The 72089-nt window shown below is 35.8% G+C and overlaps 3 protein-coding genes across 3 annotated transcripts in view; all 3 read left to right on the top strand.

The window, feature by feature from the left end:
- The window catches only part of LOC139124138 (scavenger receptor class F member 1-like), an 11793-nt gene extending 1019 nt beyond the window's left edge, over positions 1–10774 (top strand). Inside the window, exons 2-6 of the mRNA XM_070690278.1 lie at positions 1–33; positions 395–1252; positions 5957–6143; positions 6773–6834; positions 7398–10774. The exon at positions 1–33 is cut by the window's left edge and continues 26 nt beyond it. Of these exons, the coding sequence (XP_070546379.1) occupies positions 1–33; positions 395–1252; positions 5957–6143; positions 6773–6834; positions 7398–7714 (1457 nt within the window). The 3' untranslated portion in view covers positions 7715–10774. The remainder of the gene's footprint in view (positions 34–394; positions 1253–5956; positions 6144–6772; positions 6835–7397) is intronic.
- Positions 10775–33497: 22723 nt separating this feature from the next.
- LOC139123870 (tripartite motif-containing protein 2-like) lies at positions 33498–34949 on the top strand. Its single transcript, XM_070690021.1, has one exon. The coding sequence runs from the start codon at positions 33498–33500 to the stop codon at positions 34947–34949; it is 1452 nt and encodes a 483-aa protein (XP_070546122.1).
- Positions 34950–39423: 4474 nt separating this feature from the next.
- Positions 39424–45880, top strand: LOC139124137 (scavenger receptor class F member 2-like). Its single transcript, XM_070690277.1, has 6 exons — positions 39424–39822; positions 40717–40775; positions 41860–42636; positions 43551–43815; positions 44444–44505; positions 45010–45880. The coding sequence occupies exons 1-6, from the start codon at positions 39680–39682 to the stop codon at positions 45087–45089; spliced, it is 1386 nt and encodes a 461-aa protein (XP_070546378.1). The 5' UTR covers positions 39424–39679; the 3' UTR covers positions 45090–45880.
- The last annotated feature ends 26209 nt before the right edge of the window (positions 45881–72089 follow it).

The raw sequence follows: 72089 nt of genomic DNA, 5'->3' as shown, positions 1-72089 counted from the left end.
CTGGATTATTTTTAAATGGTAGCCAATGCATCGGTATGTATAAATTAAATATATCTTTCTGACAGCGTTTCTTGATGCTATATTGAGTAGAATAGAGTATTGAAAATATTGTCTATTCATTTTTAATTCCTCGAAAAAACAACGAATTTGCATATACCAACTATAGTGTAAAAGAAACTGAATAATAATAAATAATCTTTGAGCTATTATATTTCTAAATATTATTTAACGTATACACATTAGTGATTTGAAGATCAAGGTTTATTGATAACAGATGGGTTCCATAAGCTTCTTTAGGGATCAGACGGGAGAATTTAGAAAAGTTTCAATCATATTTTGAAGTACAAATAGCTTTTTACCGCCTTTTTATTTATTAAATTGTGGTTATTTTCAGAATGTCCAGAAGGCTCACATAGTTATGGTTGCGGAGGATTATGTCAGTGTGAACAATATGAACAATGTGATTCTGTTTATGGTTGCCAATGTGTTCATAACAATTGGGGAAATGATTGTCAGGTACCATGTAGGCAATTGTCATGTGAGGAGAACAAATATTGTGATAGATTGACTGGGGAATGCATCTGTCCTCCAGGAATGTATGGTACCAGTTGTCAGTATGATTGTGCATGCTACAATAAGGCAACATGTCAGAAGCACACGGGAGAATGTAGATGTCAAAGAGGTTGGATTGGAGAGACATGCACAGACTGTGATGAAGGTTTGGTCTTTCCTAGTGGGAGAAAGTTTTGCACTGACAAATGTCTACATTGCTTCAATGGTGACCTTTGCGATATCAACCTACCAGGAGATTGTGACTGTGCGCCAGGATGGACAGGAAATAAATGCAATGTATCAATTCCCGAAACATGTGACTCTCGTTTTAATGCTGGTATGTGTATAGACCATAGTGACTGTGACGAATATCATATCTGCAATATTGAAATTTGTGAATGTGACAGGTGCATCAAAGGATACAGAGGAGAACAGTGCAATCTACCATGTGAGACTGGCAAGTATGGATATAGTTGTAAGCTTTCATGTTCTGATGTCTGTGGATATGAAAAGTGCCACCACATCACCGGAAATTGTACAGCATGTGCTGTTGGTTACCATGGTGAAAACTGTGATGTAAAATGTCCTGCTGGTCACTTTGGTTACAATTGTCGGGACAAATGTCAGTGCAGTGAAAGTATGACCTGTAATCACGAATTCGGATGTACTTGTCACAAGGATTGTACAACACTAATGTCATGTAAGTGAAAATGTCTATGAAAATTTTGACACCGTTATTCACATAACTGAATATTAAATGGTACATCTCACCTAAAAAAAGATTTTCTTTAATGTTTTTGTCAATAAATATTAAAACTATTTCTAAGTTAAATGGTGGTGCTTTTTTTCTTTTTTCCGTTGATAAATAATTGTGAGAACGAAAAACTTTCGGGGCTTGATGAAAAAACCTCCGTGGGGAACGCGTCCGGTTCTGTCGTCATAAGTGGCGTTCGTGAGTGTAGACGGAGAAGCTATACACACAACAATTGCAGAATGGCATCTATCTCAAGTTCTGTCTATCATTTGGGAAGTGAAAATCACTCCTACAACGAAATGTTGTTTGGAATGATTGATTAAGAGAGTAGCCAATGATAAAGAGTCTAGTGTTACTATTGATAATGATACCATCGGAAATATTGTTAGCATAGATTTTTGTGCCTCAGCTCACTCATTGTGAATGTCTTCCTAGACCAGCCGGCTGCTAGTCGAGTAGGGCATCACAAACAGTCCTCAGCTTCACAAGAAATCTAGATCTACCTGCCCTGTTCTCTATAAAAGTTATTAGCCAATGATATTACTTTTATTAGTCCTTACTGCCCATGAAATTGATCGAGTGCTTTCCTGCAGTACGTAAATGAAAACGGCTGAGATTCCATGCGGACCCCGGTCGATTGGCATTTTAGTCTCGGCACGCGGCAATAGTTACAGCTGGCCAAGGCCATTGCGTTGACACCCCCCCCCCCCATCGAAACGTGAGCAAACTATAGTAAATTGCTTCAATGTCACCTCACCATAAACGTGACAGTCGATTGACTTTATTCAAAATTATGATATTTATATGCCAATGAACTTGGAGCAAGTCTAATCAGACACCAACGCACGAAAATATCCGGGGCCAATATGGCCGCCAACCCACGTTTTGATTTATCGCCGATAAATCGGCTTATCCCATCGTTGACATTTGTAATTGAAGAGCTGGAACATTTTCGTGCATGATTTGAGCTTAGAATTCTTTTTATTGTGTACTCAAGCATACGAACTGAAGACATTCCCCAACCCTGAAACTGACAGGATTCAGTCCATCGGAATGTTGCTTGACAATTACCTGTTGTCTCGTCGGGCCCCTTGAGGCCCTGCTGCATGCTGCACTCCGAACTTTGCCAAACGGTGAATTCGCCTTACTTGGTTCTGCATATACTTACTGCCGTTTTGTAATTAATGATGCACATAGCAGACCTAAAAGACTGAATATAGAGCCTGGAAAAAAAGTGAAAACTTTACACAATGCACAATGCACAATTTCTTAACTGAGGTGGCGAGCCTGATTCGACTCCTTTCAATACGCATCACTCCTAATGTTCTGGCTATAAACTGTCACGTCAGGCGTCGAACAAATTTGCAGCTGTAGTGTTTTAGGCGTTATAACACAATGCAGTTAATCAAGTAGTACAGTTTAGGGAGCTACTAATTATGAAAGGCGTGAGTCCCATTCATAGAATATCGTGGGTCAGTCGGTAGCATGTTCGGGCTATTCCTGTCCAGTACACAGCAGTTGAGGAAGCTCGGCTTGGGATCAGCTGCCTGTATTGTCACACTTACACTCAACTCTGTTATGCTCTCATGGAAATATCACTTGGTCCACTCCAAATGCTGACTAAAACTACCCAGGTTTGTGTTGTTGCAGCTCCAAACCGCGCATCTTTTCATCATAGCGAACTACCTGAGATCTTCCCGAAGTTGGTACCCAATAGTTGACTAATTTTCTCAGGGGATTGCTCTAAAAGGTTAGCCACTTCTGACATCATGCCACGTGACCAATACGCGGCGAATCTTAACTCGGACCTCTTTTGACAGGGTGAATTTTTCACAACTTTAACAGTGAAATACACTGCCATAGCAATAGTTGCCACTACAACGTTATGAATTGTAAAATTGATTTTATTTGATATTACGCTTTTTTGACTTTTATTTGGTTTTTGTCAACAGATACAAATACAAGAAACACATAAAAAACGTTTACAGCAGAGTCATCTCTTTTTAATATGAATAGGTGTATAAATAAAGGGAAACGGGCAATGTATGTTATATAATTTATTTTCTCTTCACAATTAAAATGAAAATTTATATGTCCAACATTTTATTTATAGTTAAGATTGGGTACAGCTATAATCTTTAAAATCTGTCCTACAGCCTGCTAAGATTTTTTAAGCTTATTACACGATGTTTTGTCGATAGTGCGTCGTATTTGAGTGATTTGTCAGTATTTTGACGAGTTGTGCACTAACGAGTCAACATACATACATTAATGCATACTTTTAAAGTGAGCAATTTAATTATTAAGATGTCGACGTGGGTTTCCAAAATTTAAAGGACGTTTATTTTTAAGCTTAACTTGGTGTGGCGGTAGATGTAAAATACAGGCTTTTCATATTTTGAAACATAACATCCCTTCGCGAAAGTTGTAGGGATTGCCCAAAATCGGGTCAAAATACTCGGCCTAGCATTCGATTTCAAACTCGTTAAACTAGGAACAGCAGAGCGTAGAGCAAGCAACTCTATAGCTGATATCGCAGTGTTGCTGTGGCGCCTGTGCGATCGCACTTGGGTCAAGGGTCTTCGCCTCAGAACCGATCGGTGTCTCTGATTTAGCTCGCAAAATAATGAAATATATCATTTTCGAATAATGAACTTGTATCATCTTTATCATTGACTATCTAAGACTTACCTACGCCTTCTAACTTCTTCGACGATAAAAACATGTATTTTCAACAATTTTTCCGTTAGCCGTCGACGGTTTCTACGACATGTGCCCACTCGCGCGTACAATTTACTGAATACGTTGGAAGTCAAAAGTTCAAATGCGAGCAGAAACCGTCGATGGCTCACCAAATAACGGTTGGAAATACATGATCTTATTGTCTGGGTAGAGAATGAGTCGTAGATAGCCATTTATAAGTTTGGGCTCATCCGGGACTGAAATGTATTTTTCTGTACTGACTTTAGCACAAAGGGCCGGAGGCCTATAGTGCAAATCAAATTCATTATTATTATTAATAAATTGGGTACAAATGTATTTATTCAAAGACTAATTCTGAGAGCTAAATAAGCGACACCGATCGGTGTCGTAGAAAACTTGCAAAAAGTCTATATGGTGACTCACATCCGTTCTGTGGCGATGACCCTTTACCCGAGCGCGATCGATAGAAGCCACAAGCACCGCTGCGATATCACAGCTAGCGACTCCCAACCACTATGAATGCAAAGTGGATGTAGTAGCCGTAACAGTCCGTTTATCTTCCTCAGATGTCAACTCTACCGAATTTATCATCTTAGAAGGAATTTGTGGGCAGTTCAGGGAAAACGTGCAGTTTGTACGCTGTATGTAGCGTCGTAAACTCGTTCATGTACACTTTGTTGCTGTGGGAATAAATAAATTAAAATGTATTTACAACGTCTGCTGGTACCATTTTGTTACTGGTTTGTTACTGATAAACTTGCTTGGACAACATGGACGAAAGTTTGACTTTCTTTGGTGCATCTGACATCGCATCCGAAACCGCACGGAACACGATAATGACCTCTGAATCTATAAATACAAATCGGAAATATAATATGTACACCGGTTAGCAATACGTACAAATGATTTTTATTACGTTTGGTTGTTTGCTTGTTTGTTTGTTGTAAAACTACTTTTAGCTAGGTGCAATGCCCATGAACTGGGTGCAAACAACATAATTTTGACTATAATTATCAATGGCGTTTCGGTGAGGCATAAAAGTGCTTTTCGCTCAGCTGTTTTATGTATACCAACATACCAGCGAAGGTCACGTGTAAGCCTTACTCTTAGTAGTTCCGCTTACAGTGAAACTATACTTCGTATTTGTACAGGTTAGAATACGGCAATACCCACTAAACAATAGAAGAATAATAAATGTAAAATATTCTCACAATCAACCACGCTTTATGCGGCTTCAAAATCACTCAGCTCGCGAACAAGCATTTAAATAATTGTTTTTGCATTTTAATTGTTTGCAATTGACTACCAGTCTTGATCTAAATTAAACTTGTTTTGTGCAATTGTCATCACGATTGTAAATGCTATAATTTTGCAACAATTGACTAACTATCTGGTCCTGAATTCCCATGTCGAAACTAACAAATTGTATGTATCTACAACATGATCTGATTTTATAAGTCGCACAGTAGCTGTTGGCAATTTTTAGTGAAAGGAAATAATAGAAACGACAAACGGACATTTTATTTTATTTGAAACGTTGTGGAGGCTCTGATAAATGTTTTGCATACTGTATACCTTCTCACAGTTTATCTGACACATCTGTGCTGGAAAGCCACAATTGCAAAGTATTTCAGCCATTATCGTCTAAATGACTGCCAATAGTAAATTTGCCCCCCCCCCCCCAATTTAGCCACCCTTAAAATGCAGGCAGGTAGGTGCTGAAAAAACCCGCATAGGTAACATGTTGGGTAATTTAATTCTATACTGGGCAGGAACATATTGATTAAGAAAGTGTCTTCATGCCATTCGGCGTAAACACGAAACGAGAACTAACCCCTTAATGACCCATAGCACCGTGTTTAGATTTATCCCCTAATGGGGTTCAAAGAATTTAAAGTATAATGTGCAACCTTTATTCGCTAAAATGCGTATACTTTTTAAATACAGACAATACATCGATGTCACAAACCTCTGAAATTACAACGCAGGGACGACCACTGCAACGAGACCAAGACGATCATCTGCCATGGATCATTGGTGTCTGTGCATTTCCTGTATTACTGATAATCATAAATGTTATAGTATGTGTTGTATGTTGGAGAAAGAGAACAGAAAAAAGAACAGTAAGTAAAAGGTGAGTTTAAATAAGTTTGCTTTTTCTGATACATGATAATAGTGTGATGTGGTGTGTATAGAGTTACTCATGAGGCGAAGTGGTACTCTACAAGCTCAAAAAATTCATATCTGTAGCAAAATGTATTATTTATCCATATAAGTGTGAGATAATTTCACTTTCATTTAAGCTGGTATCACATTCTTGCGTAGGGCAACTCGATCAGGGACTTTGTACAAAACGTAGGGGATCATTTTATTAAAAAAAAAAACTGAATCTGGAAAATCAAACCAGCCATAAAAATTACCAAATATGATGTAGCAGTTGTTCAGTTCCTAGCTCACACAAGATTGGATTCGCTAATTAACTTCGTTTAAGCCAGCATAAATGAATTTCCTCGTGTACACTGGCATTCATCAATATTTTACTCATCTATGTTTAGGACCCTTTCCCGACTACACAGTGTGGTTGATTGTTCAAAAAATTCTTAAAAGTGGGTATCATTTCTTATGTTAACACTACATAACAGCCATACCACAATGAAAGCAATCTTATTGAGGAGTGTTTTTTTTCAATGTTTTTTTTTTAATTTCTATCATTTTTGCCACTGGGACTTTATAATTGCACAAACGTTTTCATTCCTTATTTAGAAATGTTTACTATGAGAATGTTTGTGAAGTAGCAGAAAGAACCGAGACTTCAGCAATGTTTGGTAAGATAACTAATAAACTTTATGAGTAACGTACCAGTGAAAGTAAAGTGAAACGTACTCACGTATAGGGTACACTTGAGTGTGTCATCTTCCAAAGCAAGGACTGTATGAATGTAGAGAGCAGCATAAAACTTGAAAACACATCAAATATTACAGATATCTTTCATTAAGTTTGATACCTTTAAAGAAATCTTTTGACATATGATTTTTAATGTGTCCGATATAGTCCACCTTTGTTGCTGCCAGGTTTTATATAATTGGTAGGTCAAACGTTCATCATACTCTACCCTTCTAACACACTATGTATACGGCCATTATGAAAATACCACCCAATATGTACTCCAACAAGAGCCTCATGTACCACTGCCAGTATGAATCTGGTGATACGCTTTGTTTTTATCTGTGTGCGTATTTTGAAGTATTTTGTAACAACGCTGTAGCATATTAAATGGCAAAAATATTCCTGATGCTTTGTGTTTGTCATTCTGATATCTCAGTATTGTAAACCAATGAATAGCCTCTACTATGTTATATAATTTCTACAAAGCCTTTTGTCTTCACAGGGTATGAGATGGCCGATGTGGGAACTCCTGGACCTACTATTTTAACAATTTACCGACATCCAACAAACGTGCAAAATGGTGATGACGAAAATAATACAGATGCGAGCAACAGGAACACAAGTATTCCAAAGTATACGCACATGGCAACAGTTCACAATCAATACTCTGAAGTTGCAGGAAATGACGAGACATCAACTGCTGAGTCCCAGAATGCACCTGGAGAATATGTTCATTATTACACACTTGAGGAAATTGATGACAAAAAAACACATTTTGAAGGAGCAAAAGGATTTTCTGGAGGATCGCTCATACACTGATGAACTAGTTTAAAGTAGTGATGGAAGGGCAGACGGAAAAGTAGAAACAGAATCAGACTACAGCTCATATTAAAATTAGTTTCCATAAAGGGGAATACGTCTGGCAGAAAGTTTTGATATGTTTTCCCTCTAAAAAGTCTCCCCCTCAGGCTTTTTTCCCATTTGAGTCTAAGGGACAAACACATCCTACAGAAATCCAATGAGATTCTTTGTTGACAATAGCGGAATATATTTTGAGTATTGCTCCGATTGTAATCGAAAAGGATTCGTATTAATTTCCATAGGCTTGCTATTGACTGTAGAAACCCATGTCAACTCTATATAGCAAGTCATTGGCATACCTATGTTGGACTTGTTTAATCTTCTATGCACCGGGTTGGATCGGACAGTTTCAGTCCAACAGAATAATCATGTAGAAACCTTGTGGGATAATACACATATGAAGTAAATCTTAGAAGCCCAAGGCAATCTTACATGCATTACTGATTGACAGTAGTGCGCACATGGCAATTGTATAGAATCCATATTTCATTTTGTCCATATCTCATCATGAGCATCCTGTCTGCTAGAAGGTTGAAAACAATCCTTTGACAACGTTCAGTCTCACAGTAGCTGTATGGGACTTTCATAGTATTAAGTAATCAAATGGATCCTAAATCGCACAGTTTTAGTCTCCAGGTTGTTTATTGCATTCAAACTACAGGTTGAAAACCAGTGTACAGTGATACCAGTGATACAGGACCTCTATAAGTGTCTCTGATCCGTTCATATGTTATACATACACCGAGCAGAGTATACATCAATATAACTCGGATTAATTGACTTAAAGGGCATCACGCTGTCTCTCTGCCCTTAAAAAAGCAGCAAGCATTGTCTATTTCAAGGAGTTGCCTTTGGTAAATATTTGTAACTGATTGGTAAAAGTGGGAAGGAGCAGTGACATTTTTGTTAAAGGACCACTCAGCTGAAAGCCTAAATAACTATATATTGTCGCATTCTGAGTGTTTGGTTAAAGAACCCCATTCTGTTTTTACTTTCACTTCCCCAGATGATATCATTCAAGCAGCTCATGTCAGTGTTCACCGGACTGGCAAGTGCTGTATGACTTTGGATTCGTTCACTTCTGCTTTTGGTAAACATCCTACAAGGAATTGTTCAGATTACTCTGCTTTACAATTATGCTCAGTACAATCGAATACGTTTCTTTTTTCACATCACTGAAAATGAGAATTGATTAGATTTGTATTGTATCTCAGATACAGATACAGTTTTAACTCCTTCATATAATGACACTTATGTAATGCTCGGTCGGGCAATAAACTCACAAACCGCCCGCCTGCTGAAGAATAAACCCTTCTACTCTACCTCCTTGGGTAGAGGTCCAACTTTGCCATAGCAAACAATTGGATAGGACGAAACTATTGTGGTGATAGGGTTAACAAGCATTGTAATCCAGAGAATGTACTATTTTATGATATATATTTTTCTTCTTGACAAAATTTTAAACAAGTATGTGCCATTGTACATGTTGTTTATTTACACTCGTGACAGCTGCATTTCTTACGCTCTTACTTTCAAAGTAAAAGCAAAAGGATTTTTTTTTTAATATTAGTCATGTGAAACTGAAAGGGACAACATCTGCAACTTTTGAAAGTATTGTCACAATGGTTTGCACTGTGAATCTATTTCCATTTATCATTTCTCTTTAAAGTGTCATTAGTTTCACTTGATTTTTTCACTACGTTTGTTTTATTTTTCATCAATAGTTTTGTTCTACTCCAAAAGGCATATTTTGATAAACAGTACCCTGCTGTCCAATCCAGCCTGTACATGTGTACACTTCATGGTTATTGTTGAAAGGTTTTGTTTAAAATTCAAATGTACAAGTAACAGTGCATTTTACCTTGTATAAACACTGTGTTGACTAGGCATGTGGTGAATATTTCAAAATGTTTTGGGAGTAGAAAATAATTTGTCAAGACATAATTTACAAAAACGGTGAAAAAATCTTCAAAAGCTATAGATCCTGGCTCTTGAATACTTGCACATGTATATTCGGAAATGCATCCTTCAAGTTAGTGTGTATATACCTGTCTTCGTAATTGTATGTGTTTAAAAAAACTAGGTATTAATCTCAGGAGTCACCAAAGAAGAGAGTTAGTTTTTCATTCAGGTAGGATGCGCGTCAAAACTTAGTTTAAAACATACGCTATTTTTTATAGTGAAACCGATGAAACTTTAAACCGTTCAAATTATCGGATAATAATCTGATGTCACTGAACAAATTTCATGTGCAAACAATTTACATAGTATGCTTACTACTAGTTGAAATTCAAAATTTGCTGCTATCCCCATCAGCATTGTTAAACGTAATCTTCTTTTGTTTTATTAAAAATAAAATATACTGAGAATTTCGTTTACGGCAAACGCTTCCAAAACGGTTAACACAGGCAAGAGATTAAAATTATTGTTAAATTGTATTATTCAAGTATCAGACCTTGAGGAGCATTCTATTTAAGAGCATTCTGCCCCCTTAATTGCAGTAGTTTGCGTTGGAACCACTGGCGAATCGGAACTATACAAAGTGTCAAAATTGAGGAGTTGTCAACATTGTCCAGTGTAACTATTTAAGATCAGTAATATCAGTCGGTAACAATTAAATCACTCTTGGAAAGTTGAAACATTGTCTTGAAGGAGGTTAGACGTAGTCAAAGCGACAACACACATCAACACACACATTCAACTGTCGAGAACGTATCATATGCAAACACTATTTATGCAGATCTAGTGGTATTGTTTTGACTACGTTTGACCTCCTTCCGAACAATTATTGAACTTTTGTAGAGTTTATTTCTTTGTGACTGACCGCAACTGACAGTGTTGGCAACGCCTCAATTAAGACAGTATTTCCAGTTCCTGTACTGCCAACAGTTCACTGCAAATAACTGTATCATGTATGTAGGTCCATCCACCATAGTAGCACAACGGGATGTTTCAAATGTATGGTATGAATAACCTTTCCTTTTGGTAAATAATTGAATAAACTTTCTAGTGATCAACATCATAGTCAGAGTTTGTTTTTGCTTATTCTTTCAAATTTTACTGCCTGTAAAATGTTAAATATCTACCAGCAAAAACTGCTCAATTCAGCTTATGTTTGTAAAAATATGTTCATTTTCGTTGACAAGCAAATTTAGCTCTTATTTTCATAATGCAATTTTCTCCAAAGAAAGATTGAGTTTAAAACAGAAAAATTCAAACCAGCTAACATAATGAAGTATAAGCAGTTAATGTCTTGTCCCATGGACCTGGTAATGTATTACCTTGAATGAAAATGGATATTGGACCAGTTTAATGTCATATAGCAACAAATTCCACAAAAAATAAATATAGTTTGAATTCTCCCAAAGAGAGCTTGGTATTTTTTCACTTTGACCATTGCTAATGAGCTTTTTTTTCTAATCTTTGTGATTTCATTAATCGGAAACTCAACAAACTTGAATACAGAAGATACTTTATGACCTGAAGGTCTCCAAAGAGATGTATTGTGCAGAAGCAATGGCATCTAACATAAACATGAATATATTGTTTACTTTCATTTAGTTTTCTGCAATTATACTGTACTTATACAACACAGTTTCTTTTTCTCGCCAAATTCTCTCTTTTGCAAATTTCTCCATTTTAAAGTCTGAAATTTATCGTTTTATATAGCTAGATAAAATACTGAAGACATATGTTATCATCATGAGTATACTATATGGATTCGAAACACAAACTGTTTTTATGTGACAATCAGTTTCACAAGTTCTTTTCATTTACTTGAATTCTGTGACCTGGTACTGCACGATTTGAGTTTGACTCGTATCGACCATTGAATGGATTGCCAGGCGTTTTATATAACCGGGAACAAAATAAGTAAAAATCTGGTGAATTTATTGAGAGATAAACCGTTAAAACGTTTCCTCTTTTTTGTATACTGGCAAAGTGTCTGTTGAGATAAGAGCTTGTTTATTCAGTGACCTAAAATGACATGCAAATGTCAAAGGTCACTTAGAATGGCAGTCGTATCAAAAGTGTTCCAAGTTTGTCAATTTTCATATTGTCAGACACTAACTTTTTCACATTTTAATGTACAATACTTAATACCATGTCAATTATTATGATATAACGAAAGAAAGAAAGGAAAGAAACTATCTGTACTTGTAAATTCTGAAGTCTAGTGAGAGTGGATTACGGTTCCAAGTATGTAACACTTAAACAGTCATGGACTGCCTTGTGATAAATACTTTAGTTTCTGAGTTGTTGGTTTGTTACACGAAAGTTTCCATCCACCTAATTAATCCTGGAAGGGCCAATATTTGTTATATTTGGTAAATTGCATTGTTTTATTCTAAAAAGGACGTACGTTGTGAGTTCGACTCCGACCGACAATTTACCGGATTCACAGGTGTTTCAAATACTCAGAAATTAAAGATATTATATTCTGGTCAAGTTTACAGACAAACTGTGAAATCTTTCTTTTTTTTGCCTACTGCCATGGTGTCTTTGGAAATATGTTTTTGTTTATTTGTGTCAGTGTATCTTTGTTTATTTTTAGTGGTTTTTTGTGACCGGAAAATGACATATAAATGTCAAAGGTCATTTAGAAAGGCAATCTTATTAAAACATTTTGGTAACCAAAATGTTTGGTTCTAAATTGTAAAATATTATCCTTAAAATTTATCATTTTTTGATATTGTGAGAACAATCATCTATTTTAACGTTTTTATATATGTTTTCCGGATTTAATTAATATCATGTCATATATTATGAAATAATAAAAGAAACAAAATAAACAAATATACTGTATTGCTACTTCTGTCACTGCATAAAAAGCCAATAATACTTACTGTATTTGCATGGATTATTGTCTGTATTTTAGCTGAAAAGTGCATATACAGATGAATACAGTTAATAATCCATTGCTTGTATTCAGCAAGCCTCTATTTATGTGGATTCATGTGAATTCACGTGTATTATTCAATAATACAGTCAACTCATGAATGTGAATTTATCTGTATTATTGCGTTTTCATGCAGTGTGTAGTCTAGATTCTTAGATTTATGAATGGACCAGAGTTCCACAAATCCATACTCAAACAGTCATTGACTCACGTAATAAATTATTGAGCTTGATTCTTTCTATAAAAGTTCCCGTCCACCAAATTTACTGTTTTAAAATTGTTAGAAATTGATTCTAAAACAGCTAATATTTTTAATTTTTATGCGTTTTATTATTTTCCTTCTCGAAAACAAGTACATGCTATTCTGCTTCTCCAGAAAGTTTGTTATCACACAAAAGGGCTCATTGCAAAACATAATAACTTGTGAGAGTTGAACACGAAACCATTCTCCATGCCAACCAAATATCAGAAAGTACAAAATTAGGTAAAGCTTTAGTAGCTGTATTTTATATCAATCTATCTATTTTGTGTTGTCTGCCTCGTCATAAGATCCCCTGTCGATGTCCATCAAACAACATGATAAGTATAGACGATAACCAAAGACAAGTATCAATCATCCCTGCAGCAGTAAGAATGTTTTCTTAAGCAATATTGACGGGTTTCAAGTTCAACATCACTATCAATGCTGCCGCGGCAGTCAACGAGTCAAGCCCCAGGGTCGAGCCGAGGAAGTGAAGAGGTTTTATCATTTCTGACAGCAATGACGATACTCCGGACTTAAGTATCATCAGATGAAATGCTATTCAATTTTTTAGGAGCGACGAGTTCACAGGATTATAAGTGCATTTAAAGGTGCAAGTTATTATTCTGTCATGCAAATTGTTACAGGTATCGTACCTTGTTGGTGAACTTCCGTTGTCTCGAGTCTGAGCTCAGAAAGACATGTTTGTTGCAGTCTTACTAATTGAGTCAGAGCCGAACACTGTTCTTCATTATATATAAACAAGCTCATTTTATTCGTAAAATGTTAAATATACTATTGAGAATTGCGTAAAACAATAATTGGTAATTTTGAAAGTTTCATAAAAATTTGCAAAACAGGAATCTTTTAATGATGTACGAATATTGACAAAAATAACCAGTTCTTGATAGCCACGGCTGAATGTCGCGACGTCCCGCTTGCACGTCCAATAATTTTATGAATGAATTTTGACGTCCTTGTGAAAGGGTGGTTATTTAAACTGTAGAATATCATTTAAAAAGGTAACATACAATCAATCAGTCTGTCAGTCAATCAATCAATGATAGAGTATCGGCAGTTATTGTGTTGTTGTGTGCATTGTTGACTTAAATTTAAAACACGTTGAATTGTATTGTAAAGTTAATAGTTTTGAATACCTTTATGAACTATGTATGCATGTGACAGTTGTATCTGCAATTGAAGTTGTAGATATGCTGCTTTGATTTATTTCAACCAAAAATAACAACTACAGATGGACAAAAGCTACGAATCAAGAGATTGTTGTTGAATGTAAAGACACTAGTGACGAACGATAAATGGTCCATATCCATCGTCAACCATTATAATATGTTTAGATGGAAAGTAACTGAGTAGCGATTGCTATGTTTCAAAGCGTAATGTTTGAAATGATTGTGTAATGAGAACAGCAAAGAACAAGCAAAGTAGAAAACGTCGTGAACTCTTCATCTGATTTCATGGATATGATACAATTCTTTAGAATCACTAAAATCATTGACCGAAACCGCGTCTGGGCGCCAGGCAAGGCCAATAAGAACAAGGGCCAGAGCAAAAATGTTTAACTGTGTGTTTTAACGTAAAATGCGCCCTCTAAGGGCTTACTTGGTATTGCAACGAAGTCTACAAATGTTTAGCTGTAAAATAAAACGCGTCCCAATGACAAGTTTCACTATAAATAGCTACTGAAGATGACTGCGATATGATGACACGTTCTGCAGTAGAGGAAACGCAAAACGACTGTACCCCTGCAGAAAGACTCACGATTTGACGCCCCTAGCATTTTTTGACAACCGCATGAGTTTTTAAAATCTAAAGGTTCAGTATAGTGTTTGTCTAATCAGACAAAGAAGCCAGATACAAGTGATTTATTAATACCGCTTATGACGGACGGCAACAACATGATCATCGCCACGCTGTTTAAATCATTTTACGGCATCTTTCAGTTGCTGTGTTTTCAAACTGAAGGGGCTGATTCATTAACACGGACAGTTGGACCTTTTGATTTAGGAACAATAAACCAACAACATATATGTAAGTGGTACATCGATAAAAGAATGTAAGTACATTTCAAGGACCATTAACAGACACTGTCATCTTCTCATTATAGACTAATATACGAAGACAGATATACTGTCAAGAAAATGCTTTAACTTTTACCACATTATTTGTGCAACTTCCCTTCTGAAAACCCATAATACGTACGAGGAATAAATTTGAATGTCACATATTATTTGCTTCTTAACAGTGCACGAAATAGTGTTTCAAACCGATATTAACTTCGACGAAGCATTGATTATTTTAATTTACACACAAATAGCTATCCAGCACAGCGAATATGGCAGTCGTTTTGTACGATTGGCTCAGTCGGAAAGTTGTATTTAAATGGAATTTCTTAGGGCATCAACAATTCAACTGTTTTCAATTATGTAAGCCAAAGACAAAAAGGTGAAATATTTAAGCTTTGGATTTTTTACTCATTTTGTAATAAACATAAAATAAAAACCTAACGTTATTTTGACAATACTACTTGCAGTGAGATATTCCGACAGTGTTCCTCTAAATGTCGAACAAAAGGTATTATATCTTATTGTCTGTGATTATATTATCATTTATTTTCTCATCAAAAGTACAGAGGTATATAGATGTTGTTCTGGATTCTATCTCAATGCCGGCAAATGCATAGGTATGTATAATGGTATGCTTAGTTAAGTCTATGACATTATTTCTGGGTGATATATTGACAACCAAAGACCATTGCAAACACTCAATATTCATTTGCAATCCCGGGGAACAGCCAACAAATATGCAAATGTCAAGTAATTATTTACCAAATTGCTGTATCAATAATACAGACAAAATCACACTTGTGCGATGCCTATATTGTGGAATAATACACGTAATTCACAGAAGTCCTCAAGAATACAGGCTTGCTGAATATAAGCAAATGATTCTTGACGTTGATGATCTGTTTATGTACGTTTTAGCTAAGATTCAGGCAGTAATCCATGCTAATAAAGTGATTATTATAGGGTATAAAAGCAGTGCAAGTAAATTGAAAATTAATAAATAATATAAGAAATATGATTGTTTTTACTACATATTATTTACCCTATTCAAAATTGTGCCTTTAAAATGAAAATTTATAGACAACAGGGTTTTCTCATACACGTCTAGTGGAGTCAGACGGGAGGTTTGAGAAAACAACGCGATTTGAATTGGCATGAGTGTATCGTCGTTTTTTCAAAATACTCAAAACGTTCGGGTGCCCTATAATTAAATGTTGCAATTTTACAAAGTAATCATAAAAAGTGTGTGACTTTAAAAAGAAAAGCAGATGAACTAATATTTGCAGATTAAGCCGGCATTACTTCACCATCCAATTATCCCACATATTCAAATCGTGTTAAATATGTAATCATTTTTAGAAGTATAAACAAAAACTTATAACTTTTTTGGGTATTCACTTATTTACCTTTTCAGAATGTCCACAAGGCACATACGGTCATGGCCGTGGGGGAACATGTCAGTGCAAACAGTATGAACAATGTGATCCTGTTTTGGGTTGTCAATGTGTTGAGAATAATTGGGGACCTGATTGTAAGGAACCATGTAAGCAATTGTCATGTGAGGAGAACAAATACTGTAATAGATTGACTGGGGAATGCGTCTGTCCTCCAGGAATGTATGGTACGAGTTGTCAGTATGATTGTGCATGCTACAATCATGCAGCATGTCAGAAGTACACGGGAGAATGTAGATGTCAAACAGGTTGGACTGGAGAGACATGCACCAACTGTGATGAAGGAGTAGTTTTTCCTAGTGGAAGAAAGTATTGCACTGACAGATGTCTACATTGCTTCAATGTGAGCTTTGCGATATCAACGTACCTGGAGATTGTGACTGTACGCCTTGATGGACAGGAAATAAATGCAATGTTTCCATTCCTGTAACATGTGACTCTCGTTTCAATACTGATATATGTAGATACCATAGTGACTGCGATGAACACCATATCTGTAATGTGAAAAACTGTACATGTGAGAGGTGCATCAAAGGATACAAAGGAGAACGGTGCAATCTGCCATGTGAGACTGGCAAGTATGGATTTAGTTGTAACCTCTCATGTTCTGATGTCTGTGGATATGCAAAGTGCCACCACATCACCGGAAATTGTACAGCATGTCCTGTCGGTTACCATGGTGAAAACTGCGATGTAAAATGTCCAGCTGGTTACTACGGTTACAACTGTCGGGACAAATGTCAGTGCAGTGAAAGTGTGACCTGTAACCATGAATTAGGATGTAGCTGTAACAAAGATTGCACAACACAAATGTCATGTAAGTGAAAATGTCTATGACAATATTGACACTGTTTTTCATAAAACTGATCAGTTATCTATCTAACGCTACTCTTTAGTTTACAAAAAAATTCCAAACTGCAATGCTAACTTCAGTGACTATTAAGTTTTTTGGTTTTATTTGGTTTCAGTCAACAAACAAGAAAAACATATAAAAAGTTTACAGCAGAGTTCTCCCTTTTCATTGTGAATAAGTGCACAAATCACGGAAACGGGCAGTATATTATATGTTCGAATTCAATAATTTAATTTCCATTCACCATTAAAGAAAATTACAGTGAAACATGCCATTAAACGGACGCTTCTCCTATCAGGACACCTCTTTATCGAGGACAGATTTATCAAACCGTAAGTTACACTTTGAATAGCATTTTACCTGCTTATTATTTACACCTCTATATTAAGGACGTTTTTTCGGCTCTAGAAGGTGTCCTTAGTAGACAGGTTTCACTCTATATGAACGTTTTATTTATTGTAATAAAGGGTACAGTTAATCTATAACATCTTTCCGACAGTATGCTGAGATTTATGTAAAATATTCTCACAATCAATCACAGTTTTTGTGGCTTCGAAATCACTCGCCTTGTAAACACGCATTTCAAGCATTTATATTGTTGACAGTTGACTTTCTCTCTTGATCTGAATTAAACTTGTTTGACGCAGTTGCCATTACTATTGTAAATGCTATAATTTTGTAACAATTGACTAATTATCTGATCCTGAATTTCCATGTCGAAAATAACAATGTGTCTACAACATGGTCTGAGTCTTCAAGCAAAATGGCAGATTTTGGCAATGTTTAGTGAAGGAAACTGATAGAAACGACGATGGACATTTAATAAAGTAACTTTTAAAAAGTCGTATCAGCAAGCAATATATAGTACCTGCTTTGATAAATAATTATTTGAATACTGTGTAACTCTTTATACCTTATATGAGAGATCTGTGCCTGGAATCAAAAAATGCTAAATATTTTAACCAATGTCGTCTACATGACAGATTGTTGATAATCTTCCCCATCAAAACTTTGGCCACCCCGAGAAGGCAAGCATAAGTTGATAAAACTTGCCTAGCATATGTGTAGAGAAGGCAAGCATATGCTGATAAAACTTGCCTAGCATATGTGTAGAGAAATTTAAGTTTATACTGAGAAGAAATATATTGATTAAAAGTGTCTTAATGCCACTAGTCTTGAACACTAAGTGGTATGTAACCTCTTATTGATTTATCAAATCAAGTTTAGATTTGCCCCTAGCAGTTTCAGGTGTAAACTTTTTATCCACTAAAATGCACATTATTTTAAAATACAGACAGTACATCGATGTCACAAAAGTCTGAAGTCACAATACTGGGACGACCAGAAAACAAAATAAATGGAGAACTGGATGATATAGAAGATCATCTCCTTATGATCATTGATGTTTGTGTATTTCCTGTCTTACTGATAATCGTCAGTGTTATAGTGTGTGTTGTGTATTGCAGAAAGAGAACAGAAGAGTAAGTAAAGAGTTTTGGATAGTTTGTTCTAACAGATAGATGATATTAAACTGTGTTTAATATTTAATGTGGTGTGTAAAAAGTAGATCAAGAGGATCAGTGGTACTTTAAAGAATTGAAAAAAATAACATTATCGGAATTTTCATCGTACATAGGTGAGAGATGATGGTATTTCATTTGAGCTTGCATCACATTTTTTCGGAGGGTAATTGGATCAGTCAATTTATACATGCTGAAAAGTATCATTTTATATAAAACTGGAGCAGGAAGATTAAACCAGACATAAAAATTATTAAAAAGGACCCATCTCACTCAAGATCGAATTTGTTAATTCAATTCATTAAAGCCAGCATAAAAGGAATTTCCTTGTGTACACATTGGCATTTATCAATATTTTACTCATCTATTTTTATGATTCTTTATGAACTACACATGTGGGTTAATTGATCTATAAATTCTTATGTCTGGTAAACAGCTCCTACGTAAATAATAGATGACAGCCACACCACAAAAGCAATCTAATTGAGGGGATTTTTTCAATCATTTTTTTATTTCCTATCATTTTTGCCACAGGGACTTTACATGCACAAACTTTTTTATTCCTTTATTTAGAAATGGTCCGCATGAGAATCTTCATGGAGCAGCAGAAAGAACCAACACTTTAGCAATGCTTGGTAAGATAAATAAAAACCTTATAAGTAACCTATAAGTAGAAGTGATTAAAAACTCACACACAGGATACACTTGAGTGTGTACAAAGCAAACACTGTATTGATATAGAATTGCAGAGCAGCATATAAAACATGAAAACACATGAAATATTACATATGTCTTTTCATTGAGTTTTATACGTGTAAGTGATCTTCATGTATAATTTTTTTAACGTTTCCCATATAATCAACTTTAATTTGTTGGTGTTGGTTTAGGTCAAAAGTTTAGCAGGCTCTACCTTTTAAACACAGTACGTATACGATCATTATGAAAATACCACCATGTATGCAATCCAAAAAAAGTCTAATAATGTATCGCCTGCCAGTATAGGTGTGGTGATACGCTGTGCTATTATCCTTGTGCATATTGAAGTATTTTTGTAACAACGCTGTAGCATTTTCCAAAAATATTCCTGGTGTTTTGTGTTTGACCTTCTAATATCGCAGTATGTATTTTAAGCAAATGATTATCCTTTTCTTTGTTCACAATTTTTTTACTGAACCCTATGTCTTCACACAGTGGATACCGATGACTATGAGATGCCCATTGTGGAAACTACTGGAACTACTATTTTAACAAGTGACCGACATCCAGCAGACTTGCAAGACGGTGATGGCGAAAGCATTACAGATGAGAGCAACAGGAACAGAAGTATTCCAAAGTATAAGCACATGGCAGAGGTTCAATCTGAAGCAACTGCTGAGTCCCAGGATGCACTTGGAGAATGTGTTCGTTATTACACAATTGATTAAGGTGAAGCAACTGCTGAGTCCCAGGATGCACTTGGAGAATGTGTTCGTTATTACACAATTGATTAAGTTGATGACAAACAAAGAAATTTTACATGGGCAAGAGGATTATCCGGAGAACTACATTCTAGTGAAGGGTTTTCAGGCAGTGATGGGGGGGCACATGGGGAAGTAGAATCAGAATCAGACTGCAGCTATGATTCAAATTCGTTTCAGTTAATGGGAAAACGTCTGCCAGTGCAAGATTCGTAAAACTTTGATAATTAACTTTTCCTCCCAAAAGTATTTCGCTCATGCCTTCATTTCATTTGAGTGTAAAGGAAAACTAATCCAAAAGAAATTTAATGGGACATCTCGTGGACAATAGTTGGATAATTTTTCGTATTTTGAATATTGCTCCGGATATACATCCTGCTGAATTCCATGAAATATTAAATCGATTGTAATCGAACAGGATTCGCATTGTTACACATATATATGCATGCTATCGACTGTGGAAACCCGTGGCAATATAATAATATAACAAGTCATTTCTATTCCTATGTAGGATTTTCTATCCTATATGCACTGGACCGGATTGAACAATTTCAGTCCAATACAGTAATCATGTAAAATTCTTGTGGGATACTACACATAAGAATTATATCTTGTTACAGTAGAAAGCCAACAGCAACCCTGCATTGACAGTAATGCGCCAATGGCAATTGTATAGAATCCGTGAATCCATGTTTGATTGTGTCAATATCTCACCATGAGCATCCTGTTGTCTGCTACAAAATTCAAGACAACTGTCTGACGGTTTTCAGTCTCTTAGTAATAGTATGAGATGTTCATGGTGTTAAGGGACTGGTCAGTTTCTTCGGCCTGGGGGGGCGGTGGATTCATGGGGGGGGGTCACCCTGTTTTTGACTTTGGTGATAGGGGGGTCACCATGTTTTTGAAATGCCAAATAGGGGGGGTCAGTGTGTTTTTGAATTTCGACACAGGCTCATCATTGCCCAAAATGCATCGTGTCAGCCACAAATTTCATCCACTTGCATTTTTCGGCGCGCCCTTCGGGCGCGTAACTTTATAATCAGACATATTTTTCAGCACACCCAACTTTAACATATCAGGCATACATATATCAGAGATATATGTATATTCAATATTTTTCAACGTGCTCTTCGAGCGCATTACTTTAATATATCAGAAAGTTTCCAGCACACCCTTCCTGTGCATGACTTTAATATACAAGACATATGTATCAGAGATATCAGGATGTTTCATATTTTACTCCGCGCCCTTCGGGCGCCATACTTTAATAATCAGAGATATATACCAGAGTATCTTGATGTTTGCTAAGTGAAAGTGTACTATTATGAAATCTGCATTTCATATGAAAAGCATGACAAATTCCTGATATTTTCTGTTCTCTCTATGAGAATTCAGTATGAGAAAGCAACATGCACAAATATCAATGTTACAAGAAAAGGTCATTTCAGACTCTGCACACATCAGATTTGGCTAAAATGCCTCTCTATGGTTCTTCAGGAGATTTAATTGGATGGCTGGCAAGTCTTAACACCCATCACAAAGTTTTGATTTACTGCTTTTTCCTGTTTGATATTAATGATTGACATCCATTTCTGTACAACAGTTCAGGACATCTGGTTAAGTATAAAAAGTGTGAAATACATTCACAGCTCATTCAAATGTACTATATTCAAACTTTAAGATTGACACTTTGAAATTCCTATCTTACAACTGACATGGCAACAATTTCATTAAAACACAGAATGACTGTTAAAATAGAAATGTATGTAAAATATAATATATATATATATTATATATATATATATATATATATATATATATATATTATATATATATATATATATATATATATATATATATATATATATATATATATATATATTAACAGTATTATATTATTACATATTACAGTTGTCGCGTGCGGGGGGGGGGTCACCCTGTTTTCAAAATTTGGAATAGGGGGGTCACCCTGTTTTCAAAATTTGGAATAGGGGGGGGGTCAGCCACTTTTTGACGTCGGCAAAAAATAATCCACCGCCCCCCCCCCCCCCCCCCCCCCCCAGGCCGAAGAAACTGACCAGTCCCTAAATAATCAAACGGATCAGAGTATTTTATAGAAATTCCATTGCAATCCTTTTTGCACATTTTATTATTTCCAGGTTGTTCATTCCATTCAAATTATAGGCTGAAAACCAGTGTACAGTGATATAGGACCTTTATAAATCTCTCTGGTCCGTACACTTCTGATATATACACCTAACACTATACAAGTATACATTAATATAACTCGTATTAATTGTCTCAAAGAGCATCTCATTGTCACCTCGCCTTAAAAAGGAGAACAAGTTTTTTTATGGAGTTGTTGTTTGATAAATATTTGTAACTGATTGGTAGTTTTGAAGCAGCAGTGATAATTCTTGTTAAGGGCCCAAAAACTGATAAGCTTCAATAGCAGTATATATAATTTGCGCATTCTGCGTGTTTGATTACAGAACCCCATCCTGTTTTTTTTACTTTCAATTCCTCCACATGATATCATTAAAGCAACACATGCCAGTGCAGACCGGCCTAGCAAATGCTGAAGGAATTTAGAATTTTTCCACTTCTGCTATTGGCAGACATCCTACAAAGAAGTATTCACATAATTACTTTGCTTGACAATTATACCCAGCTACAATGAAATACACTATATTTGTAAAGTTTTAAAAGTAAGTAGTTTAACTCATGTAGTTTCATTTGCTGCAAAGAAGCTTTAAAGGGTAATTTTGGTGATCTAGCTACTTTCGAATTCTTGGCTCTAGGTTCTTGAGATAATCAATCTTGTTTCAAATTTATTGTATTTTTCTCCTTTAGTTCTTTTTTTCACATCACTGGTAAGACAATTGAACAGACTTGTATTGCATCGGAGATTCAAAAAAACTACCACTTTTCTTCAAATTATAAACTCTATGTAATTCTAGGTCCGGTACTAAACTCACAACTGCCATCGAGCTGCTGAAGAATCAGCCCCTCTATCCCATCTCCACATGTAGAGGTCGAACTTTGCCACATAAAACAATGGGATTGGCCGAAACGATTGTGATAATAGGGTTAACAAATATTGTAACCAGGAGAATGTATTATTTTATGATATCTTTTTTCCTGACAAAATTTAAAAAATTATGTATGATTGTAAATTTTGTTAATTTACACTCGTGATTGCTGCATTGTGAACATTAATTCAAACAGATGCATGTTGATGATGTATTGAATTGTACTGTTTTATTTTTGAATTTAAAAGCAAGAAGAATTTTCATCATGATTATGAATAATGTAGAACTGAAAAGGACAACAACTTTATCTTTTCAATATATTGTCATAATTGTTTGCACTGAAAAACTATTTCTATTCCTTCATCTTTTGTGGTCTGGTTCCGAAGCAAATGTAAACGTAACAGTGTATTTTACTCGTATACGTGCTGTTTTTAACAAAGCATACAGTGAATATTTCAAAATTTTGAAGTAAAACAGTTATTTTCCCTTACGTACTTTACAAAACCGATGAAATATTATCAGAAGTACCAGTAACTGGCTCTTTATAGATGCATTCATATATTTGGAAATAAATCTTTCAAGTTAGTGTATACATATATTTATCAGGTAATTTGTCTGTGTTTCAGAACAACCAGGTATTACTGTCAGGATTCCCATGGTTCATGCTACGTCACGAGTGTCCTCGTAACGTAGTATGCTCCTCTAAACTACGTTTTAATCTTAAGTTTTAATCTTCTACTAAAACTTTCTGTAAGGAAACTTTCAAAATCAAGAATGATTATCTTTGGTCACTGTGCAACTTTAAGTAACAAGCAATTTATCTATGGCTTACCAACAATTGGAATTCATAATCTGCTGCTGTCGTTATATTAATGGTATGGTTAGAAACTAATTCTTTTTTTTATTTTCATGATAATAAGATGCTGAAAACTTTGTTTACTTTAAAAGCTTCCAAATGAGTCAAGACGGGAAGCAGATTAGGAAGTATTGTACGCGTTATATTCAAGTATATGTGACCCTGGCCAGCATTCAACTCAAAACTTTCCCCCATCAATTACTGTTGTTAGCAATTTACCATTGGTAATAGAGCAACTGGACGTGCAAGCTAGATTGATGTATGGCCAACACTGTCAGATGTAACTATTTTCTATCAGTAATAATAGTCAGAAACAAATAAATTAACTATGGCAATGTTGGAACATTGCTTGGAAGGACATAGTCACAACAACACCACACAGACACATAATCAAACTTTCTAGAACATATAAATATGCAAACGTTATGCGTCCAGATTTAGCGGCGTTGTTTCGATTGCGTCAGACTTCCTTCCAGACAATGTTTCTATTTTTGTTGAGTTTATTTCTTGGTGATTGACTTATATTACCGCTAGACTGCAGTTACACCTGACAGATTTGGCAACTACTCAATTTTGACAGTATATCTAGTTCCCGTATTGCCGAAAGTTCAACACAAATAATTGCAGGTCTGTCAACAACGAGAAGTTTCATTGTATGTTGTGAATAATATTTCCTTTTAGTGATGAATTGAATAATCTCACTAGCGTTCATCATCATAGTCAAAGTTTGTGTTTTCTTTTTTTCTGATTTGAAATTTTACTTCCTATAACATCTTGAAAATCAACCAGCAAAATCTGACCAACAATGTGTTTTGACAAAAAGGTCATTTTTTGTTACCGAGAAAATTGTCATTTCCTAAATATGTAATTCTGTCCAAACGAAGACTGAGTTTGAAACAGAAAAAAAGGCAAACAAGCTTTACTAGAAAAGTAAAAGGCATTCACTGTGGCAGTGAGTTACGTCTTGTAGCAACAATCTACAAAAAACATAAAAAGCAGTTGATATTCTGTCAAATACACTTTGGTATTTTTTTCGCTGTGACAATTCCTGACGATTTTCCATTTTAAGGAAAATATTCTATCGTCATAATTTTTTACACACAAAACTGTTGACATTATATCATAATAATGAGTCTACTATACAGACTTGAAACACAAATTGTGTTTATGTGACATTCAATCTCATATTATTTTCATTAACTTGAATTTTATGAATAGGTACCTTATGTTGAGCATTCGACTCGAGAATTTAATGGCTTGCCCAGCGAGAATTTAATGTATTATATACCAAGGCTATGTTAGAATTTGGTGAATGTATTTTAAAGATAAATTGTAATTACGTTTCCTCTGCTTTTTATACTACCATTGTGTCTATTGAGATAAGTGCTTGTTTATAAAAAAAAACCTACAAATGACATGCAAATATCACAGGTCATTGAGAACGGCAGTCTTATCAAAATTGTTTTGGTATCCTGTTAGTTTGGTGCTGGCATTGAATGCGAGAATAATGTGTTCAAAATTTGTCAATTTTATATTGTCAGACTTATCACCTTTTCCATTTATTGACAAATGTATTCTGAAATAACTTACCTATGCCACGTCTTATGAAAGAATAAAAGAAATAAAAGCAAACAATTATATTAGCTTTACTTGTAATTCTTTAGTGTCCTTGTGTCCTCTATGTGTATCTGTACAAAAAATACTTAGATGGTTGTTGCTGTGATTTTGAAGTTTTTGATGTGGATGTACATACATACATACATACATACATACATACATACATACATACATACATACATACATACATATACATACATACATACATACATACATACATACATACATACATACATACATACATACATACATACATACATACATACATACATACATACATACATACATACATACATACATACATACATACATACATACATACATACATACATACATACATACATACATACATACATACATACATACATACATACATACATACATACATACATACATACAACAATACATACATACATACATACATACATACATACATACATACATACACATACATACATACATACATACATCATTCATACATACATACATACATACATACATACATACATACATACATACATACATACATACATACATACATACATACATACATACATACATACATACATACATACATACATACATACATACATACATACATACATACATACATACATACATACATACATACATACATACATACATACATACATACATACACAGACAGACAGACACACGCCGCCGATCTACCATATAACCTCTTTTTGGCATTTATACACTTATACCAAATGTGAGCTAAAATGTGATAAAAATGCAATTAAGTAGACAAAGGAACAATAATTTTCAAATGTATACACTATGACTGCAAGGCAGTATCACTTCCCCATTGGTCGAGTCAGTAAAGAACAGCATTGAGATACAACTAAACGTATTTTCACCCATTTAAAGCGCAGTGGTCGTCACGCTGCGCGTGCGTGATTTTTTTGTTGATAAACAAATTTTTGTAAACATAAGTCTTCTCAACTTCAATAGGAGTGAGATGGGAGCAGTCCCCTACTTTGTTAAGGCCTTTGTAAGACTCAGCATCATGCAATAGTAAAATATTAAGATCGGAAACGAACTTCAGTGGTGTATTTCTATCTATAAACTCGTGTAGAGCTACGAACATTGGGACACGACACACAGCACATTATGTCGCTGAGTTTACTGCACGCAGACACAGTAAACAAAAAGGTTTGATCGCGCGCGATCACGTTGGTTGTACACAATGCTATGTACAGTACAGTGAAAATGCATAACTAAAATGATGAACATTGCCTATATATGTAGACCAGCAACAAGCACAATGTCTAACACAAAAATTACACTCAAGACCATGATCGGCAAGCCAGAGCAGGACACCAGAGATGTTGTTGGGAGACGGTCACCGCGTGGACGTACACGGATATAGAGAATCCGTCCCACAACGTACCGGCCCGCGACGACTTGGCCCACAACCAACTGTTGATCACCATGTCTTACTTCTCCTAGTATTACGTGGTAAGAAATAGTACAATGACAGGAAACAATAGACAAAACGAGCGGGTTTTCGCGGCATTTGACAGGAAAATTGCACGGCTACTTCGTGCATAGACGTATCGAGAGATCCTGTGCCCCGGTCCTGCACGGTCATGGCAGTGATCCAACCGCTAGCTGGTGTAGGCCTACCGGTGATGGGCAAACGTTGTTGTTGTACCTCCTGATTGCCGGGTAGGTCTGAATCCTCTTTCAAGTGAGATAACCCCCAACATAACAAGAAGACCAATGAAAGGTCCTTCGCTTGACTTGAACCTGTACTCGGAATTCTCGTTTGCACCCCCAAACGGGGTAAACTTTGTAGTTGAGTTGGATTCTCCACAGCCGAGTGATGCGCGCCATATACCCGGTTTGACACGGACGTTCATACAGACCACGGAACGGAACAGATGCAGAGATGCTTCTTGCTGCAGTGGGAATTGCTCTGCGAGTTGTAGATTTCTGTAGTTTGGGTTGTTGTCTTTGTACTCCTGTCGGGCCTCTTGAAATGAAAGCTCTCGTCCTTGCTAGCCATGTCGAAACTAGAGCCCGGTCGTTGATAGTCTAATGGCGTATACATGCGTACATGCGTACGTCTAGCTCTATGGCTCGAGCGATAAAAGTAGCCGAGCCCAATTCAACTGATTCAAGAAAATCATGAGCAAATGTGATCTCAATCCAGCGTGCAATTATTGTTCAATATTCAGCAGATATTTAAGTTAGATTAATTGACCTTTTATCGCGTGTTACATTTGGTTAGTTGGTGTAATTGTGACAGATCAACCGCCATTTTAACAAGCGGCAATATCGCAAACATTACAATCAACCCGTAACATGTGCGGCGTTCTTGGATTTGTTTACAACAGAGGGGGACCCCCTCAGGAGGATGCGCAGCGCGACACGACCACTGCGCTTTAACTTTACACGTTATTGCAGCTTCAGTCCACAAAAGCATATTTACGGTGTGTTGATTTTTCAGTGACCTTAAAATGTTTGGGGTGGTTAAAATGCACCATGCAGGACATGTTATGCTTCACTCGTTTCAACCAACTTGACCTAATGTTGAAATGTGAACTTTGGAGGATAAGGGTACAGAAGTAATAATATAACAAATTGTCTTTCAACATTACCCTAGGGGGTATGTTTGTATTTATTATGAATGGCACTCTAGGGCAATGGAAATTGAATACAAAAATATCTGCTTCGGCTAACATGCATCATAGAAAGAAACACCCATTGACATGTTGGAAATCTGTCTTCCAACCCCTAAAACAAAGGGGTCTTAGGTCAGATAGGGGATTGTGAGTTTCTTGAGTTTTCAGTCATGTATCTTAGAATTAGCAAACGTTCATATATGTACACACTGTCTCTGTCACACGACCCCGCAACTGACAAATCTTGGTAAAATCTTATTATTCCTTCAATTAAATTTGGACCTCTGTACCTTGAGATGGGGATAAGGGGTAGGGTGGAATGAACAATCTTCAAGCGTTAAAAATCAGTCACAGTTTTATTTATTTTTGAGTAAAGATATATTTAAGAAACTTCCCATCATCACAAATGCTGATAGCCCTGCAGTATCGTTTGCTGCGCATCTGCGGCAGCTCTTTGAGACCGACTACTTAGCATGCTGAAGCATACTTTATGCCACAGTGGTGACCCATGACACCAGATGGCTGCCACCATGCAGTGTGAACACGCCTTTATTAAGTAGTTTTATAACATTAAAGAGTGTACATCTTACGTAAAGTACAAAAAAAATCGAAGCTTGGCTGTGACATACGATGATGCAATCACAAGAATCATAGCATTGTAATTGCGACCATGCTGTTAAGAATTCTCTTCCTCTCGTACTGCAGCGACACATGCATATCAATGGACCGCTTGCAATGGCCTTGGGCGGTCTGCTACACAAGCTAATACTTTCAATTTCAGCAAATACTATAAAGAAAAGCAAAAATGCATGCATCTTCTTAAACCAAACATAATGAATACATAACAAAATTTGAGCTATTGTCCCTTCAATTCATCGTTGAAACCGCAGATTAAGTTACAGCCCAGCAGCTTTCTGTAGTTGGACCACTATACATAACAGTAGGGCTGAAGGATCAATTAAGCAACAAACACTGATATTTTTTGCATTTCTTGTTCGTAATCCTGAATGCTAACGAAAGCTTAACACATTGTTTTCTCTGGCAAAATTGGACTGGTACACTGCAAAACCAAAAGTGACTGTCACATGAGAATTAGTTAGTTAGTTGTTAGTTATTTGTGATTTTGAGGAGACTGAACCTGTGATCAGCAAGTACCAGTTAGAGATAAATATTTCACCAAACACGAAGGTTCTTGACATCATATTATATTACCGTGCCCTGCCTGTCGCATTTTGATTGGTCGAGCTGAATCACGTGACTGACCACAAATACACAGTAATGGTCTGTTTATATGCCCGTGAATATGAATAATAAGATAAACAACTCAAAGTATCGTAACTGTATAGCTCAAACGTAAATCATAATCAATCACAAATAAAATGAAGCACTAGTAGGCCAAGTTGAGATACTTTTATCTGAATATATTTCCAGATTTGCCAATATTTACAGCGCGCGTGACAGTGCGTCGCGTATTGCTCAGTTCTGGGGCCACGTTGTCGTTCGCTCCGAAAAATTTCGCAAATTTTGGCGGTTTTCTCTGGTTTGTTGATAATATAAAGAAAATAACAGATTCCGCACTAACCATTAACGTTTATTTATGGGCGCGGGCAACAGGAAAGCCAAATGAACGGGCTCGGCAAGCTTCGCCTGTCAATTTTTGGCTTTCCTGTTGCCCTTGCCCATAAGTAAACGTTAATGGTCAGCGCGTAGCCCGTACTTTCCATATTCTTTAAAAACCAACAATTACATCACCAAAGCTGTTGACTCAACAGACATATTTATCGCCATGTGTAATATAGTTATTAAAATACACATTGAAGTAGGGGAAACTTTTTCGAAATGTCACAGTTTGGAGGCGTATAATAATTTTTTTATTAAAATTAAAACAAAGCTTTATTCAAATAAGCTTTTTAAATTTATGCCAATGTTATTTCCCCATTGGCTTTTATGATGTCAGTTTTTGCAATATTTTTTAAGGTTGTTCCTGTCTTCCATTTTGCCATTATGGCGAAAAGATAGTCTTTTTATTTCATCAGTGAAATCAGAGACGTAATTTGGAAATGATCATATAGACATATACATATGTCTTACTTGAGCAATAAAGCACCCCCAGCGACGGTATACCACGGGATTTTGACCTGTACACGACATATATATTCTCGAGCGATAGCGATAGCGAGTGCATATATGAGGTGAACTGGTCAAAATCGAGTGGTATACCATCGCTGGGTGTGATTTATTGCCATTATATCATAACGGCACATTGAATTTCTAGCGTGGAATGTCAAAAACGGATTTTAGCTTAACCCTAGCGCTCGCGCTTGTGCCAGCCTTGTTATATCGCCAATATAACACGGTTCTTTTCGCGTCTCGACCCATCAGATCGCTGCATTTTGGCCATCAATATACTGGTATGATATAACTTAAGATATTGAATAGACGACAATCTGTGTATGTAATATATAAGCCAAGGCAGTTAAAATAAGCACGAGTCAAATACAAACAGAGTCATGAAATCAAGCACAATTTTAGTATACGGAGTCAAAACTATCTGGACGAGAAGTCACAAGACCCCAGGGCCCCTTAGGGTACATCATACACTTCTCTATCAAGGACAAATCAAATCTAAACGAATCCTCATCATGGCGATTGAAACCATGACACATCTATTGGCCCTTTGTTTCTCAATTCACTATTCCATGATAACAATATTGGAAATTCGACCTTTGACCTCAAAATGGTTTACTTAATTCTGTTAGCATGTCAGTTTTAACGATTTTCATGAAAATCCAGATTTTGAAACCAAAAGCAAGATAAACCAATGAGAAGAATAGTCCCATTCGAGTTTTATGAACCGTAGGGACGGCCAATCTCAGGATGCTTCATAATCATACCTCTTCGATTTCCACACAATATTATCCTACTGTTTCGTATGAGTTGTGGCATATCATTACTCATGTAATCCAAATATGCCTACCAGTATAGCCACCAGACAAATCATTCTACTAATAGAGTCGAATGAAACATTTTTTGCTCAGATTCAAGAGAATATATGTTATTACCCCTCTGAAGATGGTGTCGACAGATTTTTAATCATTTCTAATCATTTTGATAAATTAAATTAATAAGACAAGAGATTGACTTTTTGATCCACAGGTTGACCTTTTTATTTTGTTTCAAATTTGTTTAATTTCATCAGTAAATATTAAATTACTCAATGAGTAAGTCGAGATTGACTCTAAGACTCAGGCAATTCTTCCGCTTTGCACCAATGCTTGGCAGAGATTGTAAGTTTAGGACATGGCCTTCATGACATTAGATACATTTCATTTTACGCCAGTGTGTCCAATTTTAGCCTGGTGTTAGGGATAGATATGAATATATTCCCAAATTGTATCACTATCCAGTCTATTAATAGAATTCTTTGCTTCAGAAAGATAAGCATGTACTTGACTTACAAACACTAGTTCCTTTAGTAGATGTATTGTTCATTCTCGTTAACAATGGAGGCAACTTTTGAATGATAAATTATACTTCCAAGCAAATAACCTTGATGATTTATGAGTTTTTACAACACTGTCGAGTGACCATAACCTTTGTGCTCAATGGTACGTAGCATTCAAAGACATGGAATACTATTTTTTGAATCTCAAAGTCTGTCCTTCACATTAATTTAAATTAGACTATTACAGCACCATTTTGACAATTATATCAGTTGACAGGGATCCAGAAAACTCTGCCATGTGTAGTCCCGTTGACAATTAGTATAAACTGCAGCATATATATGTCATTTTATGAATCTCTTCAAATATCTTCAGATTGGTACAAATTGTCATAGTGAAGACAACATTGAGGTACAGGAAAAGTATAGTGTAATAAATACAGCATTTATACCTCTATATATACAAGTCTATCATATGTCGTAAACGTTGCTGAAAAGGGCACTTTCTTGAGTCACTTGAGAGTCTATCTTAAGTTTAGTGTACTGCTCCTTGGCTTCTGTATAAATGATCAACTTAGGGTTCTAAAAAAACAGCTGTATGGTTATCATTTAAAAGCCCTGGGAAATCTGTACACATCCTTCACAGTTTTCTCGTCCGAATGTCCTTTGACCCCAGTCGTATAACAGCATTCAATAGAGAATGGCTCGCCCAATGAATAAGTAGGTCAGGACTCCATAGTGAATATTGTGAATATAGAATTTGCATAGATTCAGAACTTTAACCATTCGTAAGCGACATTACAAACATTTACGGCTTCGGCTGAGGTGCCTGATCTTCAAACAGCTCTGTACCTCTCCCATGCTGGTTTACTGACACACCTATGCATAATGGCTGCTGCTCCTGAACGTAAAGTTTTGAAAGAAATCAGTGAAGATTTCTCTGCTGTACCATCTGTCTAGAGCAGTTCAAGTCTCCTAAAATTCTACCATGTCTACATACATTCTGTGAGAAGTGTTTAGTCATACTGGTTGAGAAGACTGGATCACTTAACTGTCCAGAATGTCGACAGCAATATGAGCTTCCTGTTGGGGGAGTGCAAGCATTAAAAGGCAACTTCTTTATGAGCAATCTGGTTGAAATATTCAAGCAACGACTGGAATCTATGCAGGGAACTGAGATAAAATGTGCAGGTTGCCGATTGAACACAGCAATTTTCAGGTGTGTATCATGCAAGCATTATCTCTGCGATACCTGTGTGACAGTACACAAAAATCTGTCATCAAATGTGACACATAGAATGGTAACCATTACAGATTTTGAAAATACAAAATCAACAAATCCAGAAATGCTGCAAACAGTGGAATATTGCAGTGTTCATTCTAAGAACGAAGTGGAATTTTACTGTGAAACATGCCAGGTACCTGTCTGCACAAACTGCACCGTAGTCAAACACCGCATACCAGAACATGTACACAGAGACTTGAAAGATGCAGCAGATGAGTATCTTACAGAATTGAAAGCCATGGTTGACAAACTGAAAGTGAAAGAACAGGAAGCTGAAGAGAACAAAACTCTGGCCAAGCAGATACACACTGATCTTACAGAGCACTGCAGCAGAGAAGAAAAGAAGGTGAGAATGAAAGCAGAAGAAATCATCAAGAAAATAAAGAAAGAAGAGCAGAGACTAATAGATTTACTAAAACTCAACTACAAAACAAAAATTAAAAACGCATCTATTCTTATTGATGAGATGGAATTAAACCATGGCAATATTAAGAGTGCATGCAGTTACATAGAGACACTGATGCATCACGGGAATGCTGCTCAACTTCTCTCCACAAAAGGTGATGTTTGTACACGCATCAAAGAACTGATTCTCATTGAAACTATGGCAAACACGGAACATGAGGACTTAACATTCACTCCAAATGATCAGTACAGTGAGCATGAGATTCTAGGAATAATTAAATCTGATGTGTGTATGTCAAAATGTACAGTTGAAAACATTCCAAAACAACTCCTGAAAGGCGACTCTGCAGACCTACTGATCACAACCAGAGATTCGACTGGAAAACAAGTCATTCCAAAACAACAAGTGAAAGCCAAGGTAAGAAAACCTGATGCATCGTGGGAAGACATCAATGTTGCTGATAACGGAGATGGTACACACAGAGTTACAGTGGCTGGACGATCGTATGAAAAATATCAAGTTACCATGACAATAGGAGATACACAAATACCAGGCTGTCCTGTCATGATACCTGTCATCAAAGGATTGTTGAAGACCATTGGCAGTCAAGGAAGTGCTGAGGGACAGTACAGCAATCCTTGGAGTGTGGCCATAAACAAAGACAGAGACATTGTCACTGCAGATACATTGAACAATAGGTTGCAGATAACCAATTTGAAGGGAAAATTTAAGAAAATCTTGAAATTCGAACAGTTTGAGAAGACTTTCAGCCCACATGATATACACATATCAAGGGATAATACATACTATAGTTTAGATAACAACAATAAGCAAGTAGTTGTCAGTGATGAGAATGGGCATGTCATCAGATACTTTGGACAAAATGAGTTGAAAGATACACGGGGTATTGGAATTAGTCCGGTAGATGGCAATATCTATGTGACAGACTGCGGTGGGCATTGTGTCAGAGTTTATACACCATACGGCAAATACCTTAGATCATTTGGGTCAGAAGGTACAGGTCGAGGGCAATTCCATTGTCCCTGGGGTGTAGTAATAGGAAGTACTGGAATGGTATTTGTAGCAGACTTCAATAACCTGCATATCCAGGTATTCGACGCACGAGATAAATATTTGTATTCCTTTGATTGTCACAGTGGGGATGGTGATATGAGATGTCCCAAGGGAATAGCAATTGAAAATGATAAATATGTCTATGTTACAACTGAGATCCCTTGCAGTCTATTGAAGTTTGAGGTTAGTGGTAAGTTCGTTTGTCGTATTGATAGTGATAGTGATGGGCTGAACTGGCCAACTGGTATAGCACTGACAGATGATGTACCTAACAGGGTTGTCGTAGCTGATTGGGGCAGCAACTGCATCAAAGTGTTCGTATAATGATAGCATCACAATATATTTCACCAGATTGTATTTTAATGATTGTTATCAGCGAAATTACAAGAGAAAATACCACAGACAAGATTATATATAATGTAAATGCACATGCATGTTGCAGAACATGGAAAAATTTTATTTCTCTGCATTACAAGGTGATATAGCTTTCTTCCCAAAGACATGCTACAGTGCCGAAGAAAGATGTAGAGTATTGTATGTTTAATTAATTACCAATTTAAAGTTGTGAAAAGTATTGAGACATGTATTTTTCCAGGTTTAAAAGGGCAGCTGTTTTACGAGCTTTATCTCTGAGCACATTTACTAACTGTGCACTGTGCACAAAAGATTTAAACTGTTTTTTTCAGATTGCCATAACGTCAGGTCAACGTTTTCATTGTTGGGAATATAGAACAAGTTTTAGAGGAAGTTGTAATATTCTATGTATGATTATTAGTCCCCACAGACACCGTCCGGGGGGACTTATAGGTTTTGGTCATGCCGTGCGTGCATGCGTGCGTCCGTCCGTCCGTCCGTTCACGTAGATATCTCAGACATGCCCAAGTCAATTTCTTTCAAACTTTGCACAAGGATAGTACCCTACCCAGTACAGATGCACGTCGATTTGTTTCACAACGCGATCAAATTTGGCTGTGTTAGAGGACTTTTTAGTTTTCACCTCCATACACTCCCATGTATAAGGCAGTCTCCATAGACTCCCATGTATAAGGCAGTCCATAGACTCCCATGTATAAGGTCAAGAAAAATAAAAATTTAGTTTCTCATCGTATTCATATTGCAAAAAGGATGCAGTGACACAGTTTTCAGTCCCCACGGATGAAGTCCAGGGGGCTTATAGATTGGGTCATGTCCCTCCGTGAGTCCATCCGTTAACGCAGATATCTCAGATATTTTGACAAAATGTCACGTGACCTTGGTGACCTTTGACCTCATATATATATATATATATATATATATATATATATATATATATATATATATATATATATATATATATATATATATATATATATATATATATATATGTCCATAACTCGGTAACCACAAGTGCTACACCCTTCATATATGGTATGATGGGACAGTTTATGACGCCACATATTGTACCTCATTAATTATGTGCATATCTAATTTTGAACGAGCCAATAGAGCTTGAAGTCTGATTTTTGGTATATAGGGATAACTTAGCAATACTATTTTTTTTCAAAACGTCACGTGACCTCGGTGACCTTTTTACCTCAAATATACATATTTGTCCATAACTCAGTAACCACAAGTGCTACACCCTTCATATATGGTATGATGGGAGACCTTATGATGCTTCATACTGTACCTCATTAATTATGCATATATCTGATTCTGAGCAAACCCATAGAGCTGGATGTCTGATTTTTGGTATATAGGGATAACTATAAGAGAGAATTTTTTGACCAAATGTCATGTGACCTCGATTTGACCTTTGACCTGAAATATACGTTTATGTCGATAAATAAGCAGCCACAAGTGCTATTTCCTTTATATTTATTAGGATGGGAGACCTTATGACAACAGACGCTTTACCTCATTAATTATGCACACGTCTAATTTTGGGCAAGGGAATAGAGCTAGAGGTCTGATTTTTGGCATATAGTGATTAATTAGCAATACAATTTTTTTTCAAAATGTCACGTGACCTAATGACCTTTGACCTTGATTATACATATATATGCATAACTCAGTAACCACAAATTCTGTACGCTTCAATTTTGATAGGATATTAGACCTTAAGATGTCACATCTTGTACCTCATTATTATGCGCATATCTTTTTCTTGGCTGTCCAATACAGCTAGAGGTCTGATCTTTTTTCTCGATTAAGAACCATAACTTAGACATGCCTCATGTGTATCAAATTGGGAACAACGACATAGACCTATGTGCCCATAGATCTCAACATATACACTCCAGTGATACTTCTTAATGACCACATTTCCCTGCCCCATCAAGACTTATTCTCCTATTACAAGTGGGGACTATGTCATTGTCAATGACTTGTTACTCATATCTTCTATTGTTAGACATATATTCGATGCTTTATCTTATCTGTTCATAGTAAGGGGTTGATTTACAAACAAGACACTTGTCTTTCTTTACTTTGAGAACTCAACGATAACGTCTTTATTTAACGGCTATATCCAAGATATTTATATCATTATATTCAGTGAAGAGATGGTTGATTTTCCTGACACATGATCTTTGAAACAGTTCATTTGAATTTTCTCTGTACAATTCAATGTATCCAATGTACATTTTCAAGAAGAAAGTATTATCTTCAAAGTATTTTTAGAAGATAAGGAAATTTGATAGTATTGTCGATTCTTACATTTTCATATTTCATCAATTTTTATTTGTCTGTAATACTTTTTCTAATCCCGATACTCATAAATTCCTTTTAACTCTTTTCTATTTTCAAAATTTTTGCAAGGGAAACAACTTCAGCTATCAACGTCCTTTGGAGGCCATACCATGTATGACTACAATTTTGCCACCCATTTGAATAAATATTTATACTTCTCACATTCTTTTCTACTAAGCCTATGACCCTTTTACATGTTTTTGAGAAGAAAATGTTAGTACGAGACATTTGCACTTAGTGCTAACTATATTTCTGATATTTTTTATGCCTTGGAAGATTAAGTTAACGTTAAACTTTTCCAAGAGTCATGTATAAATAACGTTAAACATTCCGTGTTTAGAGGTCATTGTAGTTTGTTATGGCAATTTTTACAGTAGCCTCCGCACCTTGTACTGTTGTCATGGTAAATATTAACAATAGGCATACCTGAAAATCATTGGGCTCAGTCTGTATTATATGAACAATCAGGTTTCGGGTTTCTCCATAGCATTATCAATCACCTTGATCACCTGGGAATATAATAATATAAAATATTGCTCAATTTGGGTCAAACAATTTTAATTCTTGCCTACCAAGTTACTATGCTGTGGTTTGATCCCCAATTATCACTCTACAACGTGGTAGAACTCATTTTGTTTTAAAAAGGAATTTCTGATCATCAAATGTTTAGAAAATTTGTTTTTCTTTGCTGCTTGTGTAAATTCATTTCGAAACTTGTTTAAATTTCAAAAGTCAAAAAGTTAATTTAACACATGGATGATGCATGGCAATATTGAAATTTAAATACAGATACAACTTTTGCTACTTTGTTTCTTTTTAGTCTAGCCTTTCCAACTTGTACATCAGAATGGTGAAATGTTTTTTGTCTTTTTGACTACTTTTTCCACATTGTATACCACAATACCACATGAAAAAAATCATCAACCAAGATTTTTTCTACCAAAATGGTTCATGCCATTACAAATATGTAGTATTAGGGTATAATTCTACATATTGTGTTATATATTACTAATGCTAAAGATTTTTATACCGAGAAAGACATTATCAGTATGCTTGCTTTCCTCATCGACAACATATTTTGTTGAATTAGGAGGACACATTTTCCAACAGTGTATAGGAATTCCTATAGGTACTGACTGCGTTGCTTGCTGACTTATTTATGTACTCATACGAGGCATAATTTATCCAGAACTTAATCAAACAGAAAAAGGTCTTTGTAGCTAGAACTTTCAACTTAACATCTAAATACATAGACGATGTTATTTCAATCAATACTCCAAATTCAGTGACTGTTTCGCTATGCTTTACCCTCCAGAATTGGAGATTAAAGAAACTACAGAAACGGCCTCTTTTGCTTAATATATGGATATTTTCCCTGAATTTGATTCTACTGGTCACCTCTCTACTAGGCTATATGACAAAAAAGATGATTTCAACTTTACTATCATCAGTTTCCCACACCTCATCAGTAATCGTAGGCTCTCACCAACTTACGGGGTATACATTTCCCAGCTTATTCGATATGCGAGAGCATGCAGTTCATATGGTGATTTTGTAGACAGACATATAGCTATTTCTCTTACAAACTGTTAAATCAACGTTACACCAGACAAAGACTTGTCTCTACATTCAAAAGCGTTTTTGGCAGATATCGCAAGCTGGAAGATAAATACAGCATCTCTCTTCGACAAATTATCGCTGATGGCATTAGTTACATTGGATTCTAGTTGGTGGCCACTAACTGTTTGACTTACAGATTGACATATGGCGGGTGCTACATGTGGGGCAGGATGCGCTTACTCACATCACTTCTTGGCCTTTTGGCCAGAGGTCCATATAGCTTTATTTCATGAATTTAAATTTGCTTTGTGTACCGGTTCTTTACTGTCTGTTCTGTGCTGTTTTGTGTCTATAACTAGTGTATTACGAATTTTGACCTAGTGTTATCGATTGCGCATGGGTATGATCGCGATTATTTTAACCGGGGCCACAATGTTACCAGTTCTATTCATAATCATTGCGCCCTCTCGACGCACACATTGGAAAACAAGGAAGTCCACAGAAATTTGGTCGTCAATAAATTCGGCGTCCCAATGACACGTTTTGCTATAAATAGCTATGTATTCATCCATTTTACCTGCTTTTAAAACTCAAATCGCCAAGAGAATGCCACAGACTTCACGCGACTTTATTTCCTGACAACCCGACCAAGCTTGTGGACGACGTAAAACGGCTGACTGGCATCAGCAGAATAGTTTTCTATCAGGACACAGACGTGATTTCAGTTGATGCATAAACACTGTCCGTGAAGGAAGGGGAACAACATGATCAGCGTTACATTATTGTCAGCTTTGTTCATCGTTCAGTCGTTCCGTTTTCAAATGTATGCATCTGGTGCAATAAGACGAAATATTGGACCTGTTGATCGAGATGCTCAGCATGCATGTCCATGGTACAATACAATTAAGTAAGTTTTTTCGCTGGAGTGTCTCTTGGCAGAGGTATCAGGTATTATACAGCCCTGCCATACAGAGAAAAAGATGCATAAGCCCTACTCCTTTGTCGGTATGGTAACGTACATAATATAAATGTTTTCACTGTTAACCGAAAGACAGTGTTACTCTCCTTTAATTGTAAAGAAGGGTAAGACTAAAACGAAGGACAATGAAGGACTGCAAATGATAACATTTCTGAATACAGAAAGGTTGAGAACAGCATTTCCACGATTGGGGAAGGACATATATTTTTATCTTAGACTACAAAATAGGGCGAAGGACAATGTTTTCATTGCAGAATATGGTATAGGGTGATCGTATCACTTTTTAAGGTTAAGGACCATGTTCACAACAGAATAGGGTGAACGACTGTATTTTCAGTACAAAGTATGGTAAGAAGGGCTTTTTTCTGTCTAAATGGGCGAAGGACAATGCCATTGGTGCACAATATGGCGAAAGACAGCATTTTCAATGTCTAAGTGGGCGAAGTACAATCCATCTGTGCAGAATATGGCGATGGACAGTATTTTCACTATCTAGTAGAACGGAACTGATTGTCCTTTGTATAGTACAGACAGAAAATATTGTTTCGCCTTTAAAGTTCGTCCTTATCGGTTCCTGTCTACAGCCTGCAGCAGCGCTGCTTCTTCACAGCCAGTGAAAACCATGCTTAAGACGTCATATCAGATTTTGAAGTGTCGTTTGCCACTCCATTGCATCAGCTGTTTTGTGCATGCTCCACAGAGTGCCAAGTAGTCATGGACAGCTGGGATGAAGGCATTTTCCTTTAATCGTTTACAACTATAATTTGACATGCTGTGTCGTGTATGTGAAATCTGTATGCTTTCATGATTTTTCTTTCACAGAGATGAAGAAGTGTATCGATGTTGTTCTGGCTTTTATTTAGAAGATCGCAAATGCATAGGTATGTATAACGTCAAGCTGGCATGATGTCTCCTCAAGGATTTTTAGATGGTTTGTGTTCAGCCAAAAAGGTCGGGTTGTTTGCTTGTTGTCAGAGAGGGTGTTGTTGCCTACAAGCCATGCAGCCACCGACTTAATTAAACATGCCAATTAAATACAAAAAAAAACTAATTTAAAATGACAAGACGTCAAACATTTAAACTTTTTTAAACATGAAGTTGATTATCACATACACATTAGTGATTTGCAGAATAGTTTTGTAGCACAATTGAATACAGATATTCTATATTACTGAATGCAATACTAACAGGACAAATACAGTTTCATATTACTTAAGCAAGGACACCAGACTTTTACAACAAGATAATCTTACGAAATTTTCTTCATTGATGACTAATAAAACGTGCGTTTCAGAATCAAAACCAGCCTAAAATAATTAATACAGCTACTACTCGTAAATGCAGAATTTTGTTTCGGGTTATCTTGATTCTATTTTATGATTATTACTTAGTCATATAATTGCTATTTTTGGTCCTTGTCTATTGTATTATAATTTAAACTTTAAACTATATCAATGTATGAGTTATTGCATATTCCATAATGAATAATGAATCACTCGTAAGTCTGTCATGCAGTTATTTAATAACTTTCAATGTATATGTCAGGTCAACTTTGGTGCTAATATGAATAACTTAAATCTAAAAATTATTACATTATCATATTTCTTAAATATTTCTTTGTGTTTGGCGATCCATTACTGAAGCTATCAAATTGATTCCAAGCAAATGTATCTAAACGGTATGTTTCTCCAATAAGCCCTTCCCTGACAATTTATCTACATTTTATGCTTTCTGATGTAAGCTCCTTCCATTTTTTATAGATTTTTTTATCACTCTTTCAACAACCTGTATTTTTTAAGAAAATGTAAAATGTGAATGATGACAATGATATTAGCGATGTGTAGATTTCCAACAAAAAACATTATTATTTAATAGTTTTTTTTTTTATTTTTTATTTGCATGTTGTCGATTAGGGTGTTTTATATATATTAATTTTCTCGTCTGTTTGTTTGTTTGTTTATTCAGCATGTCCACGTGACTCGTTTGGTTATCGCTGTGCACGAACATGTGATTGCAAAAGTCATGAACAATGTGATCCTGTTTATGGATGTAAATGTAAACCTGGCAAATGGGGAAACAAATGTGAGAAATCATGTAGTCCATCATGCAATGATATGGAAGAATGTAATCAACGCAATGGTAAATGTAGGTGTCCTCCAGGAAAGTGGGGAAAGAAATGTGAACACCACTGTCAATGTTACACACGTGCACAATGTGATAGACAAACTGGGACGTGTCAATGTGAAACAGGTTGGATGGGAGACACGTGCACAGACTGTAATGAAAGCGAAGTTGATGACACGGGCAAGAGATTTTGCACTGACAAGTGCCTACACTGCTTCAATGGTGAATCCTGCAGTATTACTGACCCTGCTAGTTGTGACTGTACGCCTGGGTGGAAAGGAAATAAATGTAATATATCAATTCCTTTAACATGTGACTCCCGTTTCAATAGAGACATGTGTAGAAACCATAATGACTGTGATGGCTTTCAAGGCTGTAATTTGAAAAGCTGTAAATGTGATGAGTGCGCAAGAGGATACAGAGGAGAAAAGTGCAAGCTGCCGTGTAAGCGTGGCACGTATGGATATGGTTGTGAAAATTCATGTTCCGATGTCTGTGAATCTGGACAGTGTCACCACATCACCGGGAGTTGTACACCATGCCCTAGTGGTTACCATGGTGAAAACTGTGTTGACGAATGCCCTGCTGGTCACTATGGTTACAACTGCCTGACGAAATGTAAGTGTAATGACAAGATGTGTGATCACAAAACAATATGTACTTGTGGAGGGCATTGCGTAAACAATGCCATACATATGACATGATGATGAAAGGTCAATGAAGATTTTGTGACAGAGCTTTCTAGATAGCTGAACTTGAATCACTCTCACCCTACGTTCTCGTTCACTTATATACATTTCAAAAATCCTTAGCTACTTGTTTGGTGATTTGATTATTATAATTCGATTTATGTCAATAAACAAGAGAAACAGAACAAAAGGAGAGCAAAATTTGTCGTGATTCAGAGTTAAGTAATAAAAAAATAATGAGAAAACCGCAACATATTGTTTCATAACTTTGTTTCTGTTCACTATATTTTAATTGAGAAAAATAATGGTAAACCTTTTGCAATCAGCGCTGGACATTAGATGTACATTAGATCTCGTAACTTTGAAAAGCTGTCCCTCGGCTATATATAATGCCTGCTCTGATAAAGAATGCATTGCGTATGATATACCTATAGTAAGTGTGACACCTCTGTAATTGCTGTCTAACATTCTTCTGCCGCCAACGAAACTGTTTGACATGCAAAACAATGCTCGTGCTCAGTTTTTTCGCTGGCCTACCTATGCCATCTCTGTGAAAAAATATTGTAAATCTGCGCCCTGACCACATTTTTATCACCCTGAGCAAGCAGTCAAATGCTGAAAACAACATGCGTAGGGAATGCATTAAGTAAAAGTGAGTTTATACTGAGAAGAAAAGTATTGGTTAACAAAAAACTTTCTTACTACCACGGAACTTGAAAACTTTGACCTCTGACCCCTTAGTGACCCATAATATCATTTATAGATTTATTCCCTAACTGGGTTCAAAGGATTTAAAGTTTAAGGTAAATGATTTTCATCTTCTCACATTCCTGTCCCTTTCAGATACAGACAGTAAATCAACAACACAACAATCTAAAGTTACCATGCAGGGGCGACCTGAGCACCCGGACCTAGTGACAAGTAATCAAAGCAACACTACGAAACAGATACAAGACTCGGAAAGTAGAATAGATGGAGATCCGGATGACATTGAAGATCATTCGCCGTTGATCATTGGTGTTTGTGTATTTCTTGTCTTACTGATAATCATAATTGTTGTGATAAGTGTTGTGTGTTGTCGGAGGAGAAAAAAGACAGTAAATATAAGGTGAGTGTTTTGACACTTTGTCTTGAAAGATAACTGTGAAATGTGGTGTGTCGAGAAATTCATGGGGATTAGTTGTATTCTAAAAACTCATAAAAATCATATGTGTAGCAGAATTTATAATTTTTGTAAAAGGGCAAGAGATAATAGCTTCTTCTTTTCAGCTGGTATCAAATCCTTGTGTAGTCGTATCAGTGAATTTGCATGTAGCGTAAATAAGCATTTTATAAAAAATAAAGCAGGACAAACATAAGCCATCACAATTGCTAAATATAATCTAGTCGTTTTCTAGCTCCTAGTTCATTCAACAAGATTGGATCCGCCAATTTACCTCATGCAAGCACAGCAGTAAGGGCATTATCTTTTGTTCATTGCCATTTAACATCTCTATAATTACTCGACGTGTTTATGACCCTTGTCCTGACATAGCATAAGGTTTGATTACTATATAGACTGGTAAATGGAATTAAAGGTTTCTATGTGAATAGTACATATTAAGTAGAGTTACATCATCAATCACTGCATTTAAATTGTGGATTTTATCTAATCATGTATTATCCTTTTGATTTTTGACTATTTATTGCTGCAGGGACACTACAATTTGCACAAACTTTTTTATTCCCTTTTTCAGAAATGTTTACTATGAGAATGTTGATGTAGCAGTAGAAAGAATTGACACTTTGGCAATGTTTGGTAAGATAACTAATGGACCTTATAAGTCACTTACAAGTAGACACAAAAAAGTTGCTCACACACATGAGTGTGTCATTTTTTTCAAAGCCAGTACTGTAACAGTTTTGATGCAAACGAAACATAAAAACACATCAAGCGCTATGGATTTGTGTCATCAAATTGCATACATTTAAGTGATCTTCAGACAACTAATAATTGTTTTCAAGATTTCGATGTAATTAAACGTTTGTTGGTGCCCAGATTTATCATTTCGCTAATGCGCAGGTCAGAAGTTAATCAAGCTCTACGTCTCGAACACACAGTGTATAGAGTCGTTAAAAATAACGGTGTAAGGGTGTATTTTGATCATAGTACTGCCAGTATGAGTCTGCCAGTGTGAAATAGCCTGACAGCGTGAGTCTGGTGATATGTATTGCTTTCACCCTCATGCATATTTTACAGTCTTTTTGGTAATAACAAATAATCATTAATTAATGTTTGTTTGATACTTTTGTCTTTACACAGTACCTCCTCTTAATGACTATGAGATGGCCGATGTGGAAACACGTGGAACTACCATTTTAAACAATGACGACATTCAGTGACCTTACAAAATGGTGATGAAGAAAGTTACGGAGATGACGGCAACAGAAACAGAAGTACTCCAGAGTATGCACAGGCTCATTGACGTCATAATAGTCGGAATTTGCTAATTTTACTTCCTGTCGTGTATTGACAATCAACAAACACAAGCCGACCAACTCAGCTAATGTTTGTAAAATAAATCATTGTTTTTACATACCAAAACACTTGTGATGTTTTTTTCGACAACTCTTCCTTTTTATGTAAAATTTCATCTCTTACCCAGACTAAGGACATAATATTATAATTGTGAGTGTAATATATGAAAACATCACTTGTTTTCATGTGGCAATCTACATTATAACTTTGAAATGGTGACTGGGTGCCGTATGTAATGAATTTGAATCCGATCGACGATTTACTCGATTGCCATGCGTTTTATGTACTCAGGAACAAATGCTCTTAAACCTGATGAATTTATTTTGAGATTGGATATTTTATTATCGAAACTGTGAAAACGTTTCCTTTTTTATCACTGCCATATTCTTTGAGCAGATAAGGTTTGTTTATTCTGTGACGTAAAATGACATGCGAAAGCTCGTTAATTCTGTGAGATGCAAATGACATGCAGAAGTCAAAGGTCATATTGAATTGTCGTGTTATAAAATTTGTTTTGGTTTCCTTAAAGTTAAATTCTGAAGTATGTAAATTTTAATATTGTTAGACCTGACCTATTACAAATGTATCGTGGGATTTTACATCATGTCAAGTATTATGAAATAATAAAAAAACAAAAGCAAATGAAAACATTTAACCATTCTTGTTAATCTGAATTCTTGATTCTAAAGTGTGTGTATGGGTAGGACTTCAAATATCTGACACTCAAACAATTATATTGACTCTCTTGTGATAAATACTTGAGCTCCTTAGTTGTTGTTTTGTTCGCACAAATTCCCTAGCCACCAAAGTGTGTATTTCTTTTAAAATTCATCCTGAAAGGGACAGTTACCTGTTTTGTTTGATAACGTTAATTCCTTTTCGTTCAAGAAAACTACTATATTTTATTTTTCGTCTGCAGAAAGTATGGTCTGCCAAAAAAATGATGCCTTACAAACACAAAAACTTGTGCAACATACGAAATGTCATCGTTAATGAAAGTTTTTTGAGAGTGGAACAAACTATTACATATACGGACATCAGATTTTTTAAAAAAGTACAGCTGTAGGAACTTATTTGATAATTACATATCAATTTCAAAAGGAATTCACATTGCACAGTTGCATTTCATGATAAGCGTGTCCTCTCGTAGAACAACGAGGAAGTCCACAAAAATTTAGTCGTCCATAAAACTGGCGTAATTGTGACATGTTTTGCTATAAATAGATATGTATTCACCACTTTTGTTTGTTATATAAGAGAGGCAAACACAGTCACCAAGCGACTTTATTCCGCAAAAAAATACAATAAGTTCATGAATTTCACCAGGACAATTTTCTAACGACCTGACCATATTTTTTGCTCTTTAAACGACTGACTAGCACAGGCAGAGTATTTTCTATAAGGAAAAAAACGGGATATTAGTGGATACACGAACACAGCTCCTGGAGGGAAGGGAACAATCTGATCGTCTTTCAGGCTTTCTGTTTTCAAACTTACGTATCTGGTGCATTATAACGAGATCTTAGACCTGTTGATCGGATATCAAGCATGCACGTCCATGGTACAATATGACAGAGTAAGTTTAATTCATGGTCCTGGCATTCGAGATATTATTAAGTTCACTTCATTTATCGGTACAAGAACATGCGCAAGATAAGTGCTTCCACTGTTAACCGATAAAAAATGTAAGTTCCCCTCTATTGTCAAGAGGGTGAAACTAAAATTAGAGACAGTGAAGCACTACGTAAGATGATTTTTTTTAATACAGAAAAGGAGAGAACGGTACTTTTAGTGCATAAGTAAGTATTGATAGTGTAACATCTCCAGATTGGAGTGATGGACTGTGCTATCGGTACAAAATGAGTTGAAGGCCAGCGTTTGCAACCAGAGCAGGCATAAGGAATCACTAAAATCATTGGCCTTAAAATATTCTTGGCGGTAGGCGAGGTGGATTAGAACCAGGGACTGTAGCAAAAAATGTTATTAACTGTTTGTGTTTCATAGTAAGCACGCCCTCTCGAGGCAAACAAGGGAGAACAAGGAAGTCAACAAAAGTTAAGTTGTCATAAATTGTTTACCGGCGTCCAAATGACAAGTTTTACTATAAATAGCTACGTGTATACCAGTTCATTTCTGAAGATGACTGCGGTCCGATGACATACATGGCAGGAGAGGCTGCGAAATACGCCAAACGACTCCACTCCTATCGAAATAATTGACGGTTTGGTGCCGATGTTCCGCCGGGCATATGCGTAGGGACTGGAAAAGGGTTTTGAACTTGATTGGTTCAGTTTAATGTTTGTCTCATCAGAAGCGAAGGTCACATAAATGAAGCATTAATACCGATCGTGACGGACGTAAACAACATGATCATCGCAGCACTGTTCATATCAGTTAACGTCATCTTTCAGTCGCTGTGTTTTCAAACTGACGTAGCTGATGCATTGAAACGAACAGTTGGACCTGTTGATGTAGACACAGTGGATCAGCAACATGTATGTAAATGGTACTTCGATGAAAGAAGGTAAATTTACTTTCAGGACATATACCAGAACCAATGACAGCTACTATTATCATTTTCTTTGAAGACTGAGGAAATAATTAGTTTCTTTGGCTGGCAGCAGTGGATTAGTTTTTGCCGACGTCAAAAAGTGACTCAACCCAACCAAATTAAATTGTTGACATGTCAGTTGTAAGAAAGTAGTTTCAATTTTAAAGTTTGGATATAATATTTTGAATTAGCTGTGAATGTATTTCACACATTCTATGCAGAACAAGATGTACAGAACTGTACATAAATGGATGTCAGTTGTTGATATTAAACAGAGAACAGCAGTAATTATAAGTTGTAGCCAAATCTGATGTGTGCCATGTCTATGAGGACTTTTTTAATGTTGGAACCACAAATGCATAGCTAATAATGGCAAAAACTCCCTTTTGTTAATCACTTCTTTAGTCTGTAAAAATAGCTTTTTGCTGAAAACCTGTGACGCAAGGGAAAACAGATGCATCAATGCCTGTCATGCTTTTCTTATGAAGTGCCGATTTCATAATGAGTGGTACACTTTGCAAAAAAGACTTACAATTTTGCAAACATCAAGATATCTCTGATATGTATGTCTGATATATAAAAGTTATGTGCCAAAAGGGTGCGTCGAAAACTGTAACTGAATAATGCAATTCGTGGTTGGTATGATGTTTTGCCAAACAAATTTCCAATATGCAAACATCCAGATATCTTTGGTATGGTATGTCTGATATATTAAAGTTACGCGCTAGAAGGGCACGCCGAAAAATGCAACTGAATGTTGAAATGCTTGGCTGGTACTATTTATTTCAGACAAGTATGACACCGCATTATAATTCAGAAACACTGTGACACCCCCCCCCCCCCATTGAGCATTTCAAAAACATGGTAACCATAATCACCAAAGACAAACACAGAGTGAAACCCCAAGGAATCCACCCAAGTCCAAAGAAATTGACCAGTCCCTAATATGAAATGCGTAATGTCTAGAAAATGCTAAATATTTTAAACACATAATTTCTGCAACTGCAGATTTGAAACAGATGATACATATAAGGAATGAATTTAATGTCATATGTTATTCGAATAATGTGTGCGAGATAGTGCTTCAAACTTATATCAAATGTAACAGATACTTGTCCAGCACAGCTAATGTGGCAGTTAATTTGAACAGTCTGATCTGTTGGACGTTTTCGTTTCAAATATCATTATTTATGGTGTTAACAATTCAATTTGTTTTAAAGAATATTAGCAAAAGACCCAAAGGGAAGTCTTTGATTGGGGTATTTTGAATCATTCTGTGATAAACATCAAACAAAAAAAATCGTATTGCCGTATTTTGAATCATTTTGTGATAAATATCAAACAAAAAAATGATCTTGCCGTATTCTTGACAATGTCATTAGCAGTGAGTGAGATATACCTTGTCCCTGTAAATACATATTAATTTTCTCCCCAGAAAAACACAGGTATATCGATGCTGTTCTGGATTTTATCTCAATGGTAGACGATGCATAGGTATGTATAAACTAGAAATATGTTTATTAAAGCGTTTATTGATGATGTTTTGAACGCAAGGAGAATATTTATATCGCTAACATTTTATCAATTCGTAATCTCGAGTAACAGTCGAGAAATTTGCACGTAAATATATGTTCAATGACATAAACTTAATATTATTAAATGATATTTAATCTTTTAGTTCTAAATATTATTTGACTATACAGAATTGTGGTTTGAAGATTAAAGTTATTAGATAATAGGCTCTTTGCATACATTTCTTGTAGCGCCGGTGCCCAACTGGCTTGGTACACGCCAAACAATGTAGCGCGATATTATGCAATACGGAAAAACGTGTACAGAGATGTTGCGATAGGAAAACTCGTGGTGCGATTTTTGCGCCCGGTAATCGAAATACAGTCAACATCCCCCCTAAACACAGAAGTTGCGTTTACTGTGCGCGTGTTTTAATTATCCACGGCCCCGAAGACACAAACTCAGTATGCTTGCAAACCCCTAGATGATGCTAGGTTTGACACACGCACATTGTGTACGTTATTGGCCACGTAAACGAGTTAAGCGTTAAAAACTACTCGAACCAGTCATCAACAGGCCAACAACGGCAGCTGTCATTAACCTTTACCAGCAGCGTCTACGGAAATGACTCCGTAGTCATTCAAAGTCTCAGTCCAAGGTCAACTACAACCAACAAACATGACGACCCTGGGCTCTCCATTGATCTAACGTCTCGGTTACCTAGTTCTGATGCATCGGCTGTGATCGGCGACAACTTTCATAATCGGTTTCGATTACACAATTCGCGACTAAAGCCATTCAGTATATACGTCAACCGTACCGTCTTCCCTTGCGCCAAAACACAATAACTTATCTCAAGAAGCCATGAAAAATTAAATTATAGACACAATTATTCATTAAATTTAAACATTTGAAAAACATTGTTGAACTCTGTCGATATTCACCACGTACATTATGATGTGCAAAGTTTGCTTTTGTCAGTCAATCATCGGCCGCGAGGGGATACATTATTGTTACATATGACTTTAAATGTGCCAAAGGTCATTTGTGGCAACATCATCAAAACTGTTTAGTACCCTGAAGTTAGTAACTAAAGCCTGCAATATTATGTTTTAAATTTGCTAATGTTTTATTTGCGAACGTAACACCATTTTGGTATGTTTTTAAAAGTTATACCACTCTCCGCCTCGTGCCCATTGTTCTAACCATGCTCTCTAATTTCCATAACCGAATATTTTATTATATACCACCTGGCTTTCTTTTGTTTAAAAAGTGTCCGATTTACAAGTTCTTTTGTTAAAAGTGTCCGAATTACTAGTAAATCGGACAGTCTTTTGTTAAAAACTGTCCGGTTTACTAGTAAATCGGACACTTTTAAACAAAAGAACTTGTAAAATGGACACTTTTTAAACAAAAGAAAGTCACGTGGCGACGAGTAAAAAAAAACAAATGCGAGACATTATACCAGAATAAATTTATTTCACCATTAAGTACAGAGTAAAGACACTTTAAAAGAATCACCGGACTGAATTAATTTTGCACGATCACCGTGAAATAACGGTATTGATTGCAAATATCACTTCTGTGTTAAGGTTATTGTTATCACGATCATTCGAAGCTGAAATTTAAGACTTCAAAGTCAGTTATCAACACTGAATGTAGAGGTTTCAGTCGCCTTTGGTAAAGTTAAATCTAGCTACAGGCAAACACACACGCAGTATCACGGTCATTGTGGATCTACACGTATTTTTTTGTACTTGCAGTTTCTGTTGCGCCTTTCTCTGACGTGGCTGTGTAGCTTGGTCTTCCGATTGTGGCCGTTAGCACTTGCGTGACAGGGGGACTTTTCTTTTCCATCTTTGGCTTTGGTAGTTGAAGTGCACCGGATACAGCTTTCATTTGTACTTCATCCGCCATATCGATATACGTAGAGCGACTCGGCAATTGCGTGTATGCTGCTCAAAGTTTTCGACCCAAATGAGCAAAGCGTGACTCTAACGTCGATCTGCAAACACCTTTTTACTTCATTCAACCAACCAATCAATCAACATGATTCATACAATTCAAATCAAACCAGGTGCGCAACCACGTCATCGCACTACAATAGCAACACATGTCAACTTTGTTTTATCCAATCATGGTTAGTTTTTTATACTTTCGTTCAACAAGGTGTCAAAACGCGTCAATGTTTTCCTGCCAAAGTTTCAACTTGCACTGCACTAAAATTACAAATAAAAACTTTCGGCGTGCAAACAAGGCTCTAAAACTCGGCAAATTCGTGGTATAACACGGTCAGCGAACTCGTAGTCGGCGGTTTACGGAATTTAACGGTACAGTTTGCCATAAAACTCCTCGGCCCTGCTAGTCCGGGGTCAATTGTCATTCCGTGTGTTTTGAGTGAAGATTTTTGCCAACCTAGCTCATCGATTTACTTAATGGCCAAGTTTTTCAAAAAAATTGTTGGCATTTTTCTGACAACTCTGAAGGTCATTTCAAGGTCATTTCCTTAAATCGTTTTTTCTTAACCATGAAAAGATTTTATGGCCAGTTTGCAACCATATTAACTTTGGAAACATGCATTTTGATGTGAATCATTCCTTACAATCATTAACATTGAGGTTTCTTGAAAAAAAAAACGGTTATTGTATTAAAAATATATAGAACTACTTTACCAAAGGTCAATTGAAGGTCAGTATGAAATTTCTTTCTAATTTTCATAGAAATGCCTCCCATATCTTAAAACATCACGATGATTATCTTGTATACAATTTCAGATTCATAAAACTTGTATAACATTCTCAGGAAGTCTAACATTTCTTGTCAAAGGTCATTGACTTTTAATGCCATAATCTCTAATCTGAAGAAAGTTTTGTTATAAAAGTAATACGATCACACAGCAACTTCAAAACTTTGATAACACTGCATGAGTGACTTTCAAAAAAACAGAAGATTTTCATGCTTAAGTTGTTAATCATTATCAAAATCATCAACAAAAGTGTCACTTATACGACGTGAACAGTTCGGACAATAATTTTCATCAGCCTCACAGGGACACATTTCCGTACATGTGATGTCGTTGCATTCGTCTTGCAAGAGCAGATATTGTTTTGTATATATTTTGTTTACAAGAACATCTGATCAAATGCACAACAGCTTCAGGGAAAGGAGGAAGCATGCTTACTATGGGTATGAATGTGTTTTCCTCCAGCTTCCATTGTTAGTTTGCTGGAGGTGGCAAGTCGGGTTAGGCAATGATATCATTTTCCATATCATTGTTTGATAATGGGCTATGAGAATTGCTTGGATAAGACTGCCTTTGGTTGGTGTACTTCTTGAAAATGATATTGCTTTTCTCAACATTTTGGCAGCTTTGAACAGTACTCTTACATTTTCCTCTGTACTTTCCTCAGCAACTCCATGTATTGCTGCATCTTAGATAGCATTTAGCAAAGCCAATTCTGGTTCACTGTGTCGTGCAGATTTTCCAAATTCCACACTTTCATGTGATCAGTCATAATTTTCTTTAATTTCCTATGATGTAGTTGTCAAGCACAGTGCATGTCAAAAATCGATCTGTGTCATTATTTAACAAAGTGCATGGAAAAAGATGTACAACTGCAATACAAGCAAATCCTTGTGATTGCATATAAATCCATATAAAATGGTAAAAAACAAAAACAATAGGGTTTTTTAAATCTTTTATGAGCTGTGAAGCTCCCTTCCACCACTAAAGGTATTATAAAGTAATTTGGTCAATGAGTATAGCCATTTTGTACGCACTACAATGCTAATCAATGGAATTTGTGGAGTAACGAATGACCTTGAATTTGACCTTGACAAAGTGGAAAGAAAAAATGCCAACAATGTTTTTTGGACTCTCCAGATATTAAGGAACAAAATGATATATGTTGACAAGAGTCTTCACGAAATGCACACGGAAGCCAAAATCATGACAAGTGACCCCGGACTATGCGGGCCTCGGAGTTTTACTGGCAAACTGTACCGTTAAATTCCGTAAACCGCCTCCTACTCGTCCGCTTACCTATAGGTATAACGTAGTTTATTGAAATCCGGGCAAGTATTATGACATAAACTAACAAAACTTAAAATAAAGGAAAATACAACTGCTCTTGGTATCTGAGGAAAAATTGTCGTAGAAAAGAAAGGTATTCTGATATAATAAATGATATCATTTCTATGATCCAACATGATTCGTATGTATGTTGAACCCTGTTATGTTGTTTCCGATAACATACCCGACTGTAGAGGTTACCATATACATTAATGACTCTCTGATGACCGGACAAAGTTTTGTGAAAGCAAACGACTCGGCTTGTCATGCTATTTCCAAGTCCCTTTTTAATCAGCAGTGGTTTATTATTTTACGGAGGATAGGGAATATTCTAACACACATTCAATGACAGTGTCGCTTTAAGATATAGCCGTGGAAAATAATGGGAACATCAATTGCTTTACATCGCACACGATGTTTTGATTTTGCATTTTCATTGTATATCATATAGTTAAATATTTAATTAATGAAAGAAACAACACTTTTTAGCTGCAACTCAAGTCTCATTAAATAATTTTGTTTTGTGATATTCATTGCATACGTAATTGCTGTCGTACATTTTGACATATACGTGTTTTAAAATAGTGGAGGAAGTTCTGAAAGATATGAACTGTAAACTATAAACACCCTGAAAGGTCAAAAAATAAACCGCATATATTATTCCGTATCATGCAAACACCTCCTATTTCAGTTAACATCTTGGGTTGTCAAACGTTGGTGAAAGTTATATAACTGTAAGATAAAGTCCGTAATATGCACTGTGCAAAGCTTAACACATTTTTACTAATCAGTTAATTAAATGTTAAAGGCACGTAGTTTTCACGTTAGCTTGTTTTTAGCACTTGTGTTCGGTGTCAGTGGAGTTAGTTTACTTCCCATGTTGACATACTAAGAACTACAGCCCTAACATGCATACTCTGCATTGTTATTGTGTACAATTAAATTGAGACTTTATACAACAGAACAATAGGCAGCTCGTTACGTCAAGTATGTTTTTATTGTGTACTTTATATTAATGTGATCTTTGACTGATCTCTCATCACTCTATGTTCACCTGCTTGTCAATTTGCATGTATGTATGTATGTATGTATGTATGTATGTATGTATGTATGTATGTATGTATGTATGTATGTATGTATGTATGTATGTATGTATGTATGTATGTATGTATGTATGTATGTATGTATGTATGTATGTATGTATGTATGTATGTATGTATGTATGTATGTATGTATGTATGTATGTATGTATGTTTGTATGTATATATGGTGTATGTATGTATGGGTGTATGTATGTATGGGTGTATGTATGTTTGTTTGTATTTACGTATTTATGTATCTGTGTATCTCGGTATGTTTCTATGTATCTATGTATATATCTATGCATGTATGTACGTATATGCATTCGTCTAATGTTGTCTACTCATCTATGGCTCTATTTATTTTTCTGTTTGACTATATATCTAGTATATGTATCTGCCTACCTTTTTGCATTGATTATAATACCGTTTCTTAATAGCTTGATCATGAATTTCCTTAGTGCTATCGTTATATTGCCTTAGGTAGTGTCTCTACGAATCTGTTCATGGTGAAAGTTGATAAATACTTTAACGTTATGTATTCTCAGTTTTTATGAAATATTTTATTGTGAAGAGCGCATTAAATTTTAGCCACCCCTTTGCTCTGACTAATAATTAAACCTTCGCAGTCGGGCCCTTCCTATTATTTACTATTTAGAGATATTGCCGAGGCAGTACTGTGATCGCGTATCAAGTTACTGGGCAGTTCTCTATTGTGACATTGGCCATACTTCTGATGGTCTCTGCTACAAGTGCGTAAATTTGGCAGAAAAAAACATGATCATTAAGGATTCTAGTGCAGCAGGAAATTGTTACTGTATAATAATGATAGAAATACTTAATTTTTATCATTAGTATTCATAGCGTTTTTACTGTCGCTATGACTGTGAAATTTGTACGCATTGCGTGTCTCGGTGAGCGCGCCCTCTGAGGGCAAATCTTTGAAGAACAAAGAAGTACCTATCAAGTTTTGTCGTCAATATGAAAGCTGCGTTGCAATGACACGTTTTGCTATAAATAGCCATGTACGTACTAGTTAGGTCCACTCTGATTACTCGAATTACCGGAGAGGCAACCACAGACAGCGAAGGATTCAACTTCTGCAGAAAGACTTCACACTATACCGGTGATTGTTCTCCTTTATCAAATTCTGCGAACGAGAGACAGCCATCGTCGCGATAGAATAACTCGTCGATGTGTTCGTCTGACGAGACGCAAAGGTAATATAGGTGTTACAACAACAACGCTATCGACGGAGAGAGGACAACATGATTTCAATATTACCAGTTTTCTTTGTCATCCAGTTGTGTTTTCAAACTGACGTAGCTGATGCATTACGAGTTGGACCTGTTGATAAGAACGACCCACAAGCATGTGACAGTAAAACAGCAGGTAAGGTACTTTCAAAGAACATATCGGAGTGTATGTTATTAATTAAACAACGATTTGTCTTTTTCTCTTCATGGAAAGTGAGTAATGAGCCAATAACACCTGACAAAATGCTTGATATATATTCAGTACTTTTACGTATATTGACGTATATGGAACACAATATTAATTGCATACGTAATGTATATCTTTATATATACGTACGTACGTGTATACGTAACGGATTTGACACATGTACAGAATCAGTATATGTGTATACATTGTTGTATATCAAGCATTTTGCCCAGTGTAAGACAATGATTAACTTTTGTATCAAGTTTCTTTCAAAGTCCCTTAAAAACCGATGATATATGAAAAACCTACGTCACACTCCATTCGTTTCAAATGTATGTTACACATCATATTCGTTCAATCCATGATATACAAATTCATATAGTGTAATTTCCTCACATACTGTTGGCACAAAGAACGTACATGGCACAATTTGAATGGTTTCTCAGATCACACCAAAGTTAATTTCTTAGCGTTCATGTTGTTGAATTTTGTTTCCAATAATCTGAAGTTATAGACCAAGAATCAAGTCTTCATTTTATCGCAAATAGCTCCACTTTACTCCAAAATGTTTGGTTTTGTAATCACTTTGTGATGATCACGATACACACGTATACATGTCAATCAAGTACAATTTCGTAATGTTGCTGACTAAGCTGTTTTAGCATGTCGTTAAGAATGCCAAATATCAGTGATAGCTAGGATGGTCGTGTTTCCTAATGCAAGTACCGAATTTAATCGTCATGTGTAGATACCGGTATATTACATTGTCTGCATTATGTATGTATTTCCTTCTCAGAGACAAACAGGTGTATCGATGTTGTTCTGGATTTATGCAAATGATAGCAAATGCATAGGTATGTAACTTGAAAGAGCGATAATGTCTCTGACATGATTATAGTTTTGAGACGAACGACAAGCGCTTGTGTAAACTATTGTAATTCTTGGGAGCATGCATTTACCGAGAACAATTGTTAAAATATAGAGACTTTTTAAAAAATTAATTTAGAAAATAAAGAATACCTGTATTAATTTTATTACTTAACAGGCATTCCAATGATGGTTTTAATGATAGTTTATATTACAAAAGGGTTACAAAATTTATGTATCGAAATGGTTAGATAAACATCACAAGTACTCCACTGGAAGAAAGAAAATGTTCACATTTCAAAAATGAATAATGTACCATTGCAGAATGTGCATAAGTTCAAAAAGTTAATGTTTTTTTCCTTTGAATCAACAGCAAATCTCCGAATCTTTCAAGTTCAAAGACTTTGTGTTATCAATAGCAAAAACGTAATGTTTTGTAATAGCGTTTATTAATAGACCCCTTGATATATGATGTAGTCAAGTAATCTATGTAACCATGGATTTCTGTTATAAGCTCCACAATTTAATCGATGAACTCAAATGATAATTTTAATAAATGTAGTCCTATAAAAGTGTGTAATTTCATTTCGCTTTTCCTTTCTCCATCTTTTTCTGTTCTATTTTTTTCAGTTTGTCGTTTGGGCTGTTAACAAGTTGCTAGAATTGAATAGACATGCGTGTAGGCCTCTACAAATATCTCGTTGTAATTACAGTGTTTATCAAAAACAATATTTAGAGTCACTTCCATAACAGAACCACCTGTCCTGTAATGCAGGGTGTTTTGTTCGTGAATTTAGGAGAGAATATACGGATATTTGTCAAGACCATAATGTACCAATATTTGACTCTTCATTATGTTGTAAATTACACAAAACGACACAGTGTGTTAGGAGCATGGAGACACAAATTTAATTACATGTACTATAATTTTTTTCACAGTTTGAAGGGAAATGTAGATTAATGTCATTCTCGATATGGTTTTGATGTAAAGTAAAACGCAGGCGAGCGAGTAACATAGCACATTGCAAATTCTATATTTTGTTTGAGTGTGCAGATTTTCGTTTCAGGTGACAAGTACTTTAATTGCTAAAAAGGAAAATATGTGGTGACCAACATAAGTGTGAAAGCGCAATCCATAAAAACGAAATCATTTGCTGTTTGAATTAAAATTACAGAAGAGCAAACTTGAAATGACTTTTACGTAAATATTCATTTATGATAAAAACATGCAATTTTTATCGACAAAATTGTATTTTTTTTCTTTATTTGTTTGCATTTGCCGATCAGATTCTTAATCATTTATTCAATTTATTTGTTAACTCTTGTGATCTGTTTGTTTGTTCGTTTCTTTATTTGTTTATCTAGTGTGTCCAAAAGGCACATATGGCAACGGGTGTGAGGAAACCTGTAATTGTCAAAGTTATGAACGATGTTATCATGTTCATGGATGTATGTGTCCTGTTGGAAAGTGGGGAGATCAGTGTCAAAACAACTGTCAATGCTACTCACGTGCTACATGTGACAGATACACTGGGACGTGTTCATGTGAACCAGGCTGGATTGGAGACGCATGCATAGACTGTGATGAAACGAAAGTTTATCGTGGCAAAAACATCAGCTATTGCATTGACAAATGCCTACACTGCTTTAATGGTGCATATTGTAATATAAATTTACTTGAAAATTGCCACTGTACCCCTGGCTGGACAGGAACAGATGCAATGTTTTGACTCCTGTAAAATGTTACTCTGATTTCGACAATGTTATGTGTAGAAACAACAGTGAGTGTGATGACTTTCATCTCTGCAATTTAAACACCTGTAAGTGTGACTGGTGCGCCCCAGGTTACAGAGGGGAACATTGCAATCTGCCGTGTGAGTATGGCAAATATGGATATGATTGTAAATATTCGTGTTCTGATGTGTTGTGGATCTGAAAAGTGCCATCACATCACCGGGAACTGTACAACATGTCCTTATGGTTACCATGGTAAAAACTGCAATAAAAAGTGTCCCACTGATCACTATGGTTACAACTGCCTGGAGAAATGTCAATGCAGTGAAAAGGTGATTTGCGATCATCAAGTAGGATGTACCTATGGAGAGGATCGCACAACATCAATGCCATGTAAGTGATACAAAGGTCAATGAAAATTGTTTGACAGTTGTTTTTAGATATGTGAACTTGAATCCCTCTAAAACTTCTCTTTCATTTATATAAATTTCCAAACTCCAGAGTTGATTTCGGTGAAGCTGTTTTTATCACTTTTAGTTTTGTTTCCGCCAATAAACATGAGAAACAGACGAAAAAGATTCATGCGAGAGCAATACCTTTGTAAATGTAACAACTTAGCTCGGTTATTGAATCTATCTTTTTGAGATTGGGGATTTGGCCGAGCGGTTTTGTCTATGGCTTCTCCGCTAGGTGACTGGGTACCATACGTTGTATGTATTTCTGTTTTCTATCAATTAACAATATGAACATTTTATTCATAGTAAAGAATGTAGCTTTTCAAAAGTAATTGTTTACAATTGACGATCTGTCTGGACCGTGTTGAAAATAACACTGTATCTATGACATAGTCAAGAAACAAAACGCAAATAGCAGTTTTCTAAAATATTCAGTGCTGGAAAATTATAAATATGACAAATTGACATTAGATATGATACCTTTGAAAAGTTCTCTGACCAATTTATGTATAATGCCTGCTCTGATAAGTAATGTCTCGCAGACTGTATACATATAGTATACCTGACACATCTGTTCTCGCAATCCAAAATTGTAAAGGATTCTACAACACCACTTTCATGTAAGTGACAAAGTCAATGAAAATTGTGTGACAGTCACTGCTTTTTAGATAACTAACTTTAATTCCTGCAGCGGTACTCTTTCTCTGACATAAATTTCCATACGGCAAAGTCGACTTCAGTAAGGGAGTCATCATTATTTACGGCCTTGGAGGGTCGGAAGAATGTGAGGGGGGTCACTCAAAAAAAATGAAAGCTACAGGGGATGCTCAAAATGAGGAAAGAAAGAAGGGGGTTAATCAATTTTTTTGCGCAAAAGGAATTGAAAACACCTCTCAGATTGCACTATTTCACAAATCAATTTTTTTCAAATTTTCCATGCGAGAGGGGGGGGGGGCTCTCGCACCCTCCCCGTTTGGTGTTTCTAACCTATTTACTAGTAAATACTGTAGAGGGGGAAATTATTCACGGGGTTAAATTTTCGTGCGGCGGCAAGTACGCTAAATTAAAACGCCGCCAATATTGTTTACACGGACGTCATGAGCTTGAGTAGGGGTCATTTGGGGGTCACACCTCACTGCTTACACTCACAACAAGCACTACACAACACACGCAAGCAGGACGACACAAAGTAAATGACATTCAACATTTTGCTCTTTATTTATTACATATTAAAATTGTTACTCTACAGAGAAATACAGACTAAATAGAGATACAAAAAAGTAAGACAATAAGCTATCACTTAAGTGTGCCGATAATGTAAAAAACACTGCTCACTCAGTGACAGTTCACATTTATGAAAACAAGATATCGTTTTACAATGTTATCAAATCTGGCAAAAATTCTTCAAAGAAACTCAAGAACTTATGGTAAAAATAAAATATCAGATACTGATAACAAGCAAGCTGACCCTGTATTGTTGGATGTTGATTATAGCGTAAGCTTTTATATCTTCATATTACCGTGCTTTGAATTTCATTTTCTTGATGTAATCTTTTTCAATCGTCATGAGATAACCGATGATAATCTGCCAGTGTACACAATGCCATGAAAGGTTGTTCTTATTGCTGTATTTTTAAAGGTTTACAAATACATTTCTTGATATTCAACTTTTCTAGATGGAAGAGCGGTCCAGTCAAAGTTTCTGTGTTAAAGATGTGGTTACTCAAATTCTTCAGAGTTGGTAGGGAGGTTCCTAGAAATTTCAGAGTTTCCGATGAAATTCCTGTGAAACCCCCTGCGTAAATGACAACGCATCCCTTAACATTAAGTTTTATCACTTTAGTTTTGTTTCAGTCAGAGAAAATGGCAATGTATTACTGTATGTTCTTAGTTACTTTATACATTGGAGAGAAAAGGCTAAATATAAATACGTGTTCTATAATTTACCTCCTGTTAAACATCGTAATGTATATGAACATTATTGATTGTAAAGAATGGTAGAGTTATAACCTTTTAAAATCTATCTACGGCCTGCTGAGATGTATGTGAAATATCCTCAACGTCAAACACATTTTATATGGCTTCGACATCACTTAGCTTATCAACAACCATTTGAAGCATTTTTATAGTCGACAATTGACTTCCTATGTTGATCTGAATTACATTTGTTTTACGTACGTAGTTGTCATTACGATTGTAAATGTTACAATTTTGTATCAATTGATCATCTATCTGGTCCTGATTTCCCACGTTGATATAACAATGTACCTACAACATATAATCTGAGTCTAAATGTCCTATAGTAGCTTTTGGCAATGTTCAGTGATGGAAAGTCATAGAAACGACAAATGGACATTTGATATAGTAACTTTTAAACGTTAGTGATAAATAGTATCTTGCATACAGTATACCTTGTTATACTAAGTACCATAACAAGGTATACAGTACGGAAGTATAAATTACCATTTCGCATAAATAGAACGGAACCTTAAAAAAATTCCAACCATTAATCTCTATGTCAGATCCAGACCGATTGTCCACTCTTTGTAAATATGTTTCAAGCTCTGACCACTTAGTGACCATTAACATCAGAATCAAATTTATCCCCTCAATGAATAAAAAGTTCATGTATAACATTCTTACCCTCTACAAACTATACTTTTTTAATACAGATAGTACATCACCGACACAAAACTCTGAAGTTACTCTGCAGAGACAATCAGACCATGCAGACCTGGTGACAAATGGTCACCACAGCACACAAAAGTCTGAAGTTACTGTGCAGGGACAATCAGACCATGCAGACCTGGTGACAAATGGTCACAACAGCACCTCAAAACAGATAAAAGGATTGGAAAGCAGAATAAGTGGCGATCTCGATGACATGGGCGATAATCTCCAATTGATTATTGGCAATGGTCTATTTCTTGTGTTCCTGAGTATTGCAAATGTTATAGTCTGTATAGTGTGTCATCGAAAGAAAAAGACAGCATTGAATAAGAGGTGAGATACGAGATTGTAGTTCTGACTGTTAATGTTGACTTAAAGATCATTACAGTGTACATCATGCGATTGTTATGCCCTAAAATCGTAAAGTTTATATATGTAGCAGAATATGAAATTTTGGTATGTTGACCACTGGAGATGATTCTTTGATTGTAGGTCGGGCTATCACAAGTAACTTTAGATGGAGCTGCATGTTGCCAACAAAGTTTTTTGGGGATATTGCTCATCTATGATAACACGAAATACTATACAATTTCAACAGCAAAAAGACTCAGTTTATTATGGTAGCAATAGTTTATTCTAAGGATGTAGGGTTGTGTATGTGGGGTAAAAAACTTCAATTTTGGTGTATGGTGTAAATGATAAAATTAATTTAAAATAAAAAACTTGACACTATTTTCTGAAATGTAATATTTCACTTGAAACAAGAGTATATGTAGAAAAAAACAGACTGTTTTATTTTGCATTGTCTATCCTTATTCTGTAATGGCATGGGTTGAGAGACTGACACCCTTTAAAAGGGATTTAAACGTGATCAGCAAAATTCAAATGTTTCTTTTTCAAATTGTAAGAATTTATTGCCAAAACAAAATGGTCATTTTGTTATAAAGCATTTAAAGAACATAATGTGAAAATTTCAGAAATTTTTACCCGGCCAGAGTGGAATTAAATTCTTTGGAAATCTTGAGTTTAGGAGAGAGAAGAAGCTAGTAAATTAGGTGATTTGCATATGTGCATACATTAACACTTCTTTATCACGCATCTTGTGACTCCTTGGCAAGCTAAAAGGTAAACCCAAGGTGCTGTTCTGACAAATGGTCGCCACAGCACCTCAAAAGAAATTAATTACAAGTGAATGAATATTTCCAAAAAAGTGATTTTGAGCTAAATACGCTGTGTTTGTGGAGCGCCCTCTTAAACCAAGACGGCAAAGCAGCTACGAAAGTTCGACCGATACATTTTATCCGATGAATTTGCCCGGTGGATCAGTTTAATTGACTTATATGATAAACAGTGTAGTACTACGCTTGACCAGTACCCAAACTGCACTGACACTTGGCCTACTTTTACAAAATTATGGTGTTACGCCAATGTCTTGAATGGTCTTCCAAATTGTGCTCACAGCAAAAGAAAGCCATCCTAGCACAATGTATTATCGTGACGCTTCTAACTATTGCAAATTATTATGGCTTCTGGTGGACGTTCCAGTAGACCAAATCACCATGAAAAGCACACTTCGTTTTCGCCTTTTTGTCTGTGTTTGAGTAATTGGAAGTGGCCAGGGCGATTTCTTACTAGGGTAATTAAGTCTGTTACCTTTAAAGGTACTTTTGTTAAAATAAGTTAGATGAATTCGGCACCTGCATTTGATTCAGTTAATGAATAGTAATTTCAAGCAAAGCTTTGTACAGTCATCAACTTTCTTTAGTTAACATTCTATAAGCTTAGATTCATATAGCTGCTGACAACCCCTTTATAACAGTTTCTCACTGCATTGCACGAAATGTACAGCGGGAAATTGCAGTAGTCTCTACGGTTGGTGTTTAAGACGGGAACATCATTTTCAAGTCCGATAGCGAAACAAGATTCGGTATTACGATCTAAGGAAACAAATCGGATATCCCATCTTTGTGTAACGAAGTCTTCTAAGTTTACTACAAACGATGAGGGGGTCACAGATTATTTTTTCAGACACAAGTTCGACACTGGTGATATATACCGAAGCGCTGCTTCATTGTTGAATACTGAATATCGGAGGATAAAAATGGAATTGTTGAGAGGGTATTCATCGATGAAAATTTATGCAAAGAAAGGACGTTGCGATCAGGAGAACATTCACGGCAGTCTAAGAGATTCAGAATCGATGAAACATGGGTAAACGAAAGTAAGAGAACGACAGCTGTTGAGTCCAACCTTCCGGAAGCAATCCCTAATTATGTGTTTCCTAAAGAACTTGACATTCAACTCAAGGCAAGAGAGAGGTGGACGAGTTAAAAGCAGAATCAAAATGTGTACAGAAAGCTATCGGCGATGTTCCTCGCTTTCAAGAGTTCCGACCCGAAGACCACTGGGACTGAGTCATATGCAACCGAGTCATACATGTGATAAATGTCCAAACGGCCGCTGTATATCGGCGAAAAAAGTGTACGGTTACCTAAACCATAGAGATCATATTAATGAACAAACATAATTAAAAAAAAACTTTTGAAAACAATATGATGATTAACAAAATTAGGTAGACAATAAGTTCATTGATATTGACATACATAAGAAGTTTTTTAATGTTGTTAACTCCATTTTCGAGCGATAGACTGAGGCCAGTTTGATTAATTCAGAACAAAAACTGTTATTAGATGAAGACAATTGGTAACCAGCATCGCAGCTGCATTTTTAACCGCAGAGATAAGCATTCTGAAAACTGATTTCCAAGGTCAAGTCCAAGAAAACCTAAGAAAGAAGGAAAAGAATTTTCAGACGATTCTCCAAAGTTACCGTCAACGACATCAGAAAAAAAAAACGACACAACATGTGCATGAGCTATTGGAAAGCAACACCAAATACAATGTTGGCCTAACAGTGTCGTCCAGATCATGAAACGATCTCGACGAAAGTAGAATCGCAAACTAAGCCCGCAGAAAGAAACTGTATGTAAAGAAACTCAATGCGAGGAATGTATCAACACCAACGCCCGTTGCAACTACAAGTAGTATGATTGCCTATCAACATTACCCAAAATTGATGTATCCGCTGCCATATTATTACTATGGTAATACAACATCACGTTTTTCAACTCCAATACAACATTTCTGCTGTCCCCACGTACCGGTAGCAGCAGAGCAATGACAGGCATGAAATTTAAGAGTCCACTGCAGATTATCACCGTATGGATGCAAAATCACCAAGTTTACTAGAAACAACCAAGCTTGTTCATCCTCTACCACCTGAGTTACAACCATCACGGCAACCACCGCTGCTGTCGTAACAAGCTCCAACAAGTATTTCTGTTATGGCACTACTTCAAGAAAGTAAAACGTGCCAAAGGGGAGAGCAGCGAATTACAAATGTACATTTGTTTCATCGCATCACTGATTGACTGTGGAATTTGCGGCTGTTTGAACAAAGTCTCGCTTATCGTTCAACGTGGTTTGAAAAAATATATGATCATCGGATTTGTTCAACATTTAAATGATGCCTATACTGACAACATACAGACAGACACAAGTGTTGGGGGTCAAGGTCAACAACTTTATTCCGATGTTGACAGGCTATGAGCCGATTTCCGCCACTCTAGGCGTAATAAGATACATATTCAAAGACGAAAAGCAGAAAGAAAGAAAGAAGAAGAAGAAAGAAAAAAAAATTCAATTGCAAGCCAGTAGGATAGGGAGGGAGGGTGGGGGAACGCTCTTAGGGCGAAGCCAGTACTGATTAACTATTAAGTGGCCTCGTCCGGAGACCGTCCCACTCACAGCCTCGAACCCGGCCCATTTAAACTACAATAAAACAAGTATTATTGTTCACTTCAGCACATTAGTTTAGTGTTTCTTGTTTCTTATTTTTTTGTTAAATCAATATAGGCCTATAGGAAAACGTGTTTTAAATATGTTGTTTGGGAATATAATCTCTCATTAACGAAATCTCCTTGGTTTATCCTCCACCCCAATTTACGGGAACTTGTGTAGGTGGAACTGCCTGGTTTCGTTTGGGCAGATTCCTTTTGTTTTGTTATGTTACTGTGACGACCGATATTACAATTACCCCTACCTTTAACCGCACTCATTGATCTTTGTGTTTTTTATCTGTCACTCAATCAAGTACGCGGATATAATGGTGAGATGCCAAACTGCAAGGCTGGCATCATTTCGCTGTAAGATGTTCTTCATTTGTACGACAGCAGGACAAATAGAGACCTTAGAAAATAATTTTGCCTCAGAGACTTTGTTATTATTGGTCTCTTCTGTTCACAGGTGACTGTTTTGGCATTGTCTTCCCGTACATTTGACAGATGTTTTGCATGTCACCCATAGTAGCAATACAAACTCTTGTACCGTGTTAACCCACATTCCTCCACAGATACATCAATGATACCACTACAGACCCAAGAATAGAAAGGGAATCATTTAAAATGACAGTTGAGAAGAGTTCAATTGCAGGTTTGTATGTGGATGCCTATAACTATACGTTAATTAAAAAAACTGTGATTTGAATTTAATTTGAATAGTAGTAGAATGCGTGACAGTTACATAACAAACGAATTAAATCATCAGCACACTTATTAATACTTTCTTATAGTTTATTCATGATATAATTTTCTCTTTCGAAAAAGAGAGACCTGCTGCGTGCGATACCTTTAGAATTATTATGCCAATCATTGTGTTATATCATGTGTTCGTGGAGTAACATATGACGAATACTGTCATTATGCAATTACTTTTTCAATGACTTATAAATTGTCAAAAACTGTGCAGATACGTATACAAATACGGAATAAAAACGAACGTCAAAGCCAGTAACTATTTAGAGTTTTGAATAGGTAGTCACTGTACCTTCAGTTCATTAAGGGGCATTTGAAGATGAATATATTCTAGATTAGGAGCATTTAACAGTAAATTCGTTATAGTTATTTATAGGGCTTGTATTTAAATATCAATCAATATTTAAAAAATGTAAATGAAAATTTTCAGTTTCTATCGCTTTCAATGAATAAACATCGATTTCAAACTTTGTTATTTCTGAATCACTTGAGTCGAAATATCGAACTTTAAAAGCAATCGCTATATTGCCCATTACAATTTTGAATGACATTAATTGATCCTGAAAACGTCTTCTATCTTTATTGTCACTTATTTTCAGTTCAAACTGATTGGCAGCAAATACTCGGGGTAACGGAGACAAACAATGGACAACAACGGCATTATGAATCACTTTCCAATTCCATGACACATGTGTATCAGCCATTAGTGAGGGAATCTGGCCAGCAACGAGACAATGGTGAGTATGATTCAGATCATACGTAAATGGAAATAACCTAGAGTGGTTGTGTTGGTGAATCTTTAGAATAATTATGCCAATCACTGTGTTACATTATGTGTCTGAAGACAAAGAAATGTACTATATGAGAAATATTGCCATACTGCATTTATTTTTTCAACAACGTATAAAATGTCAAAAACCTGTGCAGATATGTAAATGATTTAGAGAAGGTTGGTGAAAATTACCTGGTAATGAAAAAGCCGAGTCACATTGTATTTAATGTTTTGTGTAGGAAGTCAATGTACCTCCAGTTCAATGACTGGCAGGCAATATTGACAAAACACAAAATACACTTTGGACTTTTGAGATTTTGAGAACCTAAATAATTGGAATTGAAATATTGAACTCTTAAATCTATCGTTACGTTGCCGATTACAATTTTAAACTATATTGTCAATGATCCTAAAAAGTTCTACCATCTTTGTGTTCACTTATTTTCAGTCCAGGCTAGTATACAGCAAATTCTTGATGTAACGGAGACAAACAATGGACAACAACGCCATTATGAGCCACTTTCCAATTCAGTGACACATGTCTATCAGCCATTGGTGAGGGAATCTGACCAGCAAAGAGACAATGGTGATTATTATACAAATAATTCACACATGAAAATAACCTTTAATAATCGGTCCCAGCTGTCAATCTATACGCCAGGATATGCATTTTAAAACTGTGGAAAAGATGAATACAAATATGTCAAACAAATTGAAAAGTCCATCGACAGCAAAATAAAACGACATTGACACACTGTAATCAATATGTGAAACATAAAGACTTTAGTAATCTCACTTGCCTTTGCATACTAAATAATGAAAAAGATACAAACGTATTCCACACATTTATTTGGTTTAATAACACCAGCTCTTTTAAGTGTTTACATTATCGACTACATTCATCTTTAATAGCAATCTTACTCCAACCTCTAATATTCAAAAATCTTCATTTCATCAAGATACTCCTTCCTCTTGATTGTTCCGAATGTTTCAAATGCACTGGATATACCAGTACACTTTATACCATTTTGGAGTACTGCTTTACAATATAAAGAAGTTATTTTTAAAATATTGCATAAAAAGATACTTTTAGGTACAATAATACTTCCTATTTCCAACATACCTGCGAAAACAGGTAATGCAAAAATTATGAAAACAATCGAAGCGCATATCTATTGAATGGTAATGGCTTTTCACTTCTCCTCGTTTTCATTAAGGAGAATTTAAATATTCTTGATTCGCATCATTTGACTGTAAATTCGTTTTATTTCATTATATAGCTTTGTATTTGATTGGCAGGCAATATTGACAATACGAATGTATAATATTGAGCCTTAAAATGACTGGAGTAAGTTGAAATATCGAACTCTAAAAACATCGTTGCGTTGTCCATGCTTGGTACATTTTTAAACAGCATTTAGTGATCCTGGAAATGTACTTATCAATATTTTCACTTATTTTCAGTTCAAGCTAATATACAGCAAATTCTTGAGTTAACAGAGACAAAAACTGGACAGCAACACCACTATGAACCACTTTCCAATTCCGTGATACATGTGTATCAGCCATTGGTAAGGGAATCTGACCAGCAACGAGACAATGGTGATCATAATACAGATGATGTATACATGGAAATAAACTAGAGTGATGATGCCGATGAATGCCATGTAGCTGCTTAAAGTGGTCTAACACGAAGACATTCTGAGACAATACTTGAAGATCGTGATGTATCGTCGTCCTTCATCACCGGTTCAAGCTGTCAATCTCTACATCAGGATGTGAATTCGCAAATATAGATATACAATGTTATTTATATATAATCCCTTAGTATTTTTCTCTTTTTGACGTCATCGTATAAGAGTGTTTTTCGCGGAGCCGTACAAGTTCGAGCCGAAGGCGAGAAGGTGTGCGGCTGTTTTGACATAGATGGATCAAAATTATTGTAACAAATTGCATAAACTTCGTGGCGATTTTAGTTTTATTTACGCGGATGACTTTCATTTAATGAGTGAAGCGGCCTGTCACCCAGGAGATACTTTCATTCATAAATGCCACGAAGTTGAAATTTTGATACACCAAATGGTACCATGCAAGTACAAAGTTCCGGTTGATGACGTACAACTGGGGTAATATGGATTTCTTATGTGTGCTGGTGTACGTCACAGAGGTTGTGATACGGGCCAGTTCATGTGATAAACATTGCGTACACAATTACTGTTGTGTTCCATATTCGTCAATCTACGTAAATATACTGGACGTATATCAAGCATTTTTTCCAGTGACTCATGCCGTAATATTATCCTATGACCCATTTACTTTATACAATACCAGTGACGTCGGATAGCCATTTAAAGTTCATGTTGTTTTCTCAGGAAGGTTTCTACCAATATGCCTGCCTCTTATAGATAAGCAATCTCAATATTTCATTCCGTTAAAGTTTTGTTTTGGTAACATTAAAATATTCGATAACAGGAACATCATAATATTTCATGTTGCATTATTCACAATTATGTTATAGCAGTGTCGATACCAGTGGATTTCCTGACGTCATATTCCTCCATTGTTACTAATAATGTAACAGATTTAACAAATATTGTAGCAAATATGTTTTCTACATATTCAAATTCACTGCCGTTGACAAAACTGTGTAGTAATAGCAGCAATGTATCCCCTCACGGTCCATACTGATCTCAACCAAATGTTGCACTTCATAATTAGTACTCTGTTCCCCTCGTACTTTATGTCGTGCAAAATTTGATATCATGTCGTCCATTATGGGTTGGGAGAGGGCTCATTATTGTGTAAATTACAGTGAACCTTCACGGTGGCAGTATGTCTCTAATTTCCGTTATTCTCTCCTTTTACTGTACGCGTCGTTGCCTGACAGAAATATCTTGCTCACTTCATCCGCAGTATATTAAGCTATCTTTGCCAATAAAATTATTAATCTCTTTTAATATAAACATGTGTGATATTGCGTGTGGGGTGAAGTTTTTATATCTCGCATTTTGTAACGCGACACAGAATTCGTGACTATTGACATTGTGTACATTACCAACTCGAAGGATTAACTTCGATATCTTATCTCGGTCGAGACGGACTCTTCTAACATAAATCTACCCCTAAAGAATACACATATAGCCTTATGTGGTTGTTATCGTTATTACAAAGGAAATCTGGAGAACCCTGGGTGGTTTAATTTGTGAAATAAGACATACAGATCAATACATGATATGGCTTCGATGAAATGTCATACACATTTTGTGCATTTTTAATTTTAAAGGGATCATAAGATTCTTTTTGTGAAAAAGTGATCATTCGATGGGACTGTATGACTGGTCTTGTATATTAGTAAAACACTGAACGAGCAACATTTGCTGTTGTGCACGGAAATTCGAACGGGAATTACATATTAAGTACAAAGAAAAAGTTACTGCTAGTGAATTTTGATGAATAGTTTGCGAGTCAGTCGTTCACTTCAAAATCGTTTGTAGAAATAAAAAGATTATTATTTCACTGTGCATGTGTGTTGTTAACCTAAAATCATCCAGTGTATCAATTACAAAAATAGATTATGTTTTATTCATGTTTACGTTAAAGACACTTGCTACATATAGTAAAATAGAGTTTTTATAGTATTTTATATTTTTATGTCTTCGACCTATACCTTTGCAAAGCGGCAAACAATACCCACAATGGCGGTCATTTCGAAAGAGCCTCACCGCTAAAAAACAGATTTTATGTGTATTTCTATTACGAAATTGATTTAATTCTTATCCTAATACATATTTAATGTTTTATTCGCATGTAGTCACCAAAACTGAGTAAGAATCAACGTAGGCTGTTCAGCAGAGATTAAAAATATATGTTTTTGTAATATTCATCACGTAAAGATATTTAATATTCTTACTAAGTCCATGAACTGATTTAGGAGACACGTGTACATTGAAGGAATTTGAACTTCTGATTAATATTTTTAAATTGGAAATGTTTTTTTTTTTTTTATAGTTTGGCAAAATGTAACCGCTAAGTATGAGTCAGAAAGATTTCGTAAAGTACTCAGTGTTTGCAGCGAATTATAGCATTTACAGAGAGGTTTCTTTACTCACAATATGTTATTTGTTTGTCTAAGTTGTATATGTTTTACTGAGAGTCAGTAGTTGTAACTTATGATGGTTTGTTACTAGTGTGGCTTTGAATGTTAACTTTTGCTTCCTTCTCTACTTCCAATAGAATTGTGATACACACTATTCACGAAGTCAGCTTACCTGGTAAATGCATACACTGATTGTTGTGGTTCGCGAGTGATTTCTGGTCTGAACTAGAATTCTAGTGCAAATAATAGTGTATTGTAAATGTAAAATGATGTGTTAACGAGCTAAAATGTCTGAACTTCTTTATGTTTTGTAGAGCAGAAAGATTACTTGCAATAAAATAAATAAGTGTACAGGTGCTGGCTATGTAGAACTTGACTTCATATAAAAACAAAAAAAAAACATTTTTATAGATGCATTACTATAACCATGTACCCCAGTTGAGCACATACAGTATATTTAGGTATATTTCTATGTAACTTGTAAACATTAACTGGACTCACAACAGAAAACATTTAGTTATGTTACTAGAAGCAGCAGGCATCTTCGAACTAGCATTTTTTCGAAATTTTGCTCCAGCCTTAAACGAACCTTCGAGCATTTCAATCTCGTTATTGTGATAAAATTTTAAGCGCAATTATGCAAATTTTGGTAACAGAAAAACGGATTACCTCAAAAATACTGAATGGCCGCTGTGCCTGTGTTGACCGTATAGGGCAAAATAAAAATTTCGACTAACATATATGGTAAAAAGCTTAATTTTACTGAACAGACTTCTGAACGATTCTGCAAATACAGAAGATGAAAAGTTCAGTTTTTAATTATTCGTTCCTGAGCAATCTACCGTAAATCCATATACCAAGCTACTTTGTATTCTTATTTATTCACTACACTGAAACAAAATGATGTACTATAATATGGTTTTTAAAAGTATCTTAATTATATTCAAATAAACCAAGCATTTATTCCCTGTTTCGCACCTTTTTTACAATATTAAGGTGTTTACGGTTTATATCTACTTTTT

Source organism: Ptychodera flava (assembly GCF_041260155.1).
Source record: "Ptychodera flava strain L36383 chromosome 23 unlocalized genomic scaffold, AS_Pfla_20210202 Scaffold_23__1_contigs__length_28996876_pilon, whole genome shotgun sequence".
Lineage (NCBI taxonomy): Eukaryota > Metazoa > Hemichordata > Enteropneusta > Ptychoderidae > Ptychodera > Ptychodera flava.
This window is presented reverse-complemented; position numbering and strand designations above follow the sequence as displayed.

Coding starts and splice junctions, on each gene's coding strand:
- LOC139123870 (XM_070690021.1), top strand. CDS start 33,498: ATGAAAGCAGAAGAAATCATCAAGAAAATAAAGAAAGAAGAGCAGAGA.
- LOC139124137 (XM_070690277.1), top strand. CDS start 39,680: ATGATCAGCGTTACATTATTGTCAGCTTTGTTCATCGTTCAGTCGTTC. Junction 40,776..41,859: donor AGAAGATCGCAAATGCATAG/GTATGTATAACG, acceptor TTGTTTATTCAG/CATGTCCACGTGACTCGTTT. Junction 43,816..44,443: donor AAAAAGACAGTAAATATAAG/GTGAGTGTTTTG, acceptor TCCCTTTTTCAG/AAATGTTTACTATGAGAATG.